At 40.0% G+C, this 72,089-nt stretch overlaps 2 protein-coding genes across 6 annotated transcripts; one reads left to right on the top strand and one right to left on the bottom strand.

The window, feature by feature from the left end:
- Positions 1-11,003: 11,003 nt before the first annotated feature.
- On the bottom strand, positions 11,004-11,975 carry LOC122089616. The gene has a single exon (XM_042659337.1). It carries the CDS (start codon positions 11,973-11,975, stop codon positions 11,004-11,006), a length of 972 nt encoding a protein of 323 aa, XP_042515271.1.
- Positions 11,976-16,070: 4,095 nt separating this feature from the next.
- Positions 16,071-47,496, top strand: LOC122089312. 5 transcript variants are annotated; one of them, XM_042658940.1, is made up of 9 exons: positions 16,077-16,536; positions 16,644-16,745; positions 16,833-16,947; positions 19,003-19,118; positions 30,800-30,988; positions 32,011-32,153; positions 32,247-32,341; positions 32,479-32,587; positions 47,082-47,496. In XM_042658940.1, the coding sequence occupies exons 1-9, from the start codon at positions 16,415-16,417 to the stop codon at positions 47,261-47,263; spliced, it is 1,173 nt and encodes a 390-aa protein (XP_042514874.1). In that variant the 5' UTR covers positions 16,077-16,414; the 3' UTR covers positions 47,264-47,496. The 5 variants fall into 5 exon arrangements, with proteins under 5 accessions (XP_042514875.1, XP_042514874.1, XP_042514877.1 ...); XM_042658941.1 differs by lacking the exon at positions 30,800-30,988 and having other exon boundaries at positions 16,071-16,536; XM_042658943.1 differs by lacking the exon at positions 32,479-32,587 and having other exon boundaries at positions 16,080-16,536.
- The last annotated feature ends 24,593 nt before the right edge of the window (positions 47,497-72,089 follow it).

The following is a 72,089-nucleotide window of genomic DNA, read 5'->3' as shown; positions in this document are numbered from 1 at the left end:
GCTACTTAGAGGACTGAGTATCAGAACCTCGAAAAATTAGAATAAGGCCTTGATTTAAAAGTTGGGCTGGAGGCTTTTAATGGAAACCGAGTCTCTTTGGGCCCAAATCATTTCTACCAAGTATTTCCTTACTCGATCCATTTTCCACCCATCAACTCTATAAAAGAAGGGGTCATGGTCTTAACAGTGTTATTAGTATCCTCCCTACCTTCTCCACTTTGACCCGTCGTATTGTAGGGAACAAATGACATGTGAATATTGGATGGGACCCCTAGATACCCTTCATTCTGAAATCTTTGTGTTGGGCCGACGTTCACCTTCCCAGTTCCCTTGAGACTATGAAGGTTTGCGAGCTTATGTCTGGTAATATGTGGAATTCTAAACTTCTTACTCTTTTCTTCCTTTACATTTTGTTTCTTCAATATTATCAATCCCCATTGGCACACATGAGGACCATTGGTGGTGCACCATTTCAAAATCAGGAATCCTAACCACTAAATTAGCTACTAAATTTTTAAATAATGATACACCCACTAACAGTATGGGATTATCCAACAGGTGTTCTTGCTTATCTCCTTGCTCACACTGGTGGCGCTTCTTATGGAAAATCCATATCCATCCAAATTTTAAGACCTTTTTCTTGAGAATTTCCCTTGGAGGACTTCCAACCTTGGATGTGATAGGGAAATAGGTGCCCATGGAGAATATTTGTGCCCTGGACAATTCCAAACAGGAAACCGTTGGTGCACCTTCCTCTTTTGCGACTTTACAAAATGCATTTGCGCCGCCAACCCCCTAGGACTTCATACCACTACCCTCCGCGCCTCATCTTTTCCACAGCTTATTATGTATCTCTTAAATTCTAACATTATATCACAACACAATCTTGAATATTTATTTTTTATGTTTATTATTTTATTTTATTATATTTGGTCCCATAGGAATAGCATCCTCTTTAGGAAATACAAACCTAACCCCCACAGAATTGTAAGCCTTGCTCTTAAATGAATCAGCCTTATCCAGCACCCAATGGAACCTCCAACCCCGATAAACCATGTTCATCCACTACAAGACCAAATCTTAGCCCTACATCTTAAAAACCTGGTAATTGTTCCTATGCCTAACCACACTATAATGGTATGTGCTTTAGTTACTAATACTATCAAAACCATAACAAGTTGGGTAGTGGGGGTAATACAAAATGAGGAAAGACATTTACTAATAACCGACTATCTAATGACAGGAAATTCTACTGAAGGAGGCACCAGGGCTCTCTTACTTAGAGCACAGCAGGGACAAAGGCGAGGGTGGATTCTGAAGGAAATGTGGACCAATTCGGAGATCATACAACACCTAACATTTGACCTAGATAATATTTTTTGGCCTTTGAGTCACCACCTTTTTTTTTTTTTTTTTTTACTGTATATAAATCCATGATAGATGTTACTTGTAGACTTGAAGCCTTACCTGACATGGTCAAATACTATGCATCTATAGCCCAAACAACCATGACAAACATTAGATCAACCACCACATCTCATAAGGAACATTGTATCACATATCGTCTCTAATTAAGTTTCTTTTATTCTCTATCAAAAATAAATAAATAAATAAATAAACTCGTAACGATCCACACAATTAAATGAGACTTCTGGTGCTGATCAGTTCCACCTCCGAAAAACAAAACAAGGATAAAAATGAGGACATTGGAAGATGCATTAGATGCTGTCAAAAATCTTCACATTCATAAATGAAGATGTCTAGGAGGAGAGGAAATCACTGCACTTGATTCTCTATTGAAAGTGTTTGAAATTTTTGAATATTTAAGTAGGCTTTTAATGAAATATTTTGAACATCTTTTTTTTAACCCAATATGTATGTGTTTTCGTATGGTGATATTTTTCAGGACGTTAAGAGACCTCAGATTAAGGGCAAAAGTAATTAGTAAAAATATGACTAAAAAAATTAGCTTTGTGGTATTTTTATTTTCATTAAATAATATTAAAAAAAAATGGATTGATTTTTTCTCCAGGTGTTAGCAAATGAATTAGTAATATAATACTAGAAAAGTGCTGAAAAACTAGTGTAGGGACATAAAAATATCATTACATAATTGTATACATATATTGGAAAAAATGACACTTTGATGGCAACGAAACAGTTATTCAAAGTGTTTCCCAATGACAGAATCATGGTAACTAAATAGTTTTTTTAGGATGAATCACCATTCAGAATCAATACAAACCAAACAATTATTTTGTCAAGAATTTGATTCCAAGGAACCACATTCTATGAAATCACATCAGAATTAGATACATATCTCTACAAAATATCCCAAAGAAATTCCTCTTCCTCTTCCTCTCACAACCAATCAAGTGACTAACAAAACAAGAAAAGCTTCTCGAGTAATTTGCGAGAAAAATAAAGCTTTTCGGGTGAGTTGGTTGGTAGTGTCTTAATTCAACTCCCCCACCCCGACCACCACTACCACCTCCATCAATACAGAAAAAACTTACTAGATGGAACCTATTCCTCACCCCAAAATTGCTTATAGTAAAAAAAAAAAAATAAATAAAGGAAAATTATGTCTCCCTCCCTTGTAGTTTGTCGAATTTACACGTGGATCCAAGGGTTTAAACGAATTACGCCTCCCTCCCCTACACCTGATGGTGTTAGTTTGCTGTTAGTTTTAAAACTCAAAATACCATTTTACCCTTAAACTAAAAGATGATAATGAAAGATCATTTTAACCCCGTGTTCATCTTCTTCCCAAATACCCCAAATCCTAAACTTAACTATTGGCTTCTGATGAAAGTTTTGTCAATCGTTGGCAGAAACAATAGTGCAACTGTCCGGTAAAGGTAAGCATACCAGAAGTCAGCAGTTAGGAGCTCATCGTTAAAGTCTGCAACTCCAGAAATCTAATGCCCAAGGACGGTGGTCAGTGCAACTGTAGAGCGTAAAGATTATGGCCGGGTTGGACTCCCGGTAAGAGCCTGGGACACAATTGGCATCATCTATTGAATCATCTTTAACAAATCAATGCCACCGCCTTGGCTAGTACCTAATCCTGAAAACATGTTGCCAAGGTCTTGGCTTTCAACTTGTTGGGCAATATGATTAAGAGTATTCTTCATTGTTGGGTTCTAAGTGAATTGCTCCAACATATTTCTCAAGACCCTAGGTGAACCAATCCCTACTTGCTCTACTACCCTATACAATAAAACATTTAGAGCCGGACTGTTGAGAACATGAGAAATCACACTAGTTGCATTTACTTGGCCATGGAACCTTGCCCTTCTAATGGCATAATACTCATAATAGCATCCACGACTTTTCCTACTTGGGTAGCTCTTCTAGTAACCCAACGATTCATATCCCAAGTTTCAAATCGAATTCGGAGCTCTTCAATTTGACTACAGGGATGGAAATGTTAGGGTTCCGCTAAGTTTTTGTGGTGTGTGCAAGGAATCTGATCGAACAATCAGGCACCAGAAGAGGTCCAGTTGCACGCTACGTACATGTGGAGGAGGGCATTGTCCTGACTCGGTGAGGCCATTCTTGAGGAGAGCAGCATGAAGCTTCTGGCCCTCCTCGAGTTAGAATTTGATTCTGCAATCTTCTCCAATGGGGGTGGGGCATGGTAAGTTGCCGATGATGAGAGGAGGTGGCTGCCTTCCTTCTTTTGTTTTGTTTTAATGGCATATAAGTAAGTTCATGTCTATCTAAGGGCATTTTCGGTATTAAATGGTATAATATTAGGTGACATCACCAATTAACAGTCCCAATTTCACGGTGGCTAACGGATAGGACCTAATTGTAAGAATTTTAGAAAATCCAAGGGAGGGGGCGTAATTCGTTCAAACCCTTGGATCCACAAGTAATTTTGGCAAACTGCAAATTTTTTAGATTTCCATCTAGATAAGAATTTTTTTAAACTGAGTGTTGTTACCGAGAATCTGTGGAAGATTGATCCTACACAAGCACAAAAGGCAGAGGCCTGGAGGTGGCTCCGGGATTAGTCTTCCGATGCCCATGTTATACGCTCGCACAATAGTTTTTCAGAAGAGTAATGGTGTGAATGTGTCGACTAACCTGGCTCTGTCTTCTGGGTTCCCTTTTATAGGGTTACCCCTTTTCCGAGTCCTACTAGGAGACGTCTTTCTCCTCTTTTACAAACTTACGACGATTTTGGAGGACTCCCCCCTTCATATTTTCCTACCTTCATGGGGAATATCCTCTTTTTAGGTATCTTCTCCCCTTCAGATAGTTAGAGTCCTAGTAAGTCTCTACCACCTGAAGAGGGCTCAAGTCTCCTCCCTCTCCCGATATCCAGAGGTGTGCTTGTACGTGGTATTATGGGTATTTGTTCGTGAATATCCTCATAGTTGGGTGCCATGTGTCCATACCTTACTGGGCGGCTAATTTGAGCATATCAGAAGCCCCCTTACTGCCATAGAGAAGCCATTCCAGTGGGAATAACAACACTTTTTCATTTTTTTTTTTAGAACCCTTCGGTCCTTTCTGTTTCGCTTCGGCCTTTGACCTGACTGAGGGAGGACCCTTTGGCCAGGTCTGCTAGGCCTTGGCCTGAGCCTCCAACCGCCTTCAGTCAGGTTTACTCAGCCTTGGCCTGAGCCTCCAACCAAGGGAGGACCCTTCAATCAGGTGTGCTCGACCTTGGTCTGAGCCCCCAATCAAGGGAGGACCCTTCGGTTAGGTCTTGTTGGCATTAGCCTGAGCCCCCAACTGAGGGAGGACCCTTCGATCAAGTATGCTTTGCCTTGGTCTGAGCCCCCAACCGAGGTTAAGAGATTGATGATGGCACATCGCTCATGTGGCAAACTAGAGCGGGCCTCAGGAAGACCCCCTGATGACGTGTCCTGGTCATTAATGGCCTCAAGGAGTTAGACCATTGCTTCCTTGCTTACATATAGCGCCATTCCCCTCACTTTGATGTTATTTTTCTCTATCAAAGCCATCGTCCTTCGGCCTCATCTCCTTCCCTTCATCTTCAGTTCTTTTAAGTGTAGTCATAAGTAAATTCTTATGTCCAGCTCCTTTGTAGTGGAACTTCATCCTCCGAGAGGACTGTGTCTCACCTTAGGGGTCATAGCCCTAGCATGTCTGAGGATTGTCTTCGGACTCCTCCTCTGAGTCTTCTCCATCTCGAGCCTCTTCCTCTACCGCGACACCTCGGGAAACCATAGGTAGTCTGGGCGGTGAGGATATCAGGGATGGGGTTCTTGAGTCCCGAGCCTAGACTAACAAATTCCTAGCAGTTGAGGCCAGGGACATTGTGTCTACCATGATCGAGGATGAGCTTGGCGAGTTGAGAGCTTCTTGTAGTATCTCGGACGAGTTCATCCTTTGGGTCCCAGACGCCATAGATAGGGTTAGCTATAGGAACCCTGGGGAACTTTGCTTCTACCGAGATGCCTTTAAGGCTCGGCTTCCTCTTCACCCCTTCTTCGGCCAAGTGTTTCGGCACTATGGTATCTGTCCTGCTCAACTGACTCCGAATGGGTGGCGACAGATCCTCAGCTTCATCGTTTACTTCTGTCAGATGTGGAGATCCCTCTCCCTCCCTCTTTTTTTTAATTTTCTCTCCCTCCATTCTAGTAAGGGAGACTCGAGGTGGTAGTATTTCATCCCTCGAAAGGACATCAGATTACTGAATGGGTATCCTTCATCTATCCATGGTTAGAAGTCTAAGTACTTCTTTGTGTGGTCGTCGGAGGGGTTCCCTCTCGGTAATGTCTGGGACATCCTTGACCTAAGGGCTATGAACTCCACACCTTCCCTCTTCGGGATAGACGTGAAATCATTGGCATTGGCCAAGGACAAGTTTTGGTGTCCACCCGTTAAGTCTGATAGTCTTCAATCGGACGCCGTCTTATATCGATTCAGGCTCAGCCCGGGTGAGCGATTAGTTCTTATTTCGGTTCTTCGTACTTCATACTGATTTTCTTTATTCTTTGTTACAGTGCAACTTTCCAGGGCTGAAGTCAAGGCAGCTGCTACTTAGAGGTAGGCACAGGCTGAGGAAGCTAAGTCGAGGGAGGTACAGTAAAAGAAGAAAGAGAAGAAGAGGGGGGCTTCAACCTCCGAGGCCCCTTCAAAGAAGAGGGCCAGGGTCGGGGGTCCCACTCTTGTTGTTATTCAGGCCCTTGCCGCTCTGGGTTATACCACACCACCTCCCCCTACTATGTCTCCTGAGGCCGAGTTTCGAAGTCCGGGGGTGAGCCGAGGCCGAACCGAAGTTGGATTCATCCCCAGCTGGTCTATCAAGGAGGATGACACTTTAGCCTTCGAGCGAGTAGCCCGTGAGCTGGTGCAGAAGGGTAACCTCTTGAAGGACCCCACCAATGCCTAGGGCCAAGGAACCACGGCCATGATCACTAGCACCTGCATCTTCATGGCGAGGGAAACCTTTGACCTTCGGCCTTCTTCTTTCTATATCTTTCCTCCCTTTATATCTTTTGAAATTGACTAGGTATGGGTGTTTCGCTCAGGCTCAGAACCAGGTGGCCCAGATGACGATCCGAATCGAGGCACTGGTCAGGGATCTCGAGGCGTCCGAACGCGAGAAGTCAGCCCTTGAGAATGAGCGCACCATCCTCCTTGAGAAGGTGGATCATCTGGAGGTCGACCTCCTTCAGGCTTGTCAGGAGTGCTATCGTAAGCTTTTAAAGCTAAAGGCATAGATGACGACGAAGCTTCAGGAGGCCGAAGCCCGAGGGATCGAACGATATAAGGGCACGAAGGAGATCGTGAGGAGGTTAGTGTGCCGCTGCTCCTGGGTATACTATGGGTGCCACCGAAGTTCGGGACTAGATACTCGAACATCATCCAGAGATTTCCTTCGAAGGGAGCAGCCTCATCTTTGAAGACAAGAGTGATGAAGCAGCTTCAGTTGCTACCGAAGTGGCCAATGATGAGGAAAGCAGTGATAAGGAGGAGGTTTAGCTGCCACAGGAGATCCCCCTAACCCCCGACCATGATGGCTCTAACCAAGACATCCTTAACCTTGCCAAGGATGAGATTGCTCTGCCAATCGACACTTTATGACACTCCCCCTTTATGTTCTTTTTTTGTAGTTTTCTTTTGGCCTTTGGGCCTTGCTATGTAATTGAGGCCTTTGGCCTCCTCTTCTATACTTGCCCTCGGTGGGCTTTTCATCTTTAATAAATAAGCTATTTGGTCTCTTCTTGCTTGTTGCATCTTTTCTTTATTTTTTGCAAACTTAATGATCGATCTTGAGTTCGAAGATTGACCTAAGTATACTTTTGGCCCGATGGCTAGGGCCCGAAGACCAACATTTGATTGAAGTCCCATACTTATGTAAACTTGTATTTTCTATGTGTACTATGCGTTTCGGCCTCAACCAAAGCATCCTTCATGACCGAAAACCGAAGGGTAATGCATGAGACTGTTGGCTGCCTTTTCTCTCCCTTTCTCTTATGGCTTTGGGTGAACCCCTTCCGCTATCTTTGGGTTTGTGATCATGGATATTTGCTAAAGGATAGATTTGTATCCTCGGTTAGGTCTGCTTGGCCTTGGCTTGAGCCCCAACCGATGGTGGTCCCTTTGGTTAGGTATGCTCGGCCTTGGCTTGAGCTCCCAACCGATGGTGGTCCCTTCGGTCAAGTTAGCTCGGCTTTGGCTTGAGCTCCCAACTGAGGGTGGTCCATTTGGTCAGGTCTGCTCGACCTTGGTTTGAGCTCCCAACCGAGGGAATTTTTTTTTTTTTGAGATGTATGTAATTATCTAAGACCAACCAATCTGCCGTGAACCAGCTTTTTATAAAAATCCGAACTACAAATTGAAAGTGAAATTGACAAGTGCTGAAAAATTAAAGAATGGGTTGAAACTAAACATGCATGCTATTACTACTACTACTGGTAGAATTTCCTCTGATTCTTCGAGTTCCATGACCGGGTTACCCTTTCTGTCCCTGTAGTCTCTAGGTGATAGGAGCCTGGTTGTATTACCTTGGTGACTCTGTAGGGTCTTTCCTAATTGGGTGCCAACGTTCCCTAATGCCTCGGGTCTGACACTTCTACTCTTTTTAAGATGAGGTCACCGAGTTTGAATTCTTTTCTTCATACTTTGGAATTGTAGTGCCTTGCTACCTTCTGCTGGTAAGCTGCAATTCTTTTATGTGAGTCCTCTTGTACTTCATATAGGAGGTCCAAATTAGCCTGAAGTCCCTCATCATATTTTCCTTTGTTGTAATACTGGACTCTGTGGGTCATAACACCAATTTCGACTGGGTGTTTCTCCGGTGGTTGATCTTTCAGTTGTTTGATAGGCCCAAAGGATACTGTGTAATTCATCTGCCCATAGTCCCTTTGCATCATCTAACCTTTTTTTGATTCCCTGTAGCAGTGTATAGTTCGTTACCTCTGTCAATCCGTTTTTCGGTGGGTAACGACGGATGTCTTTCTATGCTCAATGTTGAGGGCTTTACAGAATGATCCGAAGGTTGGATTGGCAAACTGGGTTCCATTGTCTGTCACTATCACTCTGGGGATCCCGAACCGATAAACCACCACTTTTTCAAAGAAGTCCCGTATATTCTTTTATGTTATTATGGCTAGTGCTTCAATTTTCACCCATTTAGTGAAGTAGTCCACTGTCACCGCAACAAACTTCCTTTGCCTCGTTGCCAATGGGAATGACCCTAGGATGTCCATTCCCCACATGGCAAAGGGCATTGGACTAGATAGGGAGGATAGTTCTATGGCAAGTTGGGGTGAACATTTGGCACTTTAGGCATTTCCTGATGAATTCTTCAACATCTTTCCTCATAGTTGGCCAGAATAGGCCTTGTCATAACACTTTATGGGCCAAAGCTTGTGCTCCTAGATGTTCATCGTATATTCCTTCGTATACCTCTTTGAAAGCATATTCGGCATTGATAGGGTCTACGTATTTGAGATAAAAGTTTGGTGAACCCTATTTTGTACAATGATTCATCCTTCAGCAGGAACTATGCTAATCTTATATGTACTTTTCTTGCCTCATCCCTATCCTCTGGGAGCACTCCCTCCTTTAAGTATTTTACTATAGGATTCATCCAGTTGAGGCCATTTCCTTCTACGGGCAACACTTCTTGGAAACTCATGGTGCTCGATTGAGGTAGTACCTCGAAATATACTGAGTGCCCCAGTTACATGAAGTCTGATGTTGCTAGTTGCGATAGCATCTGCACTAGCATTCTCTGCATGCGGTACCTATTTCACATTGAATTCTTTGAAGGCTTGCACCTTCTTCAAGTATTCTGCCATTCAGTGTTCTTTTACTTCATAGTCGCCTTTCACTTCTCATACTATAAGCTGCAAGTCACTGTGCACCACCAGCTTCTGCATCATCAGAGCTCGTGTCAGATTAATTTTGGCAATCAGCGCTTCGTACTCGGCTTCGTTGTTGGAGTCACTAAAGCCGAACCATAGGGCATATTCAATCTTGAATCCCTTGGGACTGATGAGTATGATGCCTACTCTGCTTCCCGTCCCGTTGGATGCTCCATCCACATACAATGTCCAAGTCTCATCTGTCAGAGCCTCGGTCGGCTCCTGTGCTTCATCCGGGAGTGTCGTCTCGATGATGAAGTTAGTTAGGGCCTATGCTTTAATCACAGTTCTTGGTTTGTATTGGATGTCAAATTCCCCCAATTCTATGGTCCAATTCACCAGTCTGCTAGATATATCTAGGCTCTGCAGTATTTTCTTTACATGAGCACATATATCATGTGTGACTGAAAAAAGAGTCTTAGTTTCCTTGCTGCTATCACAAGTGCATATGCCACTTTCTCCATCTTTTTGTATCTTGTTTTTGCAGCTAGCAAGGTTTGACTGACATAGTATATTGACCATTGTTGTCTTTCCTCTTCTTTGAATAGTATTGCACTTATTGCCACAGCTGATATAGCTAGATATAGTTGCAGAACATCTCTGGTGTTTGGCTTTGTCAGCAGCGTTGGTCGCTAAGTATTCCTTCAGTTGTTTGAAGGACCTTTTGTACTCATCAATCCACTCAAACCTCTTGGATCCTTTCAAGGCTTTGAAAAAGGGCAGACACTTGAAAGCCGAACAAGACATAAACCGACCTAGCAGCAATTCTTCCCATCAGCTCCTGGACTTGTTTCACGTTCTGCGGGGACTTCATCTCTCGGATGGCCTGTATATCCATCGGGTTGGCTTCAATTCTCCTTTCTAAGATGATGATGCCGAGAAACTTTCCTGACGTTACTCCGAATGTGCACTTTGTTAGGTTTAACTTCATGTCGTACTCCCTTAGTACTTGGAATGCTCGCTCTATGTCCCGGATATGATGTTCTGACTTCAAGCTTTTCACTAGCATGTTGTCCAGATACACTTCCATAGTCTTGCCGATCATCTCCTTAAAGATTTTATTCACCAACCTATAGTAAGTTGCTCTTGTGTTTTTTAGCCCGAAGGGCATTACTTTAAAGTAGTACAATCCTCTTTCGGTTACGAAGGATGTCTTCAGATGTCAGCCTCACACATCTTGATCTGATTGTACCCTGAGTATGCATTTATGAAGCTCAATGCCTCATGCCCTGAAGTGGCATCAATAAGAAGATCTATCTTAAGCTCAATACCTCAGGTCTGTGAAGTCGATGCATATTCTCCATTTCCTGTTTGCCTTCAGGACCATCACCATATTGGATATCCATTATGGGTATCGGATCTCCTAGATGAACTTAGCCTTTAGCAATTTCTTTACTTCTTTATCTATCCTCTGCTACCTCTCGGTGGCAAAGGTTCTCATCTTTTGTTATGTTGGCTTCTTAGTCGGATTAACACTTAGTTGATGCTCAATCACTTCTCGAGCTACTCTAGGCATATCCGAGGCTAACCAGACGAAGACGTCGAAATTATCTCGAAAGAACGAGATGATCTTTCCTGTTGTTGCTTTAGCATTAATGCTCTAACTTGGAATTGGCGAGTGCTATCTCCTTCCTTGATGTCGACTTAGATTAGGTCCTCAGTCAGTTCTCCTCTCTGATGATTGGGGTCATTGCGTAGGCCTTCTATTGGAAGTGCTTCACCCGCCTTTTCTTTCCCCCACAGGGTTGTGGCGTAGCATCTTTGAGATGTTTTTTGGTCGCCTCGGCATTCCCCGACCCCATTCTTCGTAGGGAACTTCATCTTGAGATGCGATGTGGAGACAATGGCTTTCAGTAGGTTCAATCTAACTCTTTCTAGTATGGCATTATACGCGGAGGTAATGTCGACCACGAGAAAAATTATCATAACCGTGACATGGCGATCCCTAGTACCAGCTCTCACCGGTAATTCATATGAACCCTCAACTTTTACCGAAGCTCCTGAGAACCCCTGTAATGGGTGTTCGACCTTCTTCAGCTTCTCCTTACTCAAGCCCATCTTTTGAAAAACTTCGAGGAATAGGATATCAACTGAGCTACCATTATCCACCAATATCCTCTTTACCCTGCTGTCGGCTAATGTCATGGTGATTACTAGGGCATCGTCATAAGGCGTCTGTACTCCTTCCAGATCGTCGTCCGATAAAGAGATCATTGTCCCTATCTTCGCCTTCTTATTCAACCATTCGGTCACATGTACGCTTCTTGCATAGGCCTTGGCCTTTTTGGTCAAAACAGAGCTTTCTCCCACAGCCATTCCTCCACTGATCATTATCGTCTGGTCGTCTTGGGGGCAAGGGTTAGTCCTTTTGGGTGTTCGGTCTCTTCGCCGCTCTTGGTTGTCTCTACAAGCTGGTCCCCTACTTTCTCGACAACCCTTGCCCTCTCTCTGGTGGTTGTCTCGCCGATCATTGTCGTCTTGGGGGTCTTCCTTTTCGCAGTCCACAAAGCGACCCAAGTATCCTCTTCGGATCATACTTTCTGTCTCGCCCTTCAAGTGCCAGTAATTTTCAGTATCATGGCTATGATCCATGTGGAAATGGAAATATTTGTCCATGTTGCTCCTTTTGAGATGTCACCCCATCTTTCCTTTCCACTTTAGGGCTTTGGCATCCGAGGAGTCTTTTATCTGCATCAATACATCAGTTCTCCTTCGATTGAGGGGTGCCTACCTTTCAAACTTTCTTAGCAGGATGGGTGCCTTATCACGTTCCGATCTTCATCTCTTTCCCTCAGAAGGCTTATTTTCCTCTCTTGAGGTCATTTTCTTTCCAGCCTTCCCTTCTTCTTCTTCGTCGGCCTCCAGGGTTTCTTCCATCTAAATGTACTTATCACACTGGGCTTTCAGCTCAGCCAAATTTCTTGGTGCACGCTTTGCCAAAGATCTTTTTAGTTCTTTGTCTTTGACACCTCTTAAAAGGGCTGTGAATTCTTCCTTCGGATCTAAGCCTCTGATCGCAAGCTTCTCCTGATGGAAGCGTTTCATGTAAACTCGTAGTGATTCTCCTGTATACTGCTTGACGTTGGTTAAGTTGTATGTCGTCTTTTAAAGGGGTTGGCTACTGGAGAATCCTTTTATGAAGACGTGGCTTAGTTCACTGAAGCTGTGAATTGATTTTGACAGCAAGAGGTTATACCATAATCTCGCAGTAGCTCTGAAGATTAAGAGGAGTGCCCAACACGTAATGCTTTCTAACACCCGATGGAACTGCATTACAACCTTAAACCCCTCTAAGTGGTCGACTGGATCTTCTGTCCCATCATAAGTGTCGTACTTAGGCAAGCGAAATCCGACGGGGAGCGGATCCCTCATAACTTCATTAGCTAAAGCTATGTCATTAGTGAGGTTTGGCTCACGCGTGCCTATTTGGTTGTCTGCTACTTTTCGGATTTCATCCTTCAAGTCGAGAATCATCTATTTCAACCCTTGATCTTCGGATCTCTGACCGTTTCCTTAACAAGGTTCTTCATGCCTTGCCCTTGCAGTGCGTCATGCCCTCTCTCTGGGTGTGGGGCTTTCCCTTGCCGCATGATTTCGAGGATTCGAGCCAGATCTTACCGACCCTGAACTGCTGCGATCTTCGTCTCGAACTTGCTCCATCTGAACGTTGGAATCTTTTGCTATTCCATTAGTCCTCTGGGTGACAACCTTGGAGACTTCATTGTTTTGGCCATTCGGTTGTACTTCTCTTGGAGAGCATCGAATTGCTCCTTGGTCACATATTCTTGCACCCCAAGAGGAGACGAGGGATTGCTATCCCTACGCACCGAATTTTTGATCGAACACTAATCCCTTGTAGGACCTTCTTGACTTTTGTTCCCTCGTTTTTCGCATGTATCCGTCGAGGGCGATAGAGGTTCTGAAGGCTCCCTCGCATTTATATTTCTACTCGGCGCTGCTTTTGTTTTGTTACGATTATAGGTTTTCCCTATAATTACTCTATCATTCCCACAGATGGTGCCAATCTGTTGTAGCCGAGAATCTATGGAAGGTTGAGCATCGATCCTACACAAGCACAGAAGACAGAGGCCCAGAGGTGGCTCTGGGATTAGCCCTCTGACGCCCAAGTTAGAGACTTGTACAACAATTTTTCAGAAGAGTAATGGAGTGAATATGTTGACTTACCTGGCTCTGTCTTATGGGTTACCCATTTTTCAAGTCCTACTATGAGACATCTTTCTCCTCTTTTACGAACTTAGGGCATTTTGGAGGACTCCCCCCTTCATGTTTTCCTACCTCCGTGGGGAATATCCTCTTTTCAGGTATCTTCTCCCCTTCAAGTAGTTAGAGTCCTAGTAAATCTCTACCACCTAAAGAGGGCTCAAGTCTCCTCCCTCTCCCGATATCCGAAGGTGTGGTTATACGTGGTATTTAGGGTATCGTGAATATCCTTATAGTTGTGCACCATGTGTCCACACCTTACTGGGCAGCTAATTTGAGCATATCACTAAGCTATTTTGATAAAATGTATCTTTAAAGTGAAAGTGGAATTCATCCTTTATTTTTGTATTTTCATTCATTCAAACCTCTTCTGGACAATTCCTCTAGTCTCAACTTCTTGATCGCCGTTCACCACTGAACAAATTCAAACCAATTGAATACTTGTGTAAGAAATTGCTGGAAATGGTAATTGGAATTGATTTTCCATTTCCATAAATAATATAATTCAGGGAAAATTACGTTCCCCTCCTTGATAGTTTATCAAAATTACACGTGGATTCAAGGGTTTGAAGGATTACACCCCCTCCTATGTACTTTTTAAAATTCTTACAATTAGGTCAAATCTGTTAATCCCCGTTAACACTGTTAATTGATGACATCACCTAATATCATACTTTCTTATACCGAAAATACTCTATATACCCTAATATCTTTTTCTTCCTGTTTTCTTCCTCCTCCCTCTTCATCTTCGTTCACCGCTCTCCGTTCACTACTGTGATAAAAACTCAAATCACACACACATGACAAAGATCAAATTCACCAAACAGACTTGTGGCCAACAGACTGGATTCCTATTTTCTTCCTATTCCTTAGCAAAACCTCAAAAAAATTCCAAATAATTTATTTGATTTTTTCTCTGTGTCTATGATCAGTTTTCTGTGTATCTTTTAAGGAATTGACCTCAATTCCTCTTTAGTGATAGTCCGTTCTAATTCAGAGAGAAAAAAAAAAAAGAACCGGCAAAGGTATGTAAATTGAGAATTCCTAATTTCTCAGTCAAGCCATTTGAGATTTTTTTAAACGAAACAGAACTAAAAGAGGAAGAAGAAGAGGAATAGATGCTAGAATTAGAAAATGTTACTCCGCCGGTGTTGGCTCCGACGATGCCAGATACACCAGGGGGCCACTGTTTTCCTCCCAGTGAATAGACTCTGACCACTAGACTCTGGATCCATCCCAGTACACCCCACCCGGTTTTTTACCCATTTACATCTCAAATCGTTAAATGGAAGGAAAGAGAGGAATCTTAGGACATCGCTGCGATCGATTGTGAGGAGTTTGGAACAACAACTCCCGATCGTCGGTGGCTTGATCGTGTGTGGTATAATTTTTTTGGAACCCTTTCAAGCTTCAACCCGTTCTTGCTCCTCTTCCAGCTCATTGTGTGAGACCACAAACCTCAGTTCTAAAAAAAAGATTATCCCTAAATTTGAGGTTTGGAAGATATTGATGTCAAAATGGTTGGTTTCAAAAGAGCAACAAACTCCGGTTAGAGCATGGAATACATCTGAGGAAGCGCTTTTGGAGAAGTATGTGAAGCCAACTGTAAACTCTAGAAACCAGAAATCAGTCACAACCAAGCAAAAGAATTTCTATACCTTCCTCGTATCATCAGTCCATACAAAGGAGCAACATTTCTCCCTCTCCTCTGCCACTCTGCTTTACCTGCATCTCTCTCTCTCTCTCTCTCTCTCTCTGAGGAACAGATTTAATTTCCTTTCAAGTATTCAACTTCTCTGAATCTCTTGGTTTCTACCGGCTCCCTTTTGCCGAGGCCATGAAGAGAGAGAGAGGTACCACCGCGATAATAGCGGCGGCGGTGGTGACGATCGGATCAGGATGAGGAGGTCAAAGAACAGAGTACAGGGGTACGGATGAGACTCTCTTCCATTAAAGGGTAATACGGTCTTTTACTGTTTGAAACTAACAGTATATTCACCAAACCCTTCGATCCACGTATAATTTTAACAAACTGTGGGGAGGGACATAATTTTCCCTATAATTCAACCATAATAAGCATAGGGCGAGTGGTAGCAGGACGTACGTATTGTAATCTTATTTTCACTTTCTTTTAATATTAGTCGTCCATTTAAGTTTAGATTAATCTAAACCATCTATTAGTTTTTTATATTGTAACTGATTCCTAGTTTTTAGGGTGGCGAGATGACGTATGTGGTTACTTAAATATTTTTTCATATAAATAAATAAATAAATAATAAAAATCCAATATAATATTAAACAGAGTTGTAACGTATTAATATATTTAACATGTGTCAATCATATCACTTATGTGAACATTCACCGAGCTCCGAACGTTCTGTATTCCTATTTTTCTGCACGTACTGCGACCATTTTGCCATAAACATAATGACAGAGCTTTGAATGTTGGATAATAAAGCACGTGGCAATCTACCAGAGTTCCAAATGGCACCAGTCCTTTAGCCGTAGCTTCTTTCCTTTCCTTTCCTCTGATCTTCTCCCATGGTGGCTGGTCAGGTGGGTCGCTCAACTCACTCGGGTACTTCGTTGTTAAGGAATTGAACCGTGTGCCCAACGTGTCTCCCATGGTCAAAGTTCTCAACGAACGAAAGGCACAAAAGCTTTTGAGTTTTGAGGCATTTTAATGCCACTGTAGCGCCTAAAGAAGTGAAAGAAGAAACACCCAGAGAGGAAATAAGCAGATTACGTTTGTTCATTCCTCTATTCTCTTCCTTGGTTTCATTGGCAATTATTCCAGGTGGTGTTTCAGGCATTACCTGCAATTCGAGGAGACAATGTGGATACAAATTCTTTGTGGGTTGGTGTTCTACAAGTTGATCAAATGGTTTTTCTACCAAGATGATACCTATGAAATCGAGTCCTCGGACTCGGATGCAAAGTTCATGGTTGCCACCAGGTCAGTCTGTATGCTGAATTTGATGCTGGTTTGTGTATGAAATGCTTGAATTTTTCGTATTTTGGGCTTTCCCCCGCTGCAATTTTAGTTGCTTTGGTTTTCTGTAGAATCGAGAAAGTCTATGGTGGAAAGGTTTATCTCGGTCCTAGAATTCCAGATGTCGATTCTGGTACTCGTCAAAATATCGATATGGTTCTTGTCACTAAAGGGTTGGGTATCCTCGTCTCCTGGTTTGAATCCTGTGGTGAAATTAGTGTTTTTTTTTTTTCTTAGGTTTATATTTCTATTGTTTGCAGGGAGGTGGTAGTGATCTCAGTCAAGAATTACTCGGGCTTCGTGGGAATTGATGCCGATGGAACCTGGGTTTGCACAGGTGATGGCACACGCAAAACAGAGAGGTATCTTGATCCTGTAAGTCTCAAATTTCAGCTTCTTCCTTGATTTTCTGATAGATTCGGCGTAGTCTGTAACACCAATTCACTTTGGAATGGTATCACTCTATTAATATATAAATAGATAAGTACAGATACCATTTAATTTTGCTTGTACATTAGGCCTGGCTGTGGAAACCTTTCTCACCTACTATGCTACCAATCGTGACCCTAGTTGCCAATCAGAAAAAGAAATTGTATTGCATGTTTGAGTTAATCACCTATCTATTGAGCTGATAAATTCCAGGAAATTTTGATCGTTTTGGTGCTAGAAGCAACTTTTGATACTGCAGGGGCCTGATTCATCTTGTATCTCTGTCTGTATCATTCCTGACTTCTGAATACTACTTATTGTAGCCCTAAATCAATTTGGTTGGATGCCGAGAACTGCTAATGAACTTTGTGGAGATACCCCCAGAATGATGTCTAAGACTAACTGAATTGTTACAATGTAGTTCAATTTAGTGATGAAACTTATTATGTTGGGTTAGAGTTGAATTTAGTTACTTGACTTGCAAATTCACAAGCTTCCCATGTGGTATGAACAAAGCAGTTTGAAGAAGAGTTGTGGTTTGTAATATTGATAGTTGTGCATTTTCAGTTGTACCTATGGGGGACATTACCTTTTTCCCCTGGTTTGTTAGTAATGAAATAAAGGTAAGTGCAAAGGAGAAGTACCAGCTGAACCTCCCCCAGGGGTGGAGGGATGACTACAGCAGAGCAACGACTGCAGGGATTACACCTATGAAAATAGCTTGATAATACAACTTCTATCAATTCACTATTATCTAAAAATATCTTTTCTGTTAGCAACTCTGCTAAGATATTGATTCACCTTTGATTGATGAGTCCACTGAAATAGTAAACAATAATAGCAAGAGCTGTTTAAGTACAGTAAAATTTCCATTTGTAAAGTGAAATGAAAAATACAAAAGAAACTTTTCAGTGGAGTGTTCTGTTGGAAGTAAAGTTGATGTAAGGTGGTATAAGAAACATGTGGGGGACCTAAGCTTAAAGAAAGTGTGAGTCATCGAAATCAAGTTTATTGCTACAGAAAAAGAATATAGCCGTTTTAGGTAAAATGTTACTGCCAAGAAAAAGCATTTTCCAGCATACGGAATTTACATTACAACCTAACACATGGAAACTGATTTTCAAAGTGAGATTTTTTTTTTCTCTGCATTTGGCTATTTTCACTCACTTGTGTTCACTTCTCTCATTTTACTTTTACTGATGAAATTTTACTTTACTTCAGTTCACAACTAACCAAATGGGGTCTTAGGAAATTCATATACTTTTGTCAGTCGAATGTGAAATATTGTATTGAAAATACTTTCATGAAAATTTTCGAGCATTTATAAATTATAATGTATTTCAATCGATTCTTGTTCGATCCCAGTCAAGGTTCTGGGTAAAGAGTTTCTAGCATTTTGGGGGATCATGTGTGGCTATCATCCTCTTTCACCTTTTCTCTTTATTCTCATACTGGGTATCTTTAGTAGGTCGGTCGTGTTATGTTCTGAATGTGGAATGGTTGTAAGCGGGAAGTTTTAGAGAACCCTAAAATCCTATGGGTGATGGCCTCAACTAGAAGTATAGAAGTTGTTTAATTTAGTAATAAGTTTTCAAATCCAATTCTATCAGAAAAAAAGAAGCTTTCCAGATCCAAGATAATAGGATTCGGACATGAGCTTGAAAATTGAATGGTTAAATCGCATAAAAGTCTGAAGTAAAAGACAAATGAGAAGATAGCATGAAAGCAGCAGCAATAGAAGCAAAATAGGAACGGAAACACCCCTGCCATACCATTTGAAAGATTCATTTCACATGCCTTGAACACCTCAACCGGCCTGTGAATAGGAGTGAGAGCAAGTTGGCCTGGTCTAAGGCGAAGTTTGTCTATGTATATTTGTGTTGACTTTCTACTTTATGTAAGCCTTTCCCTTTTCTTTTGAAACAAGAAATTCTTCTTTTTCTTTTGTTTTCTTTTTCAGATATTTGAACTTTAACTGCAGTTGCAATTTCTGTACTTCAGGTTGCAGAAACTAAAAGACAAGTTGCAATTCTTGAAGCATACTTGGAGCAAAGGGGAGTAACTTTGCCAGAAGGATATATGTCTGGAAGAGTCATACTCCCAAATCCAAACTGCAGGTTTGTATAAGAACTTCCGTTTTTGTCCTCTTATGTTTGTAACCATCGGTTTAGGTAGGTTCCTCATGAACCCGACCAAAATCAGTAATGTATCTGTAAATGGTAAATACAATTAATGTCACTAACCAATATCCTGGATAAATGCATGTATTCCATCCCTGTAGAATTTTATTCTATAAGAGGAAATTGGTTAGAGCTTCTATTTTATACTCCAAAAGTATGAGGAACCAGAAATGGATATAGTCAAGGAAGTATCTGATTTGGGTGTTGATGAAGACGAGATTGTCGGTATGTTTATAATGTGATCCAGGAACTAAGCCATATGCTTTCCTTTTTTTTTTTTTTTGGGGGGGGGGGGGGGATGAGAATTTGCAAATAGCTCCTTAAATAAGTAGAAGCAAGAGATCAATATCAAGTAAAAACTATTGAATACTTTAAATAGATTGGAGGCTAGCACTCCAGCATCAAATTGTTGGCTGTCCTCTTTTGCCAGGCCAATGGCTTTTGAAGGGCATACCCCGGGCACGAGGCTCCCGACATTGCGGTGTCTGGGGAGGACATAATGTATGTAGCCTTAGCCCAGCTTCACGAAGAGGCTGTTCCTTGACTCAAACCTGCAGCCACTAGGTCGCAATGGAGCAGCTTACTGTAGTGCCTTTGAAGGTGACAGTTAAACTGGAATACTGTAAGGGTGAGGTGGGGTGAAGCTTGAGCTACAAGATTTAGAGGTACACGAAGGGTTGAATGAGGAAGAGAGTACAATACTCCAGTATTTTAATTAGGTGCTGTGGGCTGGGTAGGGTGTGGTAGCATTTTTGTTTTTGTTGGGGTTTCTTTTTCATCCTTCTGGTGCCTAAGGATGTCTAGAGGTCTTCTCTTTTTTGGTTTGGTGGGGCTTTAATCCATTATTATGCAGTTGCTGCATGTTTTGGGTCGTAGATTTACAGTGAAGGATTTACTGAAGTTTCTAGCTTTTTTTTTTTTGATTGGCTCCTTTCTTATTGAGCTATCTTTCATGTGGATCCCTTATCCATTCACTTTTTTCCTTTTGAGAGGTAAAAATCTCACCCCTTTTTTTTATTTTAATGTTGAAAAGAAGTTTTCATCTCTATGTGTCTGTAAATCTGGTATATCTTCAAGTCTATTGAAAGGAACCATTCGAATAGAATATATCAGACTTCTGTAACTACTGATTTTCTGGTAAATAAGGCAAGTAGTGAACCATATTCTTTTCATCCCTATGTGTTTCCTCTATAGTCAATGTGAAGAGGTAGAACTTCAAAACTCTGTAACTGGAAATTTTGGATCTGAAAGACTTCCTGCAATTTGTTTGTAGGGTCAACAGAGGTTAGTAAAAGTTGGGGTCCCGCTGCGAACAATTCTGTTAGAATAGGTAGTTCAGTGCCGCAGGGGCACATTAGCCTTTTCCCCCTTCCACCGACCTTTTTAATGAGGGGCGGCTGAAGGGGGGGGGCATACATGTAATTTTCCTTCTTCTTTGTTGATTATAAATAAAAGGCTTGTGTGATTAGTTAGGTCATTCAAGCATTATCCCCATTCATGCTGTCAACATGGTATCAAAGCCTAATTTTTTAATCTAAGGTAGGGTTTTCAGCCTTCCCTTTTCCTCTTCCAAAAATTGCAAGCCTCCATCTTCTTCCCAAGCCTCCATTCTCTCCTACCTAGTCTCCTTAATTCCCCATAGGACAGCACTAATGAGGTGATTCATATGAATCTAGTTGCTGTCCTATACATCACCTCAATGTTTTAAACCCTAAAACCTTGCAAAATTTTATTAGGGTTCTTTCCCCTCTATGCGATTTTTTTATTCTTCTTTTTTTGGAGTTTGTTTCTACCCACTTCTAAGAACAAATCTCCACCTATTGAAGACCAAGTATAGCAATCTGGAAGGACTCATCAGTACTTGCAAGATTGAAGCCCATCCTTATCTGTGATTTCTCAAAAATTAGGGTTTTCTCCCAAAACCTTGATCCCGTCGATTTTTGGGTTTCCCCCCTCAGAATCAGTTGATATTTGGAGGAGACCTTCCTCACCCCTACAGAGGAGATCGACCAGTCCTGTGGCTCTATCTGCCACAGTTGTATGTTTGATCCTCATCTTCTTAAAAATATAGGGGTTTCTACCAAAACTCTAATTTTCCTATCTCAATAGTTTTTCATTAGAATCAAAAAATGTTTGGAGTGCTTCATACCCTTACAGGGCAATTCGATCCAAGTTTGAGTTGGAAGTTAGGATATTGGGGTTAGAGAGGAGGAAGATGAAGAGAAGAGAGGTAGGAAGAAGAGGGAGAGAAGTTGAGAGAAGAAAGTAATGGAAGAGTGCAAAATTGTGAGTGAGCAAATTGCTCCTCACCTATATTAGCTCCAAGATAATATCATAGGGAAATTATATAATGCCCTTATGGAGGTAAAAGATAAAAAGGAAAAATACAATTTTACTTTTTTAGATGAATAAATAAATTCATTACCAAGAGAGAAAAAGAATATACAAAGGTAAGGAAGGGGGAGGGGAGGCTTAGACCAACAAGGAAAATCCAACTCAAGGGGGAAAAACAGCAACAAAGCAACAAGTATAGCCAACCAAAAGGAACCAAGGGGATACAACAAAGGGGGGGGGGGAGCATTACATCATAGAGAGAGGAGGGGGAATATCAAATGGGGGGGGGGATGGTGTCTACTTATAAACTCTAGGAGGTGATGATATGTCTATTGCTTAGGGTGCTAGGGACCGGGAGGGGATGGAGAGATTAGATCTTGGAGGTAACTTCAAAATTGATGGCTTTCCAAATTTTTCCCGCAAAGCGAGAATTGGAGGACCATTTGAGGATGTTACGCTCCATCCAGAGGTGGTTTATGGTTGCACAAAAAGCTAGCTTACTGACAGTGTCACAAATGGAGGAGCTAGCAAAGGTCATGTCAATCCATATCCATTCCCTATCAAAATGAAGAGTGGGCCATCTGGAGGGCCAAACAGAGAGGACAGTCCTCCAAACCGAAGAAGAAAGGGGGTAGGAAAAGAAAAGGTGGGAAGTGTCTTTAGTGCCATGAGGGCAGAATCAACGAGAGGGGTTAACATGGATGTGACGGTAAATGAGGAAGGACTGCATAGGGAGGTAGTTGGATATAGAACGCTAGACAGTGAAGCTATGGCGAGGAATATGACCCTTGAACCAAACAAATTTGCGGTAAGGAACAACAGGGCCAAAGGATCTGATGAAGGACCAAGCAGAGGCAGAGGTGAAGATCGCATTGGAAGTGGGTAGCCAAGAACATTTGTCTTCCCTTCCTCAGTGCCCTAGGGGGAGCAGGGGGATGGAGGACCAAAGGTCGGCGAGAGGAGGGGGAGAGGGAGGAGGGGACCAGCCAAGGTGAAATGACAGAGGAAACGGGGGAAAAATTGAGGAGGCCTGGAGAGTAGATGATCCTGGGGGTAACTAGAGAGGATAGGATACCCAAAGGGTGCCAGGGGTCCATCCAAACTGAGGTGGATTGGCCATTACCAGTGGAGTAAGAAATGCCATTGGGGGCAGTGGTCCTGAGGCTGAGAATTTTCCTCTAAGTCTAAGAAGCATCAGGAAGGGTTGGGGAAGTCCAAAGAGAGTTATGCTTGAGGGGGGGAGGAGAGGACCCAATCAACCCAGATACTTCTCTATTTGAAACAATTGTCCAAATGAGCTTAAGAATAGCAACATAGTTGACTTCTTTAATTCTTCTTAATCCCAGACCTCCTTCAACTTCTAATGTATCAAAGATTTGCTGCTTTCTCAAAGGGGTAATGCTACCAAAAAATAACTTACTCTTCTCCAAATTAATGCACTGGCCAAAGAAATCCTGATATTGAGTAAAAAAAGATTTTAGATTACAAACATACCTAGCTGACGCATTCATGAAAATAAAAATATCATTTGCAAATAGAAGATGTCATGGCACCTGAACTCCTCTCGGACCAGGAAGAGCTCAGATCTTATTATTCTATAATAATTGCCTCAACACCCCTGCGTAGAACTTCCTCTGCAAAGATTAATAACATTGGAGAAATTGGATCACCTTGGCGAAGTCCCCTTTTCACTCCATGTCTCCAAGAAACCAAACTTCCTTAGGACTGCAAACAAGAAATCCCATGATAAAGTGTCATATGCTTTGTGGACATCTAATTTTATGCCCATTCCTCCACCACGTGTTGCTGAGTGCATCAGGTTAGCCAATTCCGATGCCAAGCTGATGTTGGAAGATGTAACCTTTCCATCCTGGAAAGCTCCCTGTTCATTTGTAACTAACCTGGGAAGCATACCGATAGTCTAATCGCCATAATCTTTGAGAGAGTCTTACACAAGAAATTACCGATACATATAAGCAGAAATTTGTCGAGAGATTGTGCCCCATCCACCTTCGGAATAAGATTGATAAAGCAATTGTTCACCCCCTTTGGAATCTTCCCTACAATAAATAAATAAATAAATTAACCACCTTACAAAAAACTTCTTCAATTATGCTCCAGCATTTTCTGAAAAACCATCCGGTCCTGGAGATCTCTCCGGGTCCATATCCCATACTGTCCTTCAAATCTCTGCATTTTTTGGGATTGCATCCAATCCAAGAATATCATCTTCCTTCAACTTCATTGGAACAGAGGAAAGAATTTGGTTATGAGTGGTTTAGACTCTTTTATGAAAGTTTTCATAAAACTAAGGAATGTATGATTCCAATTGAGCCTAGTCCAACATGATTGTCTCATACTCTATCTTCATCAATTGAATCAAATTTTTTGCTCGCTTGATCTTTGTCGAGAGGTGAAAAAAATTTGAGTTTTATCACCAAGCTTCATCCATTTGATTCTGGACTTTTTTGCCCATAGCTTCTCATGATTTTCCAAGGCTTTCTCAGGTACAGAGTTTTAGCATATGCCTCTTGATTGAACAAAAGATCACTCAGACCTTGTGTCAAAGGTTGAAGAACTCGTTTCGTTTCGGTGGTTTCAAAACCATCGAAATGCCAAAATTTCGTCTAAATGGTGTACTTTTTCCTATGTGTTTCGCTGTACATGGGGGGGGCTAATGGCTGAAGTGAATGAAATCAACGAAATGAACAAAACGAAATGACCGAGATGCTGACAATTTAGTGCATTTTTTGGGTTGAAAATGAGTCAAATTTTGAAACGAAATGACTAAAATGACCGAATGTGAAACAAATGACTGAAACAATGTACTTCTATATTTCGTATGCCATTTCGTCTCGGTAAAAAAATATATGAAATATCCGAGATTTTGACTAGTTTCCAAACCTTGCTTGTGACTCAATGGTAGCTTGAACTGAATCCAAGTTTGATTTGGCTTTCTCCAGAGCAACATCATGATTAGGGAAAGCAGATCTTGCCCAAGAACGCATAACCGGATTTAGAAGCTTCAATCTCTAAGATAAAATAGAAATTGGGCAGCCTCTCATCTCCACCTTCCACGCCTCGTCAACCACCTTAAGGAAATTCTCATGGTGCATCCAAAATTTATGGAAACGAAGAGGGAAATTATTCAGCCATGGAATAGCTTCTGAAACAACAAACACCGGGGCGTGGTCTGATGAGCTTTATTCAAGCACTTGTTGATCACAATCATGAAATAAATCCAGCCACCTTTCATTACACAAGCTCTATCCATAACTTCTACAACATTCCCCCTTCTTCCATTATTAGTCCATGTAAATTTCCTTCCTTGTGGAGGAACTTCCAACAATGCACAACTGTCCACCATTGCTTGAAAGTCTGCCGCTAACCAAGGTTGAATCTTCATGGTCCTCTCTTTTCATGAGATAACAATGTAGTTTTAAAATCTCCTAAAATCATCCATGGTTCCATGTAGGGGTGTCAATTCCTAAACCGAACCGGTAAAACCGGCCGGACCAAATCGATAACAACACGGATTGAACTGAACCGAAGCCTTATTGGTTCGGTTCGGTTCGGTTTGGAGTATTGCAACCCAAAACCAAACCGAACCGCACCGGAAACTGGATGAACCGGAAGCCAAACTGAAACCGGCTCAAAACCCAGACCGAAACTGAAACCAAACCGATAAGAAAGAAACCGAAACACTCCAAAATTCATTAAAAAAATAAAAATTTGCATAGTTTTGTATACATTTGTATGGAAAGTCGAATCCAAACTGGACCAAAAACCAAAACCAACCCGGTTACAAATCGATTTAAGAAACCGAAGACAAATCGAAACCAAGCCGCACCGAAACCGAAACCGAAACCAAACCGAAACCCGAATTTCCTTATTGGTTCAGTTTCGGTTTCAGTTTTCCCACACCGAAACCTACTCAACCCGGACCGAAACCGAGCCGGACCGACCGATTGACACCCCTAGTTCCATGGTTGAGTTAGCGGTAACCAAATCCATCCACAACTCTCTGTTTTGCATGAAAGCAGTTAACATGCACAACGGAAATCTGAAACTTTTTCCCTACCCACTCCACTCACATTGTAACCTGTTGGTCAGACTCCGAGATCACAATTGGACATTGAATGTGAGATTTCCATAGGACCCAAGATTTGGGTTCTTATGAGTCCGAGCATTTGAAATGACATCAGCTGCAAATCCCAACTGTTAAAATCAAAGCTGGGAAATTCTTGGCTTCTAGCATTGGTTTGACAAGACACAAAATGTCCGGGGAGTTCTCTTTCAACAATAGACTTAATACCCTTCGAGTAGCAGCCTTCTTTCCCCCTTAATATTCCAGAAGGGAACCCGCATGGATTAACTTTGAGAAATAGAAGTTTTGTCAGACTTGTTCAACTGACCACTAGTTCCTTTTTTCTTCTTAGTTTAGTTATTAACCACACCTACATCATTTTTCCTCTCCCTCTCCTTGGCCGCCGCATCAACCTTGCCAACTTCTGGGTATGGTCCCATCCCCAGCCAAAGTGGGAGGCATCACTTCAATTATAGAGTCAATATGGTCCCCCCTTAGTGTTGCCTTTCTTCCCCCACGCAACAACACCCCTCTTCCTTCGTGGCCAGCCCTTTGAGAAGCCCTGCCACATCCATGACCATCAGCCATGTTATTCCTGGTTTGCCTTCTGCCTGTTCTTCTAACTTCATTCCCTTGCAACCACTCGTATGTTTCAGACAGCGGTTCAAGGCGATCTTGGGATTCACGAGCCACCTCCTCCACTTCTGTGCGCTTCACAAATTTTGCATAATTGTTATTTCACTTATGCCCATGTCATGGTGAAATAAAAACTACTACTCAGCCTCCTTATCCCAACTAAATGTGATCGGCTACAAGGATCCGATCAAAGGAAGCAAAAGAAAAAAAAGACAGAAAAATGGGTAAAAACTCACCTTATTGGGTTGGCTACATGGATTCTAGCCCTCCGATCGGATCTATTCGAGGTCACCTAAATTATGCATGTCTTTCCTCACTGCTTCTCCTATGGTCATTTTAGGCCGCCCTTAGCTCTTTTAGCTCCTTCAATCTAAACCAGATCACTCCTCCTTACTGGTGCATCCCTAGGCCTTCGTTGAACATGGCCATGCCACCTCAAAGGGCTTTCTCGGAGCTTATCATGAATTGGGGCAACTCCCAAATCATCCCTAATATGATCAAGAGGATATAGAGGATGATGATTTCTTACTTTATCCTTCCTAGTTTTGCCGCACATGCATCTTAGTATCCTCATCTCTGTTATACACAGTTTATCGATATGACACTTCTTAACTGCTCAACATTTTTCCCTGCCTTGTATATCATAGCCGGTCTAACAACTATCCTATAGAACTTTCCTTTAAGTTTTAAATAAATACTTTGGTCACAAAACACCCTGGACACACCTCTCCACTTCATCTATCCCACTTTAATCCTATGTGAAACATCATCCTCTATATCACCTTTTTTATTTGTAATTGACCCCAAATGCTTAAAATGATCACTTTGCAGTACCTCTCTCTCCTCAATCTTCACCATTTCATAGTGAAACAAACCACGATGAATTAATTTATTTATCTTCTCAACACTTGGCGGTAAGTAAACCCCATTTTGAGTTACATTATGGTACTTATTGTCCATATTATGGTCAGGGTTTAAAGTATCGGTCCATATCGTACCGTGGCCAATACGTATCCTTATCAGCCCTTACCGATACAATACATGGAATTTGAAAAACCCTTTTGTATCGATACGTATCTTACGATACATATCGTTACGCATTGATACACCACCGATACGCACCGATACGTACCGATACTCTTAAAATTTTAAAATCGAAGTGAAATGTACGTTTCGGTATCTATCAGTACGTATTGGTGTGTATCGGTATGTATCGAACGATACACACCAATACGTACCGATATGGTCATAAAATGGCCAAGATGGGTAATTTTTCTGAAAAAAAAAAACAATTTTTTGAGGTGTTTTTGTTCCAAAGTTGCTGCCAACCATTTTTCTCTCTAACTAAAGTGGAAATCAAGGTTGGGAACAAGGATTTTACATTTATGGGATAATTACAAACCTTGGATTTGTAGTGCGATACTCTCAATTTACTGCTTATGCATAATACATGTTATATATAGCTTTTTTTAACTATTTTTTTTATGCAAAAGTGTATAAAAAGTGTTTCTTATCCATTTATGTGTGTATCTTTAGCGTATCTCCGATACGATACGATACCCTCTGATATGTATCTTAATTTTGGCCGACCGATACGGCGACTGATACCGATACTTTAATCCTTATTTATGGTAAAAAATTGAAAGTAATTTTAGATTTTAGGGCGAAGATCATTGTGTAATGTAATGCTAATCTTGAACCAGTGAGATCCAGTAGGAAATTAGTTAGTGGCAAGATCGTATGTAAGAAAAAGAAAGATGACAGGATATCGCAGGAGAGAAAATAAAAGAAAAGAAGTTGTAGGTAGAGAGAGAAGAGAGACTGCTCACCAGTCACACATGCATGCACAGTAGCACTGCACAGAAACTCAAATATTCCGAAAATCCATTAAGTCCATATAGGATTATGTCCCTATTTATAAAGACCAAATAAACTGTCTTTAGGACTCCTAAACTGAATTAACAATTATCCTGTCTGCTATGGTGTCTTCCATCCTCTCCCCTAATGGCTGGTCCCCTCGGGTTCTTCCCCCCACTCTCGAACATATAGTCTGCACTTCCGTGCCCATCCCTCCCAGGCACCGTGGAAGGGGAGATAAGATCATTTGGCCGCCCTCCTTTACGGGCTCCTTCACTTAGACCTCAGCTTGGGAATTTATTCGTATCAAAACCTCGCTCGTTCTTTGGCATAAAACCGTATGGTTTAAATGCCATATCCCTCGCCGCACCTTCACTGTTTGGCACACTCTTTCCAACTGCCTCCTTACCCAATCTTTCCTCATCCATCAACACATCCAGGTCCCCCCCCCCATCTTGTTGCCTGTGTTGGAATGGTATCGGAGATGTTGACCATCTCTTCTTCTCTTGCACCTTCTCTTTTATCTGGAAGAAGGTTTTCAAATCCATTTGGCCACCTATGGAACCCCCTCCCCTCCCTTTGTTTAGAGAGTGGATCTGGATTGATATGACTTTTGGAGGTTCTACCATTTGTGACACAACTGGGAAGCTCACCTTTGCAGTAGCGATCAACCATATCTAGATGGAGCGCAATCTCCGAAGATGGACTCCCAACTCTAGCTTATTTGACAAGATTTGGAAAGCCATCTTCTTCGATGTTAGCTCCAAGATTGGCTCTACTCGTCATTGTTCGGTTTATAATACCCCAAGGAACAGACTCATTGTTGTTTCCTGGGGCTTATCCCCCTCCATCATCACCACCCCCCAATTGATGTCCCCCCACCCCCCCCCTGCTTTAGTTTGGCCCTCTGGCCCTTGTGCTCCTTTTGGGATTTGTGCTTCATGCTCCTTTCCCTTCCCCTTCCCCCTCTCCTTCCCCCTCTCCCTTTGTATATTCTTCCTCTTGGTAATGAATTATTTATTCACTATAAAAAAAAAAAATTCCTATCAAGTTACTTAAATAATTACCAACTTAAATTGACCAAATACTTGCTATAGAAGACTCCAAGGATTGAAGTATCGGTATCGGTCGGCTAAAATTAAGATACATATCAGAGGGTATCGGAGATACGCTAAAGATACGCACATAAATGGATAGGAAACACTTTTTTATACATTTTTGCATAAAAAAATAGTTTAAAACAAGCTATATATAACTTGTATTATGGATAAATACTAAATTGAGAGTATCACAATAAGAATCCAACGTTTGTAGTTGTCCCATAAATGTAAAATCCTTATTCCCCATATTGATTTCCAATTTAGTTAGAGAGAAAAAATGGCTGGCAGCAACTTTGGAACAAAAACCTCTAAAAAAATCGTGTTTTTTTCTGAAAAATGACCCATCTTGGCCATTATATGACCATAACGCACTGTATCGGTACGTATCGGTATGTATTGGACGATACATACCGAAACGTACATTTCACCTTTAATTTTAATTATCCATACAGTCAAGGATTAAAGTATTGGTATCGGTCATCGTATCGGTGGGCTAAATTTAAGATACCTATCGGGGATATGCTAAGATATTTTAAAGATCAAGGATTAAAGTATTGGTATCGGTCACTATATCGGTCGGCTAAATTTAAGATATGTATCAGAGGGTATCGTATCGGTATCAGAGATACTTTAAACCATGCATATAGTATCGGTACATATCTGTGCATATCGTATCGTATCGTATCGGTGCATATCGGTATCTGTCGTAGGATACATATTGATACAAAAGGATTTAAAAAATTCAATGTAAACAAACATAAACTGCTTGAGTAACTCTACTCAAGTCAGTCTTATCCGAAGTAAATTGGTTAGCAAACTACTAACTAATAATAGGATGTAAAATACTTAACTAAAAGGGAATCATTCTAGATTGGACTTATTTAAAAGCACATATGTTGATGTATACATTGACTAGTGCACTTGGTAGTATGTGGAGCGTTAAAGCCCATCCTACTAGGAGGTCTTGGGTTCAAGTATCTTGGTTCATACCTTCCGTCCCTCAATAGAATAGGATATAGTAGGATCAATTCAAAAAAAAAAAAAAAATTGTATCCTCAGTCACAATGGATGAGTGTTTTTCAGTCCTCACTTCAACTCTAAAAAAGTGTTGTGTATAGACTCTAGATGACATTAAACTATCAATATATATATATACACACACATTGTCATTGCCCTTCCCTAAAAGTTTGAGCTTTTAGCTGAAATGGTGGCGAACATGGTATTAGAGGAGGGATGTTAGGTGTTCGACACTTAGATTCCTGGGAATTGCATCGGAAGAGTTTTCTCGACATTTCTTCTCCCTCTGTGCCGTGGGAAGGAATATGCTGCGTGAGCTTCATGTGCAAGGACCATGGGATCTTGGCTTACATGTATGTATATACTTAAACCCATGTAAAAGTTTAAGACTCCCAATATGGGATTACAAAGGAAGTCCGTTGCATCAATAAACCCAAAAATAGAAGGTCCAAGGCCCGTATAACCCGTCTATGGGCCAAAATGAAGTCTTTATGGGCTCAATCGAATAATCTTAAGTCTTAACTACATCACTGTGACATTTGGTACGTCTTTTGTGACACTTAAGCTATTTTTCTATTGTGTTGCAGGATGATTCATCCAACAAATTTTTCATCAGAGGTAATTACGTTTGACCAATGGATACAGCTTAAACCAGAGCCAAGAAATAAGTTCTCTAGTTGGATTAAGGATGCATTTCGTGGAGGAAAGAAAGAGACGGAGGATGGGATAAATGAGAAGCTTCATTTCATTCTTAGCACAGCACCAATGTGGGATAGGTTTGTCCTTATATAAGCCTTCAATATACTTACATATTGTTGTCTTATATGCATATTTTGATATCTCTACTGAAGTTAATTTTATAGCTTTTGGATTGTAACCATAATGTGCTAGTTCTGGTGCAGAAGGGGTAGTCCTACACCTCAAAAGAAGAGGAAGAAGAAGTAGGGAGTCATCCTTCTTTCAGTGAATGGAGAGAACCCCAGCTTAAAAATTATATAGTACCTAAGTGAAATGACCTAGTTTTCATGAATATGCGTGGCTCTCTCTCTCTCTCTCTCTCTCTATATATATATATATATATTAAATGGCGAGCACCCTGATTTTAAAAGAAGGAAAGTGTCCATGAAATGGCTTTTTTCGTGAATATTGAAGGTGTAGAAACGCAACCCTAAAAGCGATGCAAAAGGTAATGAAAAACTAGAGCAAAAATGTACACCGGTTTACGAGGTTCGGCAAGATTTCCTACGTCCTCGGTGAGATGAGTTTTTGCTTCACTATCAATGGAGAATACGAGATTTATGAGGTTACAGCGCTCCTCATCACATCTCTCAGAATTTCTTATAGAGAGAGTAAATCTCGCTAGAAATATATAGCGAAAAACCCTAATACCGGAAAGTACAAAACTGCCCTCAAATAAAAAATTCGAGCGGGGGGCTGTGCCAATACTCCCTGGATCAAAACTGCGACGAGTACAAGACATCGTACACTAACACAAGGGCCATCTTTCTCCTCTCCCCCAATTGGATGGTGGCCCCATTAGGGAAAAAAAAAAGGGGGGGGGGACTGCCTACTCACCATACACCCCCCTCCCCTCGTAAAAGATAAAAAAAAGGGTTGGTTTTAGTCTATTTATTTTGTGTTGATCTCTTTAATCAGTGATGAGAATAAAAATCGATTTGATATAGGTAGTAGGAACTCTAATTTTGGGCTTGGATTATATTTTCTGTCATTTCTTTGTTTCATTGATTAATTGTCGTATACAGCATCAGTATTGAACTTATTTGCAATTACTATGCAGGTTGGTGTTTAAAGATAATAAAAACCTTCTTGGGGAATTTCTACAGTTCAAAGGAAAGCAAGAGGATATGCAAGTGCTGAAATACATCAAGAGATCGAAAGTTAGTCGGCTAATCATCCAGAAGTCTGCCATGTTTGGTTTAGGTAACTAGAAAGCCTTTCATCTAGACCATTAAACCAATATTCATGGTAGTTTAATTTATTTATTTTTACCCTTCTCTAGAATGGATGATTTAGGATTATCAATTGGATTTGACTTTCAAGCTGGGCCATCCAAATGTAGCCATCTGATTTGGAAACCCATATTGATAAATAAAACAGCCATCTTCAAGGTACCGTTCTAGTGCATCTTGTATTATTCTTATAGCTATTCCTTCCATGAGATGGATACAAATAATTGGTCTAGATGGAAGGCATTGTATAGAATTGTTATATATAATTGGATTGAACAATTTTTCACTGCATGTAGTCAATGACAAGACTCGACCCACATATGGATGAAACGCTTTCGTTAAGCAATGAGTGTGAATGCGTTACTAACATCATCATCATGAATAGATTAAAAACTAACAAAGAAGGTATTTTCTACTTCCGTTGTATTCATACTGGCACTTAATTGTTACACATTTTGCGTTAGATTTTTCTTGTTTTCATTTCTCGAGTTGTAGGTGTTATATCTTTATCTGGATTTTTTCTTCTTGTAGAAAGATGATCCTTGCAATACACCATTAGACATAATTATGTTATTTGTGTTGGCATATCAAACTTTTTGATTGCTAGGGTGATAGTGATGCAGATCGGTGATGGGAATACAAGAGAAATAACCCTAATGTAGGACCAATTCCCAACTAGACAAGTAAGAATCTTTCCCACAATAGGATCACCCAACACTCCAACTGTACATTAGTCCTCCAATTTGCAGCAAAAGAGAATAACAGAACAACTGACAGTAGATGAACAGCTGGTTGTTTAACCCTTAAAACTGTCGACAGTACTTTGTTTTTTTTTCTCTTGGGTGAATAGAAAATATATTAAATAGAAAAGAAAACAAATAAAATACAACAGACAATGCCTTCCGGCTAATCAAGGGTAATTAACCTACCCAAAGAAAGCCAGCCCAAGAGGAAAAGACCAGAAACAAGCCGTAGGAGATAGGGGCAGACAGAACCAAGGACTTGGGGAGGGGGAAAGAAACAAGCCAAAGAAATTAGGGATACAAAAAGAAAAAAAAGGGGGGGGGGGGCGCAGAAACATACCCAAAAAACCAGCTGATGATACAACAAAAAGGGATGAGGGGAACAAAATGAAGAGAAAGAGATGATACAACCAATCTGGTGGGGGGGGGATAATAGCGGAAGGTCCCAAGAAGATGCCAAATATCTATTCCTGCTTATGTCATGACAACCAACACAAATGTGAAGAATTTTATTCCTCACCTCAAAAGTAATAGCATCCTGAATCTGCTCCAAAGTATGCAAAGTGGTTGTCTATCTTCTTTTGTTCCTTTCCCACCAGATATGATGAATAGCTGCACTAAAAGCAACTTGCCAATCGGCAGGCTGATCATAGGCATTTGTCCCAAAAAATGATGGGACAGATATCTCTATTGAAGGTAGGCCTCTGTGGACTAAATAACTCTTCAAAACCTCAGTCAAATTTGAATTGGTGGCTGGATGACAAGATATGACAAGGTTTCAAAATTAATAAGTGAAAGTCAAAACTAGCAATTCACTGTTACAGTCAAGACAGCCTTTGGATCATGCTTAAATCTCCATCGAAGAAAGGCCCTAAGGAGGGTATTACTTTGTTAAAAGGTGGGATGAAACTGTTGGTTGGATTTGGAATTTCTTGGGCTTGAAGTCTTACCGCAGATAACAGCAGAATAGTGCACTCGCAAGGTGTAAACTTGAGTGTTCATAGTCCAACTCCTATGACACTCGAAAGGGCAGTGTTAAAGGATCATCCAACAGTAACTAATGTAGGAGTAGATTACAAGTAACTAACTCCGCAGTTTATAACCCCAAACAATACAAATAGGAGCAAGAAACAAAGAAATAATACCATCAAATAAACCCTCAAGGATACGATACCCATATAGGAGCAAAACCAGCCCAAAACCTAACCCGATAGGAGAGAGAAAAACCTTCTATAGAGCTGGAGAGAGAAAGGTGCGGCCAAGTTTGTGGGAGTCCGATTGAGCTGCACTTTTGGGTATAAATAGTCCCTAGGGAGGGTACAAAAACCCCCAAAGTTGAGAGGATTCTGACGTCTGGTTGTGAAGTTACAAGCTTTCTTGATTTTCTGACCTAGGAGAGAAAACTGAGAAGAACCTTCAAGAACAGCAGCTGAATGCTTTCAACAGTGACTAGGTAAGGATCGTGGGACCCTTATGAGGCCTGGAATACCCTGATTGAAGACCTGGCTGAACAGAGTACAGAAGAGAGAAAGAGAGGAGATCGATCTCTCTCCTATTCCCACTAGGATTGCTGATCGGTTATGATTTCTGGAGACTTTTATCAAAATCTGAACTATACCTTTTGAATGTTACGAAAAATAAAATAAAAAAGGAAGAATAAAACAGATGGGGGGTTGAGAAGGGTGAAAGAGAATAAAGGAAGTGGTTATCTCAGCCTGGGCTTCTCACCCACAGCTATCTCAGCTGCTCTAAGCATTTTGTTGCAAATTTTCTTTCATTCAAAATCTGTCCAATAATAGTACATATGCCTCTCTATTTATAGAGGGGAAGTCTACAATCATACTAATACTAGGAGCTAGTTTCCCAATAGGAGTAGACACTCCTATTACAACTAGGAATTCAAAATAGGACTAAGACTTGACTTTATGACTCCAACATGGAGTAGGACTAACTAACTAATAGTCCATATAGGACTTTACAACCAACTAATGGCCTAATGAGCCTTTATTGAATTAAATAGCAACTAATTAAACTAATGAATAAAATCCCGTTTTCCTACTTTCTACCCATATTTTAGGCCTATTAAAGTGGCCAATTTCAAAGAAAACCCATGGGATCAAAGGCCCAACACATACATAACACAACCCAAGGTTTATTTGCAATAAAATAAGTCCGAGTGACTTATCTACATTAGTAACAGTGATGGAGAATAGGGCTGCAATTCTTCTGTCACTATGTTGATGCTGAAATAATATAAAAATATAAACAAGCACTGGATGGGGGAAAAGTAGAGGAAGAAGATGGGGGGAGGAATATGATCAAGGCCTCTCATCCATGTCCTTGGTCTGTGATGCGTAACTGCGTCAGTCTGTCTATCACAAACCTAGATATGTCACCTCACTGCCTCTCACAGCCATGGTTTTAACAAAACCAAACTCTTTTCTTATCAATCAAATCGTGATGAGAGTCCAAAGACTCTTTACATAATATAGATTTGCCCTACAAGTTACCAAAGGAAACAAATCCCAGAGAAGGCTGTAACATCCAATTTAGATAACCCCCCTCTTACAAAATAGAAAGTAAGAGAATAGAAACACTTTCCTACCATCAAAGAAAAACATACACAAAAATAGAAGCTATGGAAATAATAACTATTCTACTTCAAAATAGATACTACTAGGAAAGAAAAAGAAACCACCAAAAGATCTTCCTTAATCCACCATGTCAGCCGTCCAGGCTGGTGCCCACTCTAATCCTTGCGCAACCCATATATTCAACAAAACTGTCACATGGGCCTACAAAATCTGTCCCGAATCTTCCATTCCACATGCTAGTCGATGGCTATATGGGGGCAAAACAGGGGTGGGGTTAAGGGCTTAAAGCATAAGCCATATATGGGCCCAGTCGTGTCTGTCTAGGAATTAAATCGATGGCTATGTACTGCATCAAACTGATGCAGCATTGAAGACATATCAAAGGAGGAGGAAGAGGACTGTCGGGTAGGGGCTCTACAGGCAGCCCACGATCTTAGTATAGGGGGTTTTTTTATTATTTGGTTTGATTTATTAATTGGTTCAGTTTGGGTTAGCCAGCTGGTTCAATTAAAGTCGTAGTTTGTCTTACTCATAAGTCAAGTTATTAGTTGTTAGTCTCCTTTTTCAAGTAGTTACTAATTTCAGTTTTTAATAAGTATTTTAATAAGTCTAATTTAAGGTTTCCTTTTTGGAACCTTCTATTTTGTAATCCCTGCCCCCCATCACACATTATAAATAAACATTAGGAGGGCTTCTAGCCTCCCACGATTTGACAAAAACTAATATTGCTGCTGCTGCTGCTGCAGCTTCTCTGTGAGAAACTGCTATGTGTCTGTCTGATCACAGTGAAGGATTGGTGTTCGATCCGACGACTCCTTGTGGTGGGAAGCCCAGGAGGATCTTCTTCTTCAAGCTATCTAAGGCTCGATCAGTCCATTCAGCCTTACAGGTACCCACATCAGTCTCTTCTTCTCTGCTCTGCCCAGTACCTGTTGCGGCTTCAGCCTCAAAGAGCCACTGGTTTGAGCTGCTTTTTGGATCGAAGGAGCCTCCCATATAAAGAGAGACTCGACCAGGGTTCCAGCTCTGTTGGACCACCTGGTCTGGAGTTATAGAAAATCACTCAGATTTTGTCCTATAGTGATTTCTTCAGCCAATACCTGAGATCGATAGGACTTTATTGGCCTATTCTAGTTCCTATGTTTTCAGCTGATATAGTCCATATTGTTTGGATGGTTTGAGACTCATAACAGTCGTTGCTGGACCCCAATCATCTATTTACTGGTCTGACCAGAGAACCCCTCTCTGTTGAGATCAATAGCTGTGCTTATTTCCTACTTAGATATTCTCTAAGTCTGATTTATTTAACTACTGTTGCCTGGACTGTGAATGTTCTCTGAATAAAGAATCCGATAGATTGAGGGCTTGATTGACTTGTCAATTTAGCTCTACATTACAAACCCTGCTGTTACATATGCCACAAGTCTCAAGATAGAGAAGAGAAAGATGACGAGGGGAAAGAGAAGGGAGAGAAGGAGAAGAGAGAGAAAGGAGAGAGGCAGCAACCTCACTTTCAGAACAAACTAAATCAATCCATTAATCAAGTTCCTGGAGGTTGTCTAAGCATTATATGTATTTATAAAGCTATAAAATTAAAGAAAATCAATTACAGACTACACTCTCTCCAATCGTTGGTCACTGTTGGAGGAGTCCCCAACTAACCAAATACTTAAATAACAAAAGAAATTAAAGATCCAACTGAATAGGAAACTCTTCCATACGTAGATGCTTTTGGGAAGAGTGTTAGGCTAACTCAAAACTAACTTTCTCTCCTCCAAACCGGGTCTCACAAATAAGAGAAACTTTGTCTTACAAGATAACTTCCTAACTAATAGCTCACGGGTCCCACTACTAATACTAACTACTGAATAAAAATATTAATTTTGTGTACCCCTATGGACTTAAAATTTGGGCTTTTTAATTGAGTCCATGATAAATAAAAACCATTTAAGACAAAATTCCATTATAAAATGTAGGCCTTATAATTGAGTCCATTACAAATAAAAACATTTTAAACAAAAATCCATTACAAGTACTATCAAAACGGGTCCTAATGTTGCACTGAAACTGCATTATTTCTCATTGTTTGTAAAAATTTGCCATCGAGTTTATTTAGCAGAACGAGAGAATCATCACCACTCGACATCAACGATCAGCATCCTTGATTCAACGATCCAATTCTTCTCCCGAATAATAGGGGCATAATTAGAATTTTTTCGTTGGAGATCTATTGTGAAAGAAGAAATTCCAAACTTTCGATCATTATAGGTTGATCGTGATTTGCTCCAATTCAACATAGCAAGGTTCATGGTATCAAGTTTCGACCCCTGGGGAGACCAAAATTTCGGTTGAAAACCTGGGAAATTTCGAGGATACCGGGGAATTTTTCCCTCTATGGTGGAAACTTAGGTTTCGACCCCCAAATAGTGTTTTTTTTTTTTTGTCTGATTTATTATGTTTACATCATTTTTTTTAAAATTTTAACACATCACATCATTACTTTTCAAAAAAAAAAAAAAAAAAAAAAAAACAAAGTCTTACTTGTGTCAGTTGTATGGTGGACTAAAGGTTCGATAATCATTACACTAACTTGTTGACTTAAATTCTGAAACTATACTACATAATGACTATATATATAGTCTACAATCTACATCAAAACATAAGACATAATCCAAATGATCCAAAATAAATAAAAATATTACATCATCAACAGTTTTCTATCAACACTCAACAGTAGTGACTCAATTACTCAACATTCGAAAGTAGTGACTCAATTCCAAATAGTGTCTAGGTGGTTCCATCCAAGTAGTGACTCACTACCCTCAAGGCACTCATTTTATTTTTTCTAACATTATTTAGTAAGTTATATATACCTTATATCATAAAAAAGTAACATTAAGCCGCATCAAGTCATTAAAAATCAACATTTAACCACATCAAATCATAAAAAATCAACTTTAAATCACATTAAGTTATAAAGAATCAACATTTATAGAAATGCTCTTGTTCTATAATAAATTTGACTAGTCAAATGATTTTTATTTTTACATGAGACTTTTTGTAGTAGGTATAACATAAAACCAGCTTTCCAACAAGTCTAAGATTACTTAAATCTAAGTTGTAATGACATAGTAATGCTCCGGTCAAACTTATTTTAAAGTGCGTGAATGCTGTTAAAATCGCCTGAATGAAAATAATTTTAGGGATAACAAAACAAAAGATTATATTACCGGACTTTTGGTTTTTAGCAATGTTTTAATGTTATAGGATTTATAAAATTTCATGATTGAGAAAAACCCCAGCATTTAAAAGTTGAAAATCGCCCTTATAACCAAAATCCAGTTTTTGTTCTTGGACTAGGGGGTTGACTTTTTATCCTTTAGGAATTTGATTTTTAAACTATTTTTATTTTTATTCAAATAGGGGGTATTTCCTTATTTATGAATAATATCTTAAGTAAATGAAATAACAAATATAAAAAACATTTACATAAGGGGTATTTCCTTATTTATGAATAATATCTTATGTAAATGAAATATAAATAAGTGCCAGAACACTATTTCCCTAAGTTTGGTAGTCAAAAAATGAAAATCTCCACTGTTTCCCCAAGTTTCCCACACTTGGGAGAAAAAATGCACAAGAGAAGATCGACATTCGAAACATGGGAAACATGGTCGAAACTGGTCGAAACAGTGGATTTTCGAAAATCACCAGAGGTTTCGTTTCGACCTCTGGGGATACCTGCGTGCTCAAGTTCTTGAACCATGCAACATAGTCTTCTGGAGGAGACTCTCGACTTTCGATCAAATCATCGATCAATTTATCTTCGATTCTGATCATGGGCTCCTCTTGAGGGTCTTCATCATCAAAGATTCCTTTGTCAACTCGTCTTCTAGATCGTCTACACATTACTCAACAAGTGAGATCAGTTTGTCGGATGAAGATTCCATATGATCGGATGTGACTGGCAATTGGTTCTTAAATTCTTAAATTCCTTGCATTATTGTTTAGTCTCTTAGAGATTCGTTTCAACCTTTCGCAAGTTCTCTTACATGGCTTGAAGTAGTTAGCAAATAGCAAACAAGGGAGAGAGAAGGGTAAGATCCATCGTATCTATAACCAGGTTTGGCTCTGATCAAAGTTGATACATATTGGAGAGAGTGATCTACTAGTGATGGCCATAAAAGAGAAATGACTCTGCTAGTACATATGCCACAGTTATGAAGAAGAGAGAAGAGAAAGAGAGAGATTATGTGGGGAAAGAGAGGGAAGAGAGGTATAAGAGAGAAAGGAGATGTTACAACCTCACATTCAAAATAAACTAAATCAAACCATTAATCAAGTCATAGGGAGTGTCTAAGCATTACATGTGTTTACAAAGCTATAAAATAAAAGAAAATCAAAGACGGATTCTAACTCTCTTCAATCGTTGGCCACTGTTGGAGTCCAATTGAGGACTAGAGGTTTGAGAATGATTCAACTTGTCAGTAATGACAGAGGTCTTTCTTATTTATAAAAGATTACAATCAAACAAATAGGGAAAATAGGGTTATGCTGACTAAGCATCCCTATATACAAGGCTTACTACGATAATTAGTAACTAACCAAGCGTAAGTAGTAAACTAACTATGGTCATCTCAATGCTTCCCCTCAAGTTGGTGCAAATATGTCAAACATACCTAACTTAGAGACAAGAGGATGAAATTCCTTACAAAGAACAGCTTTAGTAAACACATCAGCTAACTGATTCTCAATACTAACAAAGGGTATGCAGATCGCTCCTTGGTCAAGCTTCTTTTCTGGGAAGTGTCGATCAAATTTCAATATGCTTGATCCTATCATGCTGAACCGGATTGTGAGCAATACTGATAGTTGCCTTGTTGCCACAGTACAGTCGCATTAGGCATTTAACAGCAATTCAAAGATCACACAATAGGCTTTTAGCTAAATCAACTCACAAATTCCTTGAGCCATCGCACAATACTCGGCTACAGCATGGACCGTGGCACCACAGATTTTTTCTTGCTATGCCGTGTAACAAGATTACCTCCAAGGAAAGAACAATACCCAGATGTAGATCTCTGATCTCAATAGATCCAGCCCAATCAACATCAGTATAGGCTTCGATCTTCAAATGTCCATGATTAGAGTAGAGTATACCCTTCCCAAGAGAAGATTTCAAGTACTGCAAAATTCGATACACAACATCAAGATGAGGTGTACTGGGATCACGAAGGAAATGACAAACAATTCCCACAACATAGGTAATATCAGGTCGAGTGTGGGATAAATAGATCAATCGGCCAACAAGTCTCTGGTACTGTTCTTTATCGATTGAATCACCAACTGCACTGCTTAATTGATGATTAACTTCCATAGTCCTGTCTGCAGGCTTACACCCAAGCATACCTGTCTCACTAAGGAGATCCATAACATACTTCCTCTGGGAAATAAAGATACCTCTGTTGGATCTAGCAACTTCAAGCCCAAGGAAATACCGAAGAGGTCCTAGGTCTTTAGTCTCGAACTCTGCTGCTAGCCTGCTAGTAAGGCCTTCAGGTTGGAGATCTCCTCATCATTGTTACTAGTAATCACAATATTGTCAACATAGACGATCAAAGTAGTAATCTGGTTACCTTTCAGCTTGGTGAATAGTGTGTGATCCGCTTGACTCCGTCTGTATCCAAAGATGCCTTAGGAGACTGTTTCGGACTATACAATAATTTCTTCAACTTGCAGACATGTCCAGCAGTGGAGGGAGATGTAAAACCAGGGGGAGCATCCATATAAATTTCTTTATCAAGATCTCTATTGAGAAATGCATTCTTAGCATCCAATTGTTAAAGATTCCACCTCAGATTTGTAGCAACAGGAATAATATCAAGTATGGGAGTGCTTATGGAGTAACATGATTAATAGTACAATATCAAGTGTGGGAGAAATATTACCTGATATTGGCAAATCCAATGGAAGTGCTTCAGAAGGGTATGATTAGTCACTAATGGCATCTTGTTCCTTGGACCTCCGAGTGTGAGTGATCACATCTCTTACAGTCTGATCTAATGGCTCCCCCTGAACAGGAGACATACCTAAAGGAAAGACATATCAATAACTAAAGGAGGCTCTTCCTCAAGACTCTCCCCCTGAAGGGTCGACGGAAAATACCCCTCAGACTCGTGAAAAATGACATCCATAATTACATACAAGTGGTGAGAAGGAGGGTAATAACACTTATACCCTTTTTGGGAGGCTGAGTAACCGAGAATGGCACACCTCAAAGCACGAGGGTCAAGTTTGGACCAAGAAATGAAGGAATTATGGGCAAAGCAGACATAACCAAAGACCTGGGGAGGAAGACTGGAAGCAATAGTGGGATCAGGATAAAAGAAATGGGAGGATTAAAATTAAGCGCATTAAAAGGAACCCGATTAATAAGGTGGGCCTCGTCCCAGAGGTATTTAGGGACACCAGTAGCAAACATGAGAGCCCGAGCAACCTTAAGGAGATGACGGTTCTTGCGCTCAAGAATCCCTCCCATTTTGTTCAGGTGTCCGAACAAAGAAGTCTGGGAAAGAATGCCATCAGATTCAAAGTATTGCTGAAAAACACCATTGATATATTCTGTGCCATTATCACTACGAAATACCCTTACAATGGCATTAAACTGGGTACGAATCATGGCATGGAAAGACTGAAGACAAGAGAAGGCATCATACTTATTATGTATGAGATACACCCATGTCAGATCAGTACAATTATGTATAAGAAACACCCATGTCAGATGAGTACAATTATCAATAAAAGTAATAAACCAACAAAAGCCATTCCTATCTGTAAAAGAAAAGAGAGAGAGAGAGAGAGAGAGAGAGTCTTGCGATTTGTGCAAGGGAGTCCCAAATGATTGAGTTGGGGCTACTGGTGTAGATACAATTGCACTTACCTGGTTGGACCAGCAGGACCGACTGTGGAAGCCAAGGGCCAAGAAGAACTGGTCCAACCCAGGTTTTTGGTCCAACAAGGGCTAGTAGTAGTTAATTTTACATTATGTCTTTTATTTGTCTTTGAGTAGGATACGTAGGAGGTAGAGAAGTAGGTTTATGTTTGGAGTCTAAGTAGGAGTAGTCTTTTATTTTACCTTCATATACTTACATTTTTTTTTTGGTAAGGCCTTTATATGCTTACATAAATCAATGTTTAATTTTTAGAGTGAATTTAATTTTTAGATTAGTGAATTCTTGCATGGTGTGTGATCCCCTTCCCCCTTTTGTGCGATTTTCCCTTTTCTCCCTAAGGCTACTCCATCAATTTGGTATCAGAGCCGAAGGATCCTATCATCACTATCATTCCACCTCCCACAACTCCATTCCACCTCCCATAACCATCAATTCTGCCCTACCATAACCCATCGCCCTTTCCTTCGACAGAGACTGAAAGAAAAAAAAAAAACCCTGCCTCCTCTTTCTTTGTCCGACAACTAAAAAAACAATAAAGAAGTTGAAGTCGGAGAAGCAGCAGAGAGAGCGATAGCAGGCTGAAGAAAAAAAAAAGCAACAGCAGGAAGGCGAGCCAAAAAAAAAAAGTCGACGGAAGAGGGCGTTAGCAGCGAGGAGCAAGCAAATCAGGGGAAGAAGAAGAGAAAAAAAAAAAAGAGAGAGACGACAGAAATCAGACAATAGAAGACAGAAGAAGAAGAAGAAGAAGAAGAACAAAAGAGAGAAACAGAAATAAGAAAAAAGAAGAAGAAGAAGAGAAGAAGAGAAAGAAGAAAGAAGAAGAACAAAAGAGAAGAGCGACGAGAAGAAGAAGAGAAGGCGAGAAAAGCAAGAGGAACATACCTGGTTAGATTGGTTCTTCTCTTTCGTCGAACTCCACCATTCCCTCTCATTCTGTCTCCAAGAAGGAGAAGCACTCCTTTTATCGGTAACACAAACCCCACCCGTGGCCTCTCTTTTATTTACTTTATTGTTTAGTTTTTCCCACTTTACCCCTTCTTTATCTCTTAATTCCTTTTCTCCCATAATTCTCTTTATTTCCAATTAGACCTTTTCTCCACATGTGTCTTCCTTTGTGACTTAAAGTGCACTTTCACTATTTACAGTTCTGCCATCCTTGCAAAAAAAATATATATATATAAATAAATAAATAAAAAAAAAGAGAAAAAGCAAGTGAGATAATTACCATTCTGCCATTCTCCTTTAAGTTTCCATCTATTTACTATTTTACCATCATATTCAGGTGTAATCTTGCCCATCTCCACCATGGTGGCCAATAGTGAAGTTGTTTAACAGCTGAACTCCTATAAGGGAGAAAATAATGCAAAAATTGAAACTATTATGACAATGATGGAATCCATGCAAGCTTCTATTGATCGTTTGGTGGTAGTAGATAAAGGAAAGAGTCCCATTCAATCTAGGGATTCTTCTAACATCGTTCCACAGGATCCACCACCACATCATACACCACTGCCACCACCTTCACCACCATATGGAACTGGTAGATATGATGATGGAGCAGAAAGAGTAGCAAGATTGGATGTCCTTGATTTTTATGGAGACAATAATCCAGAACTGTACCTTGACTGGATTCACAGCTTAGAGACATTCTTCAGATGGTATGGGTTGACCGAGGCTCGAAATATCTTATTTGCAGAAGCCAAACTGAAAGGCACGGCCTGAATCTGGTGGATCAAGCAACAATAGCAAAACCGAACCCAAGGCATTGGTTTAGTAACTACTTGGGCTGAAATGCATAAAGTCATGAACTGGAGATTCTTGCCTTCTGATTACAAGCAACGCATGCATCTCAGGTTTGCACAGTTGAAATAAGAGAATTTGACTATGGAAGAATATGTTGCTAGGTTCTATTATTTGGCTACTCGTTCAGATTTTGAGTGGGATGAAGAAGTATTGGTGGTACAATTCTGTAATGGTTTACACCCTCAACTTAGTGCTGCCCTTGCCTCTAGCCGACTGCCTACAATAGAAGATGTTGTCTAGGTAGCATATCAGGATGCTGTCTAGGTAGCATTTCAGGTTGAGGAGAGTTTGAAACGTCCATACAATCGGAGGCCATTTACAGATGCTTTCCCTAGGGGTTCTAATTCTATTCAGCCACAATCATCTCAACAGGAAAAGTCAATCAGTAGACCACAGGCTAGTGCTTCATTTATGGCATCTTCACGACCTAGCCGACCATATTCTCCACCTCGTCGTGATTTAGACACGTCATTTTCACAACCTAATTAGCCATACTCCTCACCTTAGCGTGGTTATGACAGGAACTTAGCATTTTCAAAGGAGGTTATTCAATGTTTCTCATGCAAGGGTTACGGGCATAAAACTAATCAATGTCCTAACCGGTTGTTAGCCTACATCGACAAGGACAATTTTATACCCTATGCACCAGAAGAGCAACCGAAAACAGGAACAGTAAATCTGGAGGCTGAATGTGATCATGATCCTAATGATATTAATGATGATGATGATAGTGATGGTGAGCCTCGACCGTTATATGTGATCCGTCCTCTTTTGACTGCACAGAAGATTCCTGAGGAGGACGATTGGTGCCATAATAGTATCTTTCAAACCAGGGTGCGATGCAATGACAGTTTGTGTAGTATGATGATTGATCCCGGCAATTGTACCAATGTTGTTACTGAAGATGTTGTTCGCAAGTTGGGTCTGAAAACTGAGCCTCATCCGAATCCCTACAAGGTTGGATGGGTGGACAACAATAACCTAAAAGTTCATGAAAGGTGTTTGCTCACATATTCCATTGGTGGACTGATCGATCACGTTCAATGTGATGTTCTCCCTCTAAAAGTTTGTCACATTCTACTGGGTTGCCCATGGTTGTTCGACAAGAAAGCCAAGCACTGTGGATATGAGAATACATCCACTTTTCAGCATGGTGGCCTCGAGATGAAGTCCCTTCCAGCAAAGGAGCTTCCCCCTCTCAAGATCAAGAAGACAGTTGGTACTTTTCTCATCAAGCGCATCAACTCTGACGGCATTCTTGGACCTCATCCAAACTCGACGGAGTTGAGTTCTTTTCAGAAGGGGAGAGCTGATGTAGATACAATTGCACTTGGTTGGACAAGTAGGAACGACTGCGGAAGCCAAGGGCCAAGAAGAACCGGTCCAGCCTAGGTTTTTGGTCCAACAAGGGTTGGTAGTAGTTAGTTTTACATTGTCTTTTATTTGTCTTTGAGTAGGATACGTAGGAGGTAGAGAAGTAGGTTTATGTTTTGAGTCTAAGTAGGCATTTATTTCAGTATTAGAGTCCAAGTAGGAGTAGTCTTTTATTTTCCCTTCATATACTTATATAACTCAATATTTAATTTTTAGAGTGAATTTAATTTTTAGATTAGTGAATTTGTGCGTGGTGTGTGATCCCCTTCCCCCTTTTGTGCGATTTTCCCTCTTCTCCCTAAGGCTACTCTATCAGCTACCCTCCTCTATTAATTATATAGTAGTTTAAACTGCCTATTACAAATAGGACAGCAGTCCTAGTAGGACTAGAATCATCAAAACATAATAGGAGACTGACTAACTAATCAGTCCTAGGGAGTTAAGCTCTCTTTTTTCATGTGTTATTCTTATCAGTTTCTGTTTGACCCAATCCTCTGGATCCCTGTCACATCAGATCAAGAAAGGGAGCTGTTTGAGGCTGGTTTGTTATCTACTCAGATTCTTTCGTAGGTTTCTCTGTTTTAGGGTTCTTTTGGGTAGAATCAGTAGCTACTTATAGTGCTGTCCTACGCTGACCTTCGACCAAGGTATTTGTGCAAATCAGATGCTCTGATCTTCTGCTACACAGAATTACCTAATTCTGGAATTTTTCTTGTTAGATTGTTGTTGGATTTTTTATTAATTAATTCCTATTGCAAATGCAGCCATTGGATCTTCATAATATTTTGGGGCTTTGTTGTGATCCTACTAGGGTTAGGGATTTCCATATGAGCCTTACATTACTTATGAGGTCTTCAGCTTCTTTTGGGCTTCTTTATATCATTTAAATGCTTTGTTTTAACAATGTGCTTTCCAAAGCCTTGTAATTGGAGTTGTTTTGGCTATTGACTTTTGGATCTTTTTTGCACTCTCACTGAATTACTACCAAGCTGATTGATATGAATATTCCCCCCCCCCACCTCCTTTCGTGTGCTCTTAAGAAATGTCTATATGTTTGTTTGGCTAAAGAATGGAATAATCAAAAAGAAAAGAAAAATCTATTATAGGAAGAAAATAAAAGACTAAATTTTCTGGTGAGTGTTTGGTTGTCCTAAAAAAGGAAAGTTTTTCATGGTTTTGGTGAGGAATTTCAAAGGGTGGGAAGTGAATTTTGAGAGTCCCAAGACAGTGAAAAACCAATGCAAGAATCTTGTTTTCTTCTCTTGCCAAAACAAACACCGATAAAATTTCACTTGTCACTAAAACCCTTCTCAATCTTACTTTTGTTTTCCTCCATTCTTTTGCCAAAGAAACACAGCCTTAATTCCTAATACAGCTGGTTTACCTCATCTTCTTGACTAGGCATTTCTAATCATTTTTCCATCTCTTGCAGGTCATTCAAAAATACAAGTTTTGTACTCTCCCCGTGATTATCAAAGTGACGGAGCCTCAGGTTCTGAATGGAAAGAAGTGACGGTGAAATCACATACAGAGATCTTATTTCAGCCCCAGGGTACTGATAAAGTCCGTAAGATCAAGCTTTCATCTGTAGTTTCAATGTCTCTAAGTGCATAAAGAATGAAGAACGCTCCCTCTTCTCTATTAAAAAGTAAAAAAATAAAAAATAAAAACTGTAAATTCATGTATTGTACTTTATGCTTTGGTGAGTTCTGCACATGTTAATCTCCCAGGGCTTTAAGTTACTGTTGTAACTGACGGCGATTGTCTTGTGTATTCTGTGCGTACTTGGGGAATGCAGTAGTTGGAAGAAATGAAATCGAAAGTCCCTGATTTTCTGGCCCAGAAAACTAAATATTCAGTATGCTACTCTCCTAAATTTTGGAGAGTAACCCATACTTTCACTTGTTTTCTTATACATAGACAGACAGACAGACAACGACGGGAGAATTTATTCCGAAGGCTTCGTTTGATTGCGAGGGGAACTAATGGGAAGGGAAGTGAATTTTCAAACTTTACAAAGAAATTTTTGTAATCATTACCCATGGGATTATATAAATGACTCTAAATCATTCCAAAAAAGAAAAAAAAAATTATTATAAAAGGTAAATAAAATGTACACGTAAAATGTATCATCATTAAATATGGTAAAAAATTTAAATACTTTATACAATCACTAGGGTAATGATAACAAAAGTTTCTTTTCTAATTTAGAAAATTTTACTTCCTCTACCTTTAAATTTCATTTGCAGCCAAGTATAGCCTAATGTTTCAGACATAGCCTAATGTTTAGAAATGCCAAGGAAATCTTATAGAAATTCAAAATTCAAGCATTTATGTGGATTTACAAATACAAAAACCAACCCAAGTAAATTTTTTCAATGTGCTTTCCTATCAAATCCAACAACCCCCTGAACAACCATGAACATTCTAAATTCCACTAAAACAAACAAAATTTGCAAGAAAAACTACAAAGATCTTGCAGTTTTTGATCGGCAAGGCTTGCTGCAAGAAATGCAGACGAGATTGAGAATGATTTTCGTTGATTTGGAGAAATTGGAGTAAGCTCTATGTGTTCTTGAGCTTCTACTGCAAACTTGAGAAGGGCCCTAAATTTCCCTCGCATTTGATGGAGAGACTTGCCATTGAAGAACCAACAGATATAGATTCGATTCTTTAGTAAGAATAGAAAAGGAGGGGGAAAAAACCCTAATCGCCCATCCACAAAGACTATCTGCCTTTGGCCATTGTTGCAGCCAGAATGGCTAAGCTTGTGAGGTCAGCCTATGCTGCTACGAACACCAGAAAAAGTGGTTGCTCCACTCTTAATCACACTCCTTTTTTTAGTCGGGTACACTATAGAAGGGGGGGTAACAGCCAAGAAACTTGAACTTGAGACCTCCTGGGGAGCGTCGGTTTATCACACCACAATCTCACCAACTGCACTAGATAGTTGTTAATCACACTCCTTACTTCCTCGTGTCGCTGAAATCTTTGGAGCAACCCTTGCTTTGAATGGTTTCTCTTCAGTTGCTTTATTCACTGACCCGAGTCACAATCTCGTCAGATATAGTGACAATACCACTGATGGTATCATAGAATTGGGGGGCACTCCATCATCAAGGAAAGGTTCTTCGAACCAGATCTTCTCTAAAAGATATCGTGGCCAAAATCCGATAAGGTGTCCTTGACTCCTTGACTCCTCCATTGACTCATGCAAGGATAGGGCCTAGGGGTGGGAGTTGCAAAGGGTGGGGATAGGTTGCACAACATGCATGGGGGTGGGAGAAGGGGGAGATGAGAGAAAGGAGAGAGATCAGAGAGTCCTTGCATGTGGTTTTTATGCTTTGGACTTTTAAATGTTTTCCTAAACAGAGAACAATTTTAGTTTTGTTTCTTTGTTTCACAGATTGTGTTCCCGATGTCTAGTTCATTCCTAATGAAAATATAAACGAATTGACATTAACAAATATGTTTTTGTTCTCGTATAGTTCTTAAGGAGCAAAAGAACAACAAAAACACTCTAAAGGAATATAAATAAACACAAGTCCATACTCTTTCGGGTTTAAAGTATGTGTTGCGGCAAATCGTCCTAGGATTTTTGTGCGTCTTGCATAGAAGAACCAGCACAAGAGAGTGAGCATCGGGGACTTGCTGATGCCTAAATCAGATCTCTCTGCAAACAGAAATTCTAAGGAGAATGGAAAAGTTTTGATCCCTTTGAAGGGGGGATTACTTGGGTATTTATAGCTACAATGAGGTGATCATGGAAAGTCCCAAATTGGTAGGTCTCCTAGTTGTGGTAGGAGTTCAAGCATGGTAAGTGATACGCTTGGAAGGTGCACAAGTGGCAGTTGTTTCTGGTATAGGAACCTTCTAAATCTGTCAGATGAGGGGTGTCACGCCATGTTCACATAGAACTGGACCGATGACAGGGTTCCCTCCGGATAACCCAAAACCACTAGGATCATTTGATACAGTAACCATAGCATAGCAAGCCACAAGTATTATGGAATATAAAAATGTAATTCAGTGGAAGTCTTGTCGTATATAAATACCCGTAAATCCCCATATATTCTTGATATTTAAATTGTTATACATAGTGTATTTACATGTGGGTTCGTAGGCATGATATTTACACAAGAAATAGTAATTTAACTATCGAGAGCACAAAAGGGGAAGTATACCAAAAGAATCAAAAGAGAACTGTAAATAGTCTGGTATTGTTGCCCCGCAACACAGTTCTCACACTGGCAACCATTATTATGGTCGAATCCTTCTGGGACCCACCAATCATCCACTGGGATTTCGTCAATGGGACCCGACACGGGTTCCTCTACCGAGTAGCCTACATAATCATCTGAAAAGGAGTATACATAAGGGGTGAGCTCACTAGCTCAATAAATGGAAAGAAAGACTCACACAAACAATTGTAATTCAAAATGGTACTATATTCATGAGATTCATTTTAAACCTATTTCACCTAAGCAATCATTACTAGGTCATAGGTTACATGCTGCTCAGAACCACTATATGCATATGCCCCGAGTATGAAACACGTCCTCCATCCCGTAATACGCCCATAGGATTTGCGGAGAAGGCCATCCGTGAGCACTCAAAAAAGTAAATCGTGGCTAAACCACAGCAGAAATGAAAATCGTTGCTGAACCACAGTAGAAAATAAAAGTAATATGATTGACCCTCTGAATGTATCATTAAGGTTTTTAACTGTCCTAATGATCAGCCAGGCGTACTTCTAACCACCACAACGGTCTCGATCGACGCTTCCCACAATGATAACCCAACACGTAAACCCCTATTGGGAAGGATCATAGTATGAGGGAATGTGAAATCCTAACCACATGCTCCTATATGAGATAGTACGACTGCATAATACTTCCACATCCCATTCCACGATGTACCAATGCATTCGTTTCCAAGCCGACTATGGTATCTATTTTAGAAATCCCATATATGTCCAAAAAATCATCATCATAATCCAACATTAATAATCCATACTACTCAAGATTCATAGAAAATAACAATCATAGAGATTATAAGATACATCATGTTCATTTCTAAATACATCCACCATTAATCAAGCATATGCATGAGAATGGCATTCGTAATGTCGAGATAATATATGAATGATTAATATGCCAAAAACACTCACAAAATAAAATCAAAGTCCTCTCCCCACTTACCTATTCTTATAGGAGAATATGCACTAGCGGTATGGGTAAGATCAGGAGTGAAAACGAATGTCTGGAAACCTAACACATATAGAAATTTAGAATACATCCATTTCGGAATTATAAAAAGACATAAGATATGGTCACGATGCATTTAACAATATGTAGAAGGCTACCATTGAGTTCGAGTTCCAACGGAGCTCATTTAGGCAACAAGTGGGTCATACAGGTGGGTAGGAGAACCCACCTGTGCAAACTGCCCAGGCAAATAGCACATAGACATAGACTAGTAGGTCATACTGGTGGGTCTAGTACCTGTCGGTCCTACCCGTCGGTAGGTCCAGAAGGAACTGGTGGGTACTATCGGTGGGTCTGGTACCTGCCAGTCCTACCCACCGATAGGCCTAGAAGCATTGGCGAGATAGGTGGGTTACACTGGTGGGTCTTGCACTTGCCGATCCTACTCGTCAATAGGCCCAGAAGAGACCGGTGGGTCAGGGTACTCGTCGATCTTATCCGTCAATTGGCCCAAAAGCCTAGGTAAGACTGGGGGTCACACTGGTGGGTCTGACTATCCACTGGTGCTACCCACCAGTGTTCTGCTGGTTTTACTGTTCTTTCTTTCTTCATTCCTCCTCTTGGGAACCCAAGGGGGTTGTTCCCAGTTCATTCTCCACACATTCTAAGCTTCATTTACTTAATTATTCCATGGTTCTAAGTTATCATCAAGGTTTGGGGATGAAATCATACCTTAGCTCGAAAAACTCCAAAACTTGAGATCCTCCTTCCAAACTCAAAATGTCACCTCAATAACTCCAAATCTTTGTCTCCCTTCCTCAAACCTTCAAGGAAATCACACAAGGGTTCCATTATCTCCTAGATTCAACCACACATAAAAAGAGTTTCATCACATCAAGGGTTTATTTCATTACTTACCTCCAAACGCAGATCTCAAGACACCAGACACTATTTCGACGACGAAAAGGTAAGAAGTCACTCTGAAAAACAAGGGGGAACCTTCTTCCCTCTTCCTTCTCTCCTTCTTCCTCTTTCTCCCTCTTCTTAACTCCTCTCACCAACCTTTGCTGAATATCATAAGTGGGAGAGAGAGAAAGACATAATTGCTATTTATACCTTGGCTAATAAATATCTTCTAACACCTATTTGGTTTCACCCCTTTATAGACCAAAACGTATTAAATCTCAATACCGGCCAAAATAATCGACATTATCGGGCATACGAGACCTCATTACAAGGAAGAGGTAGAAATACACGTGCTCACCCAAGTTGGGCATGTTAGGGCCCACGTTACCCCAATAGGTGGGTCACACTGGTGGATCTCACACCTACCAATGACCATCCACCAATTAGCCAAAGCAAAGCCAACCTTACTGTATTTTGGAGGGAAATAAAATCTTAACGTGTATCTTTCTCTCGCCACATGTTGTGGACTAAGTTCTCATCATTCAATATGAATAATATACTTTTCCTATTCGTACATGGTTTTGTGGTACGTGCAAGGGCACGGTTTAGGCATGCGAGTCACATCGGGTACTGGTTCAATCTTATCTGGCCACCTCGCATTTGACGTTACCCTTGCTGTCATGTACCATAGGGCACCAGCATCACCCCTTTTCAGTTCAAACCCTACAAGACCAAACCGAACCAACCGGTCAATAAACTGGGTTTAAAGAACAAGGCTCTACAAGGGGGGATTCCTCTTCCCTTATAGGGATGGTTAGAGTCCATGCAAGTGATCTTTCTTGATTGGTGAAGATTTGCTCTTGACTTAGAGCATATGTATTTGACTAGGAATGGGCTTCTTAGTGACCCTAGGTTCTTCATAGATCCTTTGATTGCATTGGCAGGATGGCCACTTCTTCTAAGCACTCAGTGGCCGATCGTTCTACCACTGTCAGTTTATAGATGTAGGTATAGTTCAGTACCTCAGTTGCTGGCCTCAGTTGCTCGGATTCTGACCTCGGCAAATCGGATCTGATTTAGCCACTCAATTGTCGTATTACAGCTATGGTCATTGGTCGATCTCCCTGAAGCTAGCCTATAAATGTGGATATAGGCTAGCCGATGTGTATATAGGCCGACCATCCTACACCTGATCTACAACGATGGGCATAACGTGGTTATGTAGCTCGATCACTCAATTGTCGATCCACGAGTGTAGGTGTAACTTAGTTGTCAGCTATTTCAATCTATCGTAGTCAGTTTCTTTCATCCTGAGACTAGCTCATCCTGGACCCGCTTAGACCAGCTAGGTCCATGTGTCGCGCCAGTATTGGTGAGTATTTTTTTCCATAACAATATGCTTAAATTGTAGTCATGAATCATGACTCACAAGTTCTCTTTTGCCATGTGACAAAGAAGAGAAAGAAACTGCAGTTATATCAAGAAAAATTAAAGGGCGTGCCCAGTTTTTAATTCTTAATTTCTAACAGGATGGTGGACCAAGAAAAAGAATGGGTTTTCCTCCAAGATTTATGGGGTGGGTCCATGCCTATGTAAATTCCCCTACCTTTTATGTTTTGGTGAATGGGAGTCCTGCAGGTTTTTTTGGTGGTGGTAAAGGGATCAGACAAGGGATCCTATCTCCCCTTATTTATTTACTATGGCTATGGAAGGATTCTCTGGAGTGAAGAAGAAGGTGGTGATTGATGGTCAGATAGCTTTGCTTCCTAAATGCAAACCTTGTGGTCTATCTCATCTTATGTTTGTTGATGACCTTATGATTTTCTCTAAGGCTACTCAGAGTTCTATTACAGTTAATATGGGGGGTCTTTAAGATTTTTCTTCCTATCATGGGTAGAAACTTAGTAGGGCTAAGTCCTTTATTATTGTAGGGAGCCTTACTCAAACTAGCAACATGCAACTTTTGGAATTGAGGAGTTTCAAGGAAACAAAATTACTTATTAGGTATCTTGGTGTTCCTTTTATTTCAAGGAAGCTGAATTTCTTGGGTTGTGCTCCCATTGTGGAATTGGCGTGGTAAAAGCTTGAAGAATGGAAGGCTAGATTTCCCTCAGATGTTGGAAGGACGCAGTTAATATCTTTTGCTCTACAATGATGTAAAATCCACTGTCAGTTAGATTTGGTCTCCCTAGTACTGTTATTTCCAAATTGGAGTCCATATGTTTCAATTTTCTTTGGTCTGGACCAATGCTTGATAGGAAGATTCATTACATCTCTTAGGATGTTGTTTGCAAGCCTAAATGTGAGGGAGGATTAGTTCTTAAACATATAAAGGAGATGAATATTATAGGGATAATAAAGCAAATTTGGTGGATTGTCTCACATCATAATAGGTTGCGGGTGAAATGGATTTTAGCAGATATTTGAGACTTGAATCCATTTGGAATGTCAAACTTATCTCTAATGCTGCTTGGGTATGGAAAAAATTATCAAATATAGGGATAAGGTTGAACCATATATGCAAAACATTATTGGGAGTGGAGGTCTTACTAGATTTTGGCTAGACTCTTAACATCCTTCTGGGGTTCTATTGAAAAGATTTGGAGATAGGATCTGATATGATGTTGGTTCTCCTAGGATAGCTTTGGTTAAAAATATCCTATGAGAGGGAGATTGGTTTCCATCTCGTCCTACCACTCTGGAGCTTATTGAAGCCTGGGGTCTCCTTCCTTCTATCCCTAGGCTTCCTTCCTCTTATAATGATTTGGTTGTTTGGAAAGGTCACTCTTCTGATAAATATACTTCTAAATCATCTTGGGAGATCATTAGGGGTCATGCCTCTAAGGTTGATTGGATGGACTCTACCTGGTTCAATGGAAATATTTCGAGGCATTCTTTTGCTACATGGAGAAGTCTTTTGAATGCCTTACCTACAAAAGATCAGCTTGTGAAGTACAAAGTGGTGGTGAATACTCAATTTGTTTTTTGTTGGCATGAATTGAGGATAGAGATCATTTATTTCTTTATTGTCCTTTTACCTCTATTGTGTGTAAGGATATCATTGATCTATGTTCTCAGCATGGTAGACAAGCTGGTAATATAGAGGATTTGGTTGTTTGGGTAAAGTATGAATTTAAAAATAAAGGACCCTCTAAAGGTTATTGGCCAGCAAGCCTTCTGCGTATTATTTAGCTTGTTTGGAAAGAGAGGGATGCTAGACTGATCAGGAACAAATTAAAGACAAGACCCCATTGGTTGCTGGGATTGTTGAAGACATCAAGTCCAAATGCTATGGAATGCTAGACTTTGTGGCTAACTACAGGTGAAGAAATACAGATTAGGCCCATAGACTTTCCTACTGAGTTGAAGGCCTTTGTGGATGAAGATGCAGCCCATATATTATAGAGTTTAGTTTTCTATATTTTTGGGTTGTTCTTGGTAGGGCATGTCCTGCTTGTGATAAGGGTTCCTCTGCCTTTCTTTTGGTCAGTCCTAAGAAGGTAGTAGGAATGCATTTTTCTTGTATTTTATTTTTCTTTTAATATAAAGATAAAACTTATCAAAAAAAAAATCTCTTCTCTGGAGTTTCTAGCAACAAAGATCAATTTCTTGTTGAAATATGAAAAATTAGCATGGATTGGGTTATTAAAATTTTGAAGGACTGCTCTTGGTTTAAGCCACTATTACAAATGTATGCTTCGCATTGTGATTGGTCTCTCACAAATGATAAAGCTGCTTATAGAGGAGTTATTAGGGATAGTGGTGGCTTTCCAGTTCTGGCATATAGGGTTAGCAACATTATTAAATCAATTCTGCAGGATGGAGCTCCTTGCTATTCAAAGAGGCTTAGAATTGTGCTTGATGAGACATTTACTTCAAGTTTTAGTAAGACCGGATTCTAAGCTTGCAGCAGATATTATAAAAGGGGAGATTAAAGGCCCCTTGATGTTCAAGTGATTAAGAGAAAAATCTCTCAAGTAGTTGATACCTTAGTTAAGAAGGAATTTAAGCATGTGTGGAGGGAAATAAATAGATTGGCTGATTACATGGCTACTCTTTGATCTCTAGGAGCAGAAATTCAAATTCAGCCTTCGGAATTCCTAAGTGAGCTGAATACTCTAGTGGAAGAAGATGCAGCAAACAAGGTGTATTACAGATATTAATATGGTTGTTTGTCATTTTGTTCTCTTCCTTTTGTATTCGAAGGCCTGTCCTACTTGAGATAGGAATCTCCTTCCCTTTATTTTGGTCTGTCCAAAGAAGGGATTGCCTTTTCCTTGTTTTTTTCTTTGTTTTTTCTCAATCGGCAAATGCTATTTATCAAAAAAATATATATATGGGATAGTGGACCAAACTTAAACTGTCGATACTTTTGTTTTAGGATCTCACCTAGTTCAATCTACAAAAGACAGCTAAAAAGACTCTTAAAAATATCAAATTGGTTTACATAATTATTAAATAAGACAGACAACAGGGGAAAAAAACTGGGCAGTTCACATAGATAACAAGACAACCATAAAATGGGGTGGTGGGTATGGTTTAGATCAAACTCGTTAACCACAAGGTGGTCTCTAGTTTGACTAGAAGTAGAAATCAATTTGAATAACCTGATCAGGCTGCTTCAAAAATAAGAAGTCGAGGCTAATAGATGAACTTAAAACATGAAGCAGAGAGATACATAGAGGGCTCTGTCTATAGTTGTCTATCTCAAACAAGTAGAGAGAGAGAGAGAGAGAGAGAGAGAGAGAGAGAGAGAGAATAGGTGAAGAATATATTTTTTTTATCAAATAAAAAAGGACTAACATTAAAGATGAAAAGTGTCATTTTTTTGGATTTATGGACTTAATTAATCATTCGGGTTGATTAAATGGGTGAGATTCAAGTTAGATGACCTGGTTCAGTCCACTATCAAGTTTAAGGATATGCTGTCTGAACTCATTATGGTTTAGGGTTTTGGGTGCAGAACAGTATTATAAATACTGGATTTTGGGTTTCTACAACCATCATTCACCATTTTTCACTTTACCACTAAAGTGAAAGAACTCAAGAAAGTTTGAGGGGTTGTAGAAGATCCAAAATAAAGAAAAGAAAATTGTGAAGAACTACATCGATCGTCACCATACTTGGTGCAAGGTATAAATCGATCATTTATGTTTTGATTCGACTTCAGGTTCTAGTTCTCTGTATGAGAACCTATCAGGGTCTATTATGAAACCCTAAACAGTCTAATAAGTGGTATCAGAGCAACCGATACAGATCTAGAATCAATTGATATAATATATTTTTAATCTAGAATGTATAGAACCATTGAGTTTATGGATATCCTACATTGGAAAGAACCTTAATTTCTAGGGAATCTATTTTCCTATACTTTAAAACCTGCAAATAAGTTACAGATGGTGGCTAAGAGGAAGAGAAAGATAAAGAAAGGTAGGGTTATGAAAATCCAAGTGTTAAAATACACTCGTAGCCTCAGCTTTTGTGTTGTGGGTTAATTAAAGTCATGAGTCAGGTCTACTCATTAAGTAATTTCGTAATAGGCTTAAGTCATATTAAGTTATGGGTTTAAGTCATATTAGGTCATAGGCTTAAGTCATATTAAGTCATGGGTTGGTTCTACTTATTAAATAATTCAATAATGGGCTTAAGTCATATTAAGTCATGGGTTGGATCTACTTCTTAAGCAATTCAGTAGTGGGCTAAGCCCATGTTCTATTTTAATTATTTAAGTAATGAGTAATAGGCTTAGACCCATTAACTTAAATGAATTGTTGTGGTTCAAGAGAACCAAATCGTGCGGTTCGCATGGTTCAACCCAAACCAAGGTAAACCAAGCAAACAAAAATCGGACCACCCAAACACAATCGGTTCAACCTGAATCGGACCATGGCTGAACCAATCAGGTTAGGTCGGCCCGAATGTCCGACCCACTAACCTGAGAAAATAACCAATTGGGTTTTTCGACGGGTCTCCGGAAAACCTGTCAGAAACTTCGTCAATGGCAAAGTTGACCGTGTTGACTAGGAAGCATTAAAAAAAAAAACTCTTAAGGGCTTGTTTGGATTCTGGTTTTTGGGTTTTAATTTAATCTACTTTAAACATCAATATAAAGGTCGTTTTAGCCAAATTGGAATCCATTTTTTATGTTGGATTCATTGTTTTGGGCCATATATTAATGGTCTAATTTGTTATATGACATGTTTATATGAAATTTTATATTATATTTGTATTTAGTCATATGAACAAGAGGCCATTGATTAATATTTTGAAAAATGACTATGTTATTGGTCACCGCGAGATTGTGAAGGATTTTATCACTTGAAATGAGTCTTATTTGGTAATAGGCAGTCTTCAAGTAATGGTCAATGAGGTTTTTCAAATTTGAATCAATTCTATTAAGAACCCCAAGGTCTTGTAAATAATAAAATACCATTGGTCATCATGATGTCACTTTCATGTAGTTGGGATGTTGTGGATAAATATTTGACTGGTCGAATCAGTTGGAGAATGGATTTATGTACTCTGAAATGTTTTATATGGCTCGATCAATGGGAGAATGTTTAGTATTCTAGGTCACTTTCAATACAAGAAATTAGGACCCAATTTTTTTTTTCCATAAACAAAGTGTTGTCTTTGTTTTATAGCGGCTCCAAAATTGTATTTTTGTTTGTGCATGTTTGTGCATTAGTTTATTATTACCATAATATTAAAAAGTTATTTATGAATAACATAGATAGAAAGTTGATGGTATTTAAGGCTTACATGTCATATTTGAAATACCCTATGATGAATAAATATGTTGGAATTAAACTGGGTGTAAGCTTTAGTACATGCTTGACTGTATAATACATTTCTAAGAAACCATGAAAATGTGGTGTGAAATCCACCAAAGTGGCATATTATTCTTCCATGATTTTCCTCAAGGCGGCAAAGTTAGTGGAATTTGCCCAAAGTTGATGTCACCAAAGTTAAAGAAAATAACAGTAACCTAAATGTTTCTAAGCCCAAAGGTGATGGGACCTCGAAAGTTATTGTTCTTTTCACAGTAAATGTGGATTCACGAGAGAACCGGTGCATTCTTAGCCTAAAGGATATAAATGTAGTTACAATTGTGACTCTTGTATGGTTTTTGTTATCCTAATGACACATTTACATGTATGCTCATGTACATAAAGATATATCTCCAATGGGAAAAACATGATAGGATCGAGCGAGATCCACTGAAATGGTACATTTAATTCGATTGTCTTCCTCAATAGTAAATGTGGTATTTCTCAAAGGTGATGTCATCAAAGTTTGTTGATATTCAATTTAACTATATATTTCTTAACAATAAAGGTGACATTTTCTCAAAAGTGATGTCATCAAGGTTTGTGAATAAATATTCACACATTAGGAAGGGACATTGACTTAGGAGTCCGTGCCTAAAGGTGATTGAATTTTTGAATGTTAGTGTTCTTTTCACAGTTACAAACAAGGAATAAAAAGATTAGTGAATTCCTATCCCAAAGGATAGGGATACAATTTTAATTATAATTCTTATTTAAAACACATTTATGATATTACATGCTTTAATATGTGCTTAATATTTTAAAATTTGGCATGTATTATGTTGTTATTACTGCCCTAACAAGATGGCCATTCCCTTAAGTTATTTGTCTTCCATCCCAATTCTTACTGGTGAAAACTATCAAAATGGGTGAAGGAATTAGAATTGCATTTGGGTCTTCTTAACTTAATCTTGGCACGTAGGGAGCCTAAACCTAATACTCTCAAAGACATAAGTTTGCAAAGGAGAGCGAGTAAAAGTTGAAGCTATTAGAGTAGCTAGGATTTCTCTAAATTCAAACATTTTATATTGAGTTGTTTGAAATGCTTGGTTAGTGGGAGTTTTGCTTCTTGTTGACTATTAGTTTATGTTTGAAACTTTAGCACTTATGTTTTGGGGCACAGTTTGATGGATTATGATTATGTGTTTCTAGCATTTATATTATGGAAGGTTATTTCATTTACTAATTATTTTATGGTTTCAGTTGAGCATGTTTGCCACAGTTATAGGCAATTTTGCCACAGTTTAAAAGTCAATGTTTCCCATAGTTTAAAGACAATATTTGCCACAATTTATAAGTAAAAAGTCACAGTTTGATATTAACCCCAGATCAAAGGCGATTTGCCATATAAAAGGTTTATATCATAGTTAAGGACCTACATGGAATGATAATGTGTTATTTGAGGATATGTTAATATTTTCACATTAATATCTCACATAAATTTGTGTTGAGAAATTTACTTATATTTGTAATGACAGAAAGTTGTATGTCACATATCAAGGTGTATCTTCTGCTGTTGTTCGATGTTAGCGGTTTTTCAACTGAATCATAGTAAAAGTAGTTAATGTAATGAGATTTTATGGTCACACCAATTTAAAAGACATCTTTATAATTAATATAGCCCAAGTGGGAGATTGTTGAATTTGTGGGCTTAATTAATTATTTGGATGATTAAATGGGTGAGATTCAAACTACATGAACCGGTTCGGTCCACTCTCAAGTTTAAGAATGTGCTGGCCCAACCCATTGTGGTTAAGGGTTTTGAGTGCAAGATAGTATTATAAATACTAGGTTTTGCAGCCCTACAGCCATCATTCACTCTTTCCCACTTTATCACTATGTGAGAGAACTCAAGGAGGTTTGAGGGGCTATAGAAGATCCATAATAAAGAAAAAGAAACTATGAAGAACTGCATCGATCGTTTTTAGCATACTAGATGCAGGGTACAAATCGATCATTTATTTTTTTTATTCTACTTTGTGTTCTAGTTGTCTGTATGAGAACCTATTAGGGTCTATCGTGAAACCCTAAACAGTCCAACATCATTTACATACAAAAAGGAGGATATTTTAACAATTATACTAGCCAAAATTCTCAAAAACTAAAAGATAGAGATCATTGGGTGGACTTCAATCTGTATTGATGGTTTGAGATTTGAAATATTAAAAAATAAATAAAGGTAGAGAATGAGGACCACGGCAGGCCCCATTAATAGGTTCTCGCAGCATCCTTGATAGCCTTTGAGAATCCATCCAAACCTTCCTAATATGCCATCCCAACTCAGATGCTTTCCTTACTCCTTGTAACATTCCTCTAGTCAAGACTTCCAATTCCCGTCCTGCCAACGTATAGTTGTTTTCAACCAAAATAAAATATCCTTGAAACAAAATACCAAAGCCCATCCTGAATCTGTCAAGGGATAGTTTAAAAATCCTGCACAAATCAAGATAGGATAATTTAAAGTGGGTAGCAGTGAAGAAAATTGCTGAGTTAGATCAATCTCATTTGGAATATAGAGAGGAGATGTATTAGTCCATATGGAACTGGTTAACCTTCTTTAAGATTAGAAAAGGGTTTGACCTACTAGATTTAGCAACAAACATTATTCCTGTGAAACCAAATAAAGTATAGGTAATAAGAACACACAGAGAAACCATTGCCTATCTGTTTTAGATAACTAGTTAGATGACAACATGTATTAAACAAGAAATTCCGATCTTCGCACTCAATGAAAAAATTCCAAAAGGCATTTGGGATAAGAAGCACAGAAAGCACAAGAGTCCTCAGTGAGAAGCCATATTTGCATAATGTATCCTTGACAGGAATACCATTGTGGAGTATCTGCTAGAAGAACATCTAGAATTTAAGATGGACACAGAGTTTCCAAAGAAAATTCCACGAATTAGGAGGAAGCCTGTTGCGAACCACCCCCTAAGGTAATTCAACATTAGAAACACGTGAATAATAAAGGAAATTAACAGTTAATTCAAATGAAAATACCCATCCTTCGATAAAAAGCACTGCCATCAATTCTCATCGATTGAGAGGGGCAGCTTAACAATCTTAGTAACAACAGACGGGGGTAAGTAAGCAGCCAATAAATTAACATTCCAAGCACCATTTACTAAATAATCCTTTAACTAATAGATCTACAGCCAATACTAATTGTAAGGAATGAATAAGGAATAGAAAGGGCTAATGGGTCAAACCAAAGATAAGTTTCATTTCCATTCCCAATCTCAATAGAAACCATCATTTTCAAGATAAGAAGAATACTGACAGCATTATTCCAGGACCAGAAACCCTTCTTTCCTAGGACCTTATGATAAAAAATAGAACGATGAGGAAAATTTTTCGCTTTTAAAACTTGTGCCCAAATAGCATTGCTATTCAATAAAAACCGCCGACCAAGTTTTAATAACAAGGCTTTATTTTGAGTGGAAGTATCCCATAAACCTAAGTTCCATACCTTATTGGCGAACAAATCTTATCGCAGGCACTGAAATGGACCTCTTTAGAATCACCATTGTCTCCATTCCAAGAATGTAAACAAATAGAATCAAGTTTTTTAAGAGGAAAGACAAAAACAAGACATGAGATAAATAGAAATAGAGGCTAACACTGATTGAGTGAGAATTGTATGACCAACAAACAAAACGAATTTGGTTTTCCAACAAGAAAGTCTGTTTTATACCCACTCAACAATAGATTTTAGGCCTGCAACACGAGATCTGGGATGGAAAAGGTTAGTTCCCAAATAAATAGTATCACAGGTCATCTCCTTCATACTTAAAAGAGCAAACAGCCAGAGTTTTTCAGCATTGTCGACATTCTTGCTGAAGCAAACTCCACTCTTTTCTAGATTGACGTATTGACCAGATAAATATAAAAAAAACTCAATAACTGATTTAATTGTTAAGATATCTTCCATAGTACCACGACAAAAAATAAACATTTCATCCATAGAAAGAAGGTGAGAAATTTCTGTAGGAGCATTTCGAGAAACTTTAATGCCATGAAACAAGTTAAGATCTTTGACAGCTCTAAGCATTGGACCTGAACTGGCCATTCCCACTCGGCAACTGCTCCGGTTGTGGCTGACCAGGCCCATCAGTGACGTTGCCAAAGGTCTTGAGCCAGCTAACTCTATCTATTTAGTATTCATACATTGGCAGTTTTGAAGGACAACTCCTCTCTCTCTCTCTCTCTCTCTCTCTCTCTCTCTCGCTCTCTCTCGCTCTCTCTCTCTTTGATATAATCTTTGAGAAAAAGAACTTTGTCCCGTATCTTTCTCTATCCTCCTCTAGTGAAAAGACGCCCTACTCCTTGTTTGAGAAAAGAGAGAGATAGACACATGGAGCAATAAACCACTTCATAGACACATGGAGCAATAAACCACTTCCCCTTTTTTCTCTCTCCTCTCATATTTTTTTTATTGTACCTTTTCTTTCAGAATGGACTCTTAAACCTTTGGATTTGAAAAGTAAAGTCAGGAGGTTTCATGACAAGTTACTGGCTTGAATCATAAACCATTTATTATACCGTCTTCCCTCTCCGTTTGTTTCAATGTAAAATTTTACCATACAAAATCTTACATTTTCAAAAAAAAATTCAATGTTTGTTTACATAATTCATTTGCAATGAAAACATAAGCGTCAAATGAAGCCTCAAATGCGATCACAAGATGAGGTTCTTATGGAGCATTTAGTCAAACAATGGACAACCGGCCTCCAAACGAACTTTTGGATTCTCAATACAGCTTCAGATTTGATACCGTGAAGACAGCCAAGTGACATACATCCTCTCAAAGCTGCTTCAACACCTTCGTGTTTAGCAACCTTCTCGTATAGCCAGAGACTATCCTACCATTATTCCATGTGGTTAGCAAATTTTTCCTTCCTTAAATCTTTAAGAAGAACACAAAGACAACCAAATCACCCTGCTTGCAAAAGAAAAAAATGACCAGAACTTGTAAATAACTAAAATATGTGTCATTGACTGTTACACCCATGCCCTAACCTGGTAAAATTTAAACTTTTGTGATAGGTCTCAGGCCGAAGGCAGAAAGTATCAATGGGTTTTGACTTGCGACAGCCCATTTCCAAAAGGGAGGAATGACTCTCCTTGCCCGTGCATTTCATGCCTATCATGCTGGAGGGGATTCAAGCCATCCGACCCTAAGTGGCAAGTGATCTAGCACCTCCCTACTCAAGTCCCGACATGTAGAGGAAATTGTCGGAAGATCTTGTACGCATCCTAGGGCAACCCCCTAGTGAATGGCCACAAGTGGACAGTAGGCTATCAAGGCACATCACTGACGTGGCCACTAGAAACAGCCACGATAAACAACTAGGCTGAATTTGATGACCTCAATCCAGTGGCTCATGTGGGTTGAAATGGCTTCAATACCCATGGGCCTCGCTACCCGCATTGTGGCCAACTCTGACTAACCTCCCACACTACCTTGCACCCTTCCTTATAAGTTGTGCACCCTATGAGTCTAAGGAGGTGGACCCACATGTCCTGAGCAACGACTTAACCTACATGAGTTCCAGACAAGTGCCAAACCAAACGGACCCTAGGGTCCTTACTATAAATAGGAGAAGTGAGTTCATTTCTCACTTCTCACTTGTCCAAAACGTGGGAGAGGGAGAGAAAAGATGAGAAGGGAAGAAGGAGGGGAAGTTTGGGGAGATCCCGACTACATGCACACTTGCCGATTACCGGAAAAGGTAGGTGCTACCTTCCCCGAATCCTCTTTCCCCTTCATTTGGGCTTTTGGACTTTGAGAAAATAGGGAAATATTGGTTGGAGGGGTTAGCCTCGACCCTGGCACTTCCCAAATAGGGGTGTCAATCGGTCGGTCTGGCTCAGTTTCGGTCCGGGTTGAGTCAGTTTCGGTGTGGGAAACTTGAAACCGAAACCGAACCAATAAGGAAATTCTGATTTCGATTTGGTTTGGGTTTCGGTGCAGTTTGGTTTCGGTTTGTCTTCGATTTCTTAAATCAATTTGTAACCGGGTTGGTTTTGGTTTTTGGTCTAGTTTGGATTTGACTTTCCGCACAAATGTATACAAAACTATACAAATTTTGATTTTTTTAATGAATTTTTGAGTGTTTCGGTTTCTTACCAGTTTGGTTTCAATTTCGGTCTGGGTTTTAAGCTGGTTTCGGTTTGGTTTCGAGTTCATCTGGTTTCCGATGTGGTTCAGATTGGTTTTGGGGGTGCAATACTCTAAACCGAACCGAACCAATAAGGCTTCGATTAGGTTCAGTCCGTGTTGTTATCGGTTCGGTCTAGCCGATTTTACCGATTCGGTTTAGGAATTGACACCCCTATTCCCAAATATCGGAAGAGTGCGCATCACACTTCCCTGTTTATTTTTTGAGCTTAGACCAAGCCGATCGAGCTCCGACAACATTTTGACCAAGTAGGGAGTTAGGGTTCCAACCGTTAAATCGATGTATCTCCTAAATGTCTTAGTGGAATTGGGATTTTTTTGCTTAAATGAGAGGTGGCAAGAGGACCCCCTACAACTTCCACAGAACGAATCCCGATATTTGGGCTTGAACCGGTATATCCCCAAAAATGGTACACATTTCTAGGTTTACCACTGGAAACAGCCCCTGGAAATAGGTCTGTTGTTTTTGGTGACTTAGGTCTCATTTTCGGTGACCTATTTCTATTGACATGTCTAGTACTGTTAAAATTGATTGTACTTGTACCTTCTCAGGTAGACCTTATGGGTCCCCCTCCGGTGTTTTCGACACTCGTTGACGCCCATTTACCCTTGTACCTAAAATATAAACAAGCACATAACTATGAGGCCTAATGTGGTTTGATAGGTTTACAACTTGGAATCTCACCCGTCCGACTGACAACCGAGGTGAGTGGTGATTGATTTTAGTTTTCAGAGTGTTTAATATTTTAGAATTTCGTACATGTTATAGAAATCCTGTGTTGATACTTTAATTGCTTAAATGATTATGCAAATTGTATAAAATGCCGTGATGTATTTGAATTGTATGATATGTGAATTTACAATTGGACATATGTTATGAAATGTGTGACGGGATCCGGTGTGGCCGAGGTGGTTACAGTACCATGATTTCCGTGTGGATAATTACATCATGCATTCGATGTGTATTAGAGATAGCTATAGTTGTGGATGCACTTTGTGGCCGATGGTAATTCCGGTATCGTGTATCCTATAGTAAAATACTTGTATGCTAGTTAGGCTTGGACATGGATGTGATGTGGCCGATGGTGGATTTTGGTATTGTATTCCATACTACTTGTATCATTATTCAAGGCATATAGTATATTGTGGTTAGGATTACATTCCCTATGCTACGTCCCCTTACCAACAGGGGGTAAGGTGTTGGATAACCCAACTGTGGTATGTTCGATGAACCTTTTCGGAATGCCACTTCCGCGGTACGATGTGATTGTTGTCGGAAGAGAAAACTAGTCCGGCATGGTCGATGGTAATTCTGGTGTTGTGATTGCCAAGATGGGTTATTAGGGGTTTGCTAGGTGACCGATGGTTACATTCTGAGTTTTTATCCCTGGATAACCGATGTGTGAGCTCTGGGACCAGCGATACAACATAATGCGTCATAGTAGCATGATAACCCGACTTAGTTGTATGTTAGATAATTTAATATAAAATGAATTGCATCATTCGCATCATGAACTATCTGTTTATTCTTGCATTCATTTGCATCATGGACTATGTGTATATGCCTACATGAACCCCACCCCTCATTGAGCTAGTTTGAACTCTCCCCACGTATATGTTGCTTTTTAGATGATAATGTAGGTTTTGTAGTGCCACTGGACAGTGACACTTCTTCCTCTATGCCCGAGTGTAGAGCCGGTGACTGGTGGACACTAGAAGCTGAGGAGCATTACCTCGACTGTGCCTGTGATACATGTGGTGGTTTGCTATCATTTTGATACCATATTATTGGATGGCATTATTTTTTTAAGTTACTATATGTACGTCATGAACAAATGTGAAAGGAATAACTCTTGTTATGTAATATACTAAAATTAGACGTTATCCCCACTTAATTTTATGATTCCGCTATATTATACTCTGATTTTCCTGTGATTATTTATTTGGTTCGGTGTTGTGTGATTGCAATGGTTAAGGTATTGCTATCAGAGATCCTGATAGAGATGTAAGACGAGTAAGAATCTTACTCACACCGTTGGTATCCTAGTATTGGGAGCGGGGTGTGACATTGGCAGTACCGAAGATCTCACAAGTTAGCACAACAATCCTTAAGTCTCCGTTCATACACTACCATTGTGGAGCTTAAGAAATACGCTAAATGACCAAATGATGGAATTACCTTTGTTGAGCTCAACAGATGCCTTGGATGACCAATTTGACCTAAACTCCCTTTCCTGAGGTCAAAAGATGCCCTGGATTTCCAAATGATAAATTTACCCTCTTTGCTATCAATAAATCCCTTGTATGGCTTGTTTGTCAAAAACATCGCTTGCTGAGCTCAAAAGTTGCCCTAGATAACCAAATGACAAATTCAGCCTCATAGTGGCCAAGATATGCCATAGATGCCCAATTTAACCAAAACACCCTTTTTTAAGCTCAGAATATGCCTTGTATAGCCAATTGCTGATCTAACCATGTTGAGGTCAAGAAAGGCCCTGGTTAGCCAGTTTGAACTATAATCCCTTTGTTGAGGTCAGAAGATGAATGTATGGCCAAATGCCCTCTTTACCCTTGTTTGGGTCCAAACATGCCCTGGATGGTCAGTTTTAGAAACATAAACTCTTTACAAAGAGGTCAGAAGATGCCTTGGATGGTCAAATGTCAAATTTACCCTTATTCATGTTAAAAGATTCCCTGATTGGCTAATTATACCAAAGAACCCTTTGCTAAGGATAAGATTACTTGTACGGGCCAAATGATCAATTTGCCCTTTTTTAGGTCAAAAGATGCCCTGGATGGCCAATTTGACGAAAACATTGATTGCAGAGTTAAGCAGATGCGTCAGATGGTGAAATTACTAGTTTGTCCTTATTATAGCAAAGAGATGCCCTGGAAAACCAATTTGACCAAATACCTCTTGCTTAAGTCAAAAGATACCCAGGCCACTAGAGAGAAAGTGAAGGTGATCAGAGAAAGGATCAAGGCAGCTCAGTCCAGGCAAAAAAGCTACATAGATATCAGGAGGAAACATCAGGAGTTTGGTGTTAGAGACAAGGTCTTCTTACGGATCTCCCCAGTTAAAGGAGTGATGCGCTTTGGCAAGAAGGGGAAGCTCAGTCCAAGGTTTATGGGACCGTATGATGTACTAGAGAGGATCGGATTGGTGGCTTACCAGATAGCTTTACCGCCAGAGTTGGAAGGTACACATGATGTCTTCCACATATCTATGTTGAGGAAGTACATTTCTAACCCCACTCATGTCTTGACTTACATACCCTATGAGTTAGACAAGCATTTTGCCTACGTGGAGTTTCCAGAGAAGATTGTTGATCGGAAGGAGCATGTTCTTCACAACTACACCGTTTCCTTCATCAAGGTGAAATGGATGAACCACCCCGAACAGGAAGCAGCCTGAGAGCGAGAAGATGAAATGATGAAGCAGTATCCTGGATTGTTTGATTTTCCAAGTACATTCAATTTCGAGGATGAAATTATTGTAAGGTGGGGGGGATGTTACACCCATACCCTAATCCGGTCTAATTTGAAATTGTTGTGATAGGCCTCAGATCAAAGATTGAAAATACGAATGGGTTTTGGCTCATGGCTGCACATTACCGAAGGGGTAGGGATGACCCCACATGTTCGTGCATTGCATGCCTGTCTAACTAGAGGGGGTTCATACCTTCCGATCCCAGACGGTAAGTGACCTGACTCCCCACACTTGATTTCCAGCACGTGTCATAATTGCCAAAAGGCCTTGAGCATGTCCGAGGGCAACCACTCGTGCAGGGCCAATCATAGGACAACAAGTGGTCAAGACAGTAAACTGCCTTACTGTCTTGACCACCGGAAGCATCCTGGGCATGAATCCGGTGCCTATTTCCAGTGGGTACACTGGATGCTATCAAGGTTTCGATGCCCATGGATCCCACCACTCACATCGTAAATGATTCTGGATGATCCCAAATCATCTTCCACACCTTCCTCTTGATGTGAACACCTTATGGACCTAAATGTGTGGGTCCTTGTGTCCCGAAACTCATTTTAACCTGATTGGTTCAAAAGAGGCCCAAACCAAACAGACCCTAAGGCCCAACTTAAGTTATAAGTTGGGAAATGAGGATTCATTTCCTCATTTCCTTTGTGCCCAACGTAGGAGAGGAGAGAAAGAGGAGAGGAAGGAGAAGAAGAGGAAGGAAAAGGGGATTGAGGGCCTACCTTGGTGCCGCCTACCGCCTTATTGTCGGAATCACTGTCGGAGGTAAGTACAACCTCCCATGCCACTCTCTCATCATTTTGACCCAGACAAAGTTGGGAATGGATGGATTCTTGATGTATACACCATGTTAGGGTTGTAGGATGGGTGTTCTACCCTCCCGATGTTGTTGCTGAGCTCGAACCAAGCCCAGTGAGCTCCGATAACATGTAATGCCAAAAGACCAACTATGGTTTTGATCATTCGATCGATGTATCTCCCAAATGACCCAGTGGAAATGGAATTTTCTTGGCTTATAATGATGCTAGGGAAATCCCCTACAAACTCCACAGAATAAATCCCGATAATCGGGCCTGAGTTGAAAAGCCCCAAATTATTGGACTGCCCAATACCTCCACTGAAAATAGTCCACTAGATCCATTGGGTCTATTTTTGGTGGCATATTTCTGATGGACATGGAGCATAATGTGCTCTCTGTCACCTCCACCAAAAACACGTCTGATATTTCTGGTGAAAAGACCCTGTTTTTAGTGACATTACTGTCATTGGGAGACAGTGTCTGTACACTTTGGGTTTGACCTGTGTGGGTCCCTCCTGGTGTTTTTGATGCATACTGATCTACGATTTCCTTGTGTCTCATATAGTGATGGGCACGTGCCCCGAAGCTGGAATTGAATTGATCAATCGGTGGCCGTACTTGAACCCACACAATCGATCATAAAACAGGTGAGGGATGGACTGTTTATTTTTAGAATGTTTATCATTTATTAAATTTCTCACATGTTAGAATTATATGTTTAATTATAATTGTCATTTTCTAATCATGATATGAATTGTATGGAATGTATGACAGGATCCGGTGTGATCGAGGTGGTACCGATACCATGATCGCCGTGTGTTTGGATGTGTGTGTGTGTAAGACGAAATGCGATGTGGCTGAGGTGGTACCAGTGCCATGATTTTCGTATTTATGTTCATTTATGCATTGATTATGTGCATTAGAGTTAGTTGTAGTTGCGGTTTACACTTTGTTACTAAGGTCTCATTGGTATCATGTACCCTAGGACTATATTTGGAAATGCATACGTTTCGTGGCCGAGGTCTTGCCGGTGTTGCGTAATCCATACTCAACTGTGATATGTATACTAGATTAGGTAAACGGTCTCAGGTTTCACTTTGTGGCCAAGGTCTCTCTGGTATCGTGTAATCCATACTAGCTATATCATTATGAAGGCATATAGTATATATGTGGTTAGGTATCACTCCCTATGCTACGCACCCTTTCCAATAGGGTTTAAGGTGTTGGATAACCCATTGTGGTATGTTTGATGAACCTTCCTGAAGTGCCACTTGTGATTGTTGCTAGAGGCGGGAACCTATCCGATGTGGCTGATGTATTACCGATGCCATGACTGCCAGCAGGGGGTTATCAGGGGTTTACTGGGTGACCCAGGGATGCATACGAGATTGGCAGGCTTCTAATCACGGCTAAGGTTTGTATCGCTGCGTAGTCAATGTCATTTTTGAGATGAGGGATATAGCCTAATGCATTGTAGTAGCATTTACCAGCCTTAGTTTGTATTTTTAGGCAGATAATAAATAAATGAACTGCATCACGAGCATCATGGACTATGTGTTTAATTTTTACAATCATGCATCATAAATTACTACTGGTATTGACTTGTTTGGATATGCTTGACCCCACCCCTCACTGAACGAGTTGGAAATCTCACTCCACGTATACACCCCTTTTTAGATGATGATGCAGGTATCGTGGTGCCGATGGTGGGTGATCCAGTATCTTCTGGATCAGAGTACGGTGTGAGCGACTGGTGGATGCCAAAAGCGGAGGAGCACGACCAGGACTGTGCTTGTGACCACTGTGCTTATGTCGCAGCATGAGATGTATATCATATTTTGATATTTTTGGATATAGCTGTGGATTGTATATATTCTTGAGGTTATAAGTATATGTCATAGATGAATGTAACAGAATAACCTGGTTATTGCTATTATACTGCCATTAGATGTTTCCCCATTTTAAATTATAATTCCACTACTATACTCTGATTCTGCTGCTTATGTTGGTTTGTGTTGTGAGATTGTGAAAATGTTAAAGTACTGCTATCAGAGATCCTGGTAGGTTGTAAGACAGGTACATGTCTTACTTACACCGTCGGTATTCCTTATGGTAAGTTGGGTCTGCCGGGAGTGGGGTGTGACAGGAGTTGCCCTGGAAGGCAAGTTTTACTAAAACACCGTTCACTGAGTTTAGAAGATGCATATGATGGGTAAATGATCAATTTCCCTCATTTCTATCAATAAATGCCTGGATGGCCAATTTGATTAAAACACCACTTGTTAAGTTTAGAAGTTGCCCTGGATGGCCAAATGATAAATTTACCCTCGTAGCAGCCAAGAGGTGCCCTAGATACCTAGTTTAACTAAAACACCCTTTCTTAAGCTCAGAACATACTTTGAATGGACAAATGACCAATTTAACCATGTTGAGCACAAGAAATGCCCTGGATGGCTAGTTTGACCTAAACTCCATTTGTTGAGGCCAGAAGAAGAATGTTTGGCCAAATGTCTTATTTACCCTTGTTCGGACCTAAACATGCTCTGGATGGAAAGTTTAACAAACACACACCATTTACAAAGAGGTATGAATATGGCTTAGATGGCCAAGTGTTAGATTTACCCTTGTTAAGGTTAAAAGATTCCTTAGAATACCAAATCGAATCACCATTTTTTGAGGTCATAAGATTACTTGGAAGGGTAAATGATCATTTTAACTTTTTTGAGGTTAATATATGCCTGGAATGCCAAATTGACGAAAACATTGTTTGCTGAGTTTAGAAGATGCCCAGATGGCGAAATGACTAGCTTATCCTTGTTGTATCAAAGAGATGCCCTGGATGGCCAATTTTACCAAAATACCTTTTGCTCAGGTCAAAATGTGCCCTAGATGGCAAAATGACTTATTTACCCTAATTGACATCAAGAGATGACCTAGATGGCCAGCTTAACCAAAATACCTTTTTCAGACTTCAGAAGATGCCATTGATGGCCGAATGACCGATTTATCCTCATTTAGCTC

This window comes from Macadamia integrifolia, chromosome 9 (assembly GCF_013358625.1).
Source record: "Macadamia integrifolia cultivar HAES 741 chromosome 9, SCU_Mint_v3, whole genome shotgun sequence".
NCBI classification, from domain to species: Eukaryota; Viridiplantae; Streptophyta; class Magnoliopsida; order Proteales; family Proteaceae; genus Macadamia; species Macadamia integrifolia.
The sequence above is the reverse complement of the archived record's forward strand: the minus strand, read 5'-3'. Positions and strand labels throughout refer to the sequence as shown.

What these genes read in the sequence shown, in the direction of transcription:
- LOC122089616 (XM_042659337.1), bottom strand. Translation starts at nt 11,975, where the DNA reads ATGGACAAATATTTCCATTTCCACATGGATCATAGCCATGATACTGAA.
- LOC122089312 (XM_042658940.1), top strand. Translation starts at nt 16,415, where the DNA reads ATGTGGATACAAATTCTTTGTGGGTTGGTGTTCTACAAGTTGATCAAA. An exon ending in CAGAGAGGTATCTTGATCCT is followed by an intron (nt 16,948 to 19,002) that starts GTAAGTCTCAAA and finishes TCTGTACTTCAG; the next exon opens with GTTGCAGAAACTAAAAGACA. An exon ending in ATTAAAAACTAACAAAGAAG is followed by an intron (nt 32,588 to 47,081) that starts GTATTTTCTACT and finishes CATCTCTTGCAG; the next exon opens with GTCATTCAAAAATACAAGTT.